Raw genomic sequence first — 72089 nt, 5'->3', positions numbered from 1 at the left:
CTTCGCAAGTCATCGACTATAAAAAGAAGAAGTGACCATCATGCCCTTTCACACAGCAGCAGACGCAGCTACGTCGACCAGTCCTTCTTCCCCTAGTTCTTCTGTGCAAGATTTACAAAAACAACCCTTGTGGGTGTGGTGTGGAGAACGTGTGCCTAAAACGCAAATCGTCTTTTTCTGCCAAATCTTCGTGGTGTATTGTGTCATCGGGGCAGCCATCGCCAATTTGAGTTTGCAACAAGGAGACAAACAATTGTGGACCATTTTATTGAGCAGTTGCATCGGTTACCTGCTTCCCAATCCCTCCCTGAAATTCTCCTCGAACGGGAACGTTGTGTCCAGTGCCAGTGCCAGTCACCACTCCAACAACCACAACCAGAACCCCATTTTGGGCGGAGACACACCTCTGACATCCACTAATATTCCCTCGGACAGCCACAGAACTCTGGAATTATGAGTCACCAAAACCAATTTTACTTAACCTTACCCAGTGACAGTTCCATGGAGGTGTTTCCCCACAACACGTTGTGCTGTTACACGGCCAAATTACCTCAGGCCATCCCCTTAGATCACGAAGCCCATTGGGAAGTGGCTTTAGTGGAAATCATTCACCCGACCCAAGTCCTCAATGTCATTCCCAATCAAAATTTTTTTAATGTGGAAGTTCATGACGAGTCATTGCAACAGGAGTTGAATAAGAAAGTCACGTATGACAATAAAATCTATAATGAGAAAACTCAAAAATGGACCTACCACTTTTTAATTCCCCCAGGTTATTATTTCAGTGGTCAACATTTGGTCAACGTCATAGCTGCCAAGTTTAATGGCGTGTTTGGGAAAGCTTTGGAGCATGCCAAAATAAGTGTCACCATGGAGTACCACAAAGTAGCTCGTCGCTTCTCGATGAGATTTGAGCGGAGTAAAATCATGTCCATTTTATTTTGTCCTGAATTGTTTGACATGTTGGGCGGAGACATGAACCTGAGAATGAGCATACTCAAGAACAACGAATTACCCATCGTTTACGACAACGAGTCTTTTAGCAAGTTATTTCGTACCCCAGTAGAACTGAACCAAGGACTGAATTTGATGTTCGTGTACTCCGATGTGGTGGAATACAACGTGGTGGGACACACCTCCGTGCCGTTACTGCGTGTCATTCCTTTCAAAGTGGATTCTGCCGCAAACGCTGACGAGGAAGGTGGAAACACTTACCACGTTCACCGCGAATTTGTCCATCCTCATTATTTGCCGGTCAGCAAGTCGTATTTGGACACGGTCAACATTACTATAAAAGGAGATTTGGGACAAAATATTCCATTCACCAAAGGAAAAGTCACGGTGAAACTCCATTTTCGAAAACGGTTCTCTCACGATTCGTAAGCAAGTCATGTATCCAGTGTACCAAGGGGTTGCACGACAGCGAGGACACGGTTTAGGAGATATGTTAAAATCGGCCTTTCGTTCGGTGGCCCCGGTGTTGAAACCGATGGTGACACGCGGATTGCACGCCTTGAAAGATGCGGCACTGACGCAAGGCAAAGAATTTCTCCAAAATGTCATCATCGACAAACAAAACCCTAAAGAAGCCTTCATGAGGGCAGGCAAAAATGTCCTGTTGCAAACGGGTAAAGACATTTTAGGCCGACGAGACACACCTATAAATGCCCTGCACGCTACCGAGTCAGGCATTCAGCAAGGACAAGGCAGAAAGAGACGACGAAGAAAACACCCTTTCACCAGACTTCAAGCTAGAAAAGCCAAGAAAAGAAGAACCGTTCGAGACTTAGACGTTTTCGATTATTGAGACACAGAAAAAATGATGCACCGAGAGTCATGTGCTTGTTCCAAGACGGAACTGGATATGTTTGCCATGCCCCCCACCATGATGACGATGCAAGAATCCCAGTGGGTGGAATTTCATCCCGTCTCCTCTTTGACGGATTCCGCTCCCATCGAGTTCGAAATCAAAGGACAACCCGAAGATTACATCGATCTGAATAGCAGTTACCTGTATTTGAAAGTCAAAGTGATCAAAACTGACAACACCAATCCTGGAGCCAATGATAGGGTAGCGCCCGTCAACAATTTCATGCATTCCTTGTTCAGCGAAGTGGACTTGTACTTGAATAACAAACTGGTCAGCAGCAGCATGGATACTTACCCATATCGTGCCTACTTGGAAAATCTCTTGACGTACGGAAAAGAAGCCAAGAATACTCATCTGGATGCTTGCGTGGTATGGAAACCTGACACGGCAGGTGCAGGCACGTTTAGCGACACAGCCCTGACAGAAGATGACAATCCTCACAATGTGGGGTTTAACACACGTAGAACTAAAATTTTGCAAGGACGTAGTTTAGAACTGATGGATCGTTTGCATTTGGACATGTGGTTACAAGAAAAGTATTTACTGAACGGAGTTGATATTCGCCTGAGACTGAATCGTAGCACTGCCGCTTTCCATTTGATGGCCCATGCCAACGAATACAAAACTGTTATCCAAGAAGCCAGACTTTACGTACGCCGTGTGGAAGTGTTACCTAAAGTGGGAAACGACATCAGTCAGACGTTGAGCAGAACGACCGCCAAGTATCCCATACGACGTGTGGAAGTGAAAACGTTCACCATTCCTGTTGGACAGCGATCCATGATCGAAGATCATCTGTTCCAAGGACAGTTACCCAAGCGTTTGATCGTTGGTATCGTCAGGAATTCAGCTTTCAATGGACTTCACAACGAAAATCCTTTTGAGTTTCGACACTCTAGCGTGTCCAAAATCGAAGTCAGTCGTGACGGCAAGACCTTGTGTACACGACCCTTTGAGCCTAACTTTGCCCAGAACAATTACTTGAGATCGTACTTGTCCCTGTACGAAGCCACCGGACAGTTAGGAACCAATACCAGTCACGGTATTACGTACGAAGATTATGCAGGAGGCTACGCTTTGTGGGCTTTCGATTTCACTCCAGACCAAGGCAGCGACGAGGGACATTTCCACCCTATAAAATCTGGCCAGATTCGTGTGGAAATTCAGTTTGCAAATCGAGACCCTGCTGATCCAACGTTGAACGTGATCCTGTATGCAGAATTTGACAATACAATAGAAATCAACAGTTTGAGAGAAGTCATTCTAGATTACTAGAAGCCATGGAAGACTGTTATCCCTCTTTACCTAGTGAAGAAACTTTGGACATGAAATGTGAGGAGACCGTGGAAGGAGAATCCCAAGACAAAGACGAAGAAATTGTCATAATGAAGTCGAGATGGCCAGAACAAGAAGCCCATTTAGTTTCCTGTTTTGCCAAACACTTGGTCGAAAAAATAACGGAATTGATCAAGAAAAATTGTTATGGATGTCAAAACGATCATCCCAGTCAAATTCAACACGATAAATGCCTGATGTTGAGTCAAGAAGAAAAATTGGACGAATATCTGGACGAAGCTTGGAGTCTCATCTCAAACAAAGACGTGTTGCACCAGTGGTATAAAGACTTGCGTGAACATTCTTGTCCACCATTAACCACTCAAGAGATCCATCGTATCGAAGCTCTCCTGAATCAGAGTGAGGAAACAGAACGAATAACCGTTTATTCGTCAGACATTTTCAAGCAAAAAGTCAGGATCGAATTGACGACTTATTATTACCTGTGGTGAAGAAGAAGAAAAAAAACACAAAACAATGGATACCTGGGAACTTTATTACCTTTTGAACCACAGTTCGTATACGGCTTCTTGGAATCCTGTCGTCTGTGCTAAAGATGAACTCCCTCATCGCAAACCTAAAGACCATCAAGCTTACGTGATCAACACGGACGAAAGTCATCTCCCAGGAACCCACTGGGTAGCCGTTTACTTTCCTCAAGAAGGATGTGTGGAATATTTCGATTCGTACGGATTGCCCCCTTTGGAAGACGATATCATCGACTTTATGAGAAGAAATGCTCAAACCACCCGATTCAATAATGTGAAATTACAAGGCACAGATTCCTTGGTGTGCGGACAGTACTGTGTGTATTTTCTGCATCATCGCAGCCTGGGCTATTCCTTAGAACATTTAGTGACTCATTTTGATCCTCGTTCTTCTGCTAGAAACGATGTGAAAGTAGATCGATGGTTTTGTGACCATTATGCTTATCTTTTGTCTCAAGCTAGGAAACGTAGTGTCCATCAATGGCCTAATGATTTCCAACAGTGGAAATCACAGTTTCATTTACAACGTTGTCAGCCTTGTTTAAAGTAGATAGTATTTGAAGAAAAAAATGTTTGTGATTTGAAAAAAATTGTTAGATGTTATAGTGTTGGATTATTGTTAAAAATGTTAGAGTTGTTGTTTAGTGTTAAGTGATTTTTGAATAAAAAAATGTTGTGTTTTGAAAAAAATGCCTTTGTGGTTTTTTTAGCTATAAGAATGTTGGATTGATGATCTTTCATTTCTTACTATCCCTCTCATGAACGTTGCAGCTCGAAAACCGTGTGGGGGATGTTTTCCTTCACGTCCGCGCTTTAACTTTAAGAACCGGGTTGTTCCCAGTCTAGCCATCCATTGTCGACTCATCCTCCTAAGAAGATGTGCTCCAAACTAGCTAAGCTCAACGAAGCCTACGTGAATTTGCATAGGGTCAGACACAGTCTGATACCGAAGCCAGAAGAAATAGAGAATGTGAGAATGTTAAAAATCACTGAAGACCTGATAGAAGAGCTCTTCAGAGAAGAAATGAACAAGGAGAAAGAAGAATGGACAGAGAAGTACAGACTTCAGAGACAGCAGCAACAGCAGCAACAACAGCAACAGCAGCAGCAACAGCAGCAACCTGAAGCTGACAGAGGCTTTGTCGATTGTCGTATCGACACCAAAGAATTCTTCTTCTCTTTCCGAAGAAGCAGACCTATTGCCAGAAAGTCTATCCTCAGAGGACATCGCATTCTTAGAAACTAAAAAAGAATGCCATAGCAAAACAAAAAAAACAGCCCTTTTCAGGGCTAACCAATACTCTAGAAAAGAAGTAACGATCCATTTGCCAATGTGTGAAGGTAGAGTAGTGTGAAAATAAACACTAACTCTTTCTTAAAAATTTTGAGGGTATGTGTTGGTGTGTTTGTGTTAGTAAGTGATAAAGTAGGTTGGTGTGGATAGTAGATTAAAATGATGTTTGTTTTTTGGGCTGTTTGAGGTGTATATTTAGGGTTATATTGGATTGCTTTGCGTATGTGGATAGTCTATTGAAGTGATGGGTAGCATAAAAAAGTGAGCGAGTGTTTCTTTTAGGTCCGCGCGTTGATGTTGTTTTTATGGTCATGATTTAGGTAAGATGAATTTTATGTTTTTAGGGGGATGTTTTCCTTCACGTACGCGCTTTCAGTATAAATTGAAACTCGTTCGGCAGTCCAGCTACCCTTGTTGATTGATCAACACAGCCAGAAGAATGACTAGCAGAACAGTGAAACTGTTAGAACTCCAGATGCACCTGGAATATGCCAGGCGGATAGTAAACGAACTATCAGCGGAGGCTATAGTAGAAGAAGCAAGAATAAAGAAGGAAGAAGAGGAGAGAAGACAGAGGGAAGAGGAGGAAAAGAAAAGAGAAGAGAGGATGTCGTTTAATATTCCTGAAACAGAGGATTGGGGTGCTGAAGCGAATCATCCTCCCTCTGCGCTCCCCAGAAGAAAGGTGAAAGAAGACTGGGGAAGAAGATGCGTGTGCGGCGCCAGGCCAGGAAGGTGCAACCATTAGATAGGTGCATCTGGAGTTTAAAAAAACAGCCCTTTTCAGGGCTACCCAATAGTCTAGAAAAGAAATAACTATTAATTTGCCAATGATGTGAGTAGGTAGAGTAGTGTGAAAATAAACACTAACTCTTTTTTAAGATAGTGTGAGGGTATGAGTTTGTGTGTTTGTGTGTTTGTGTTTGTAAGAGCTCAGGTATGTTTGTGTGAATAGTAGATTATGGGTTTCTTAGCGTATGTGAAGAGTAAAGTTAGGGTTTTATTATATGAAATGAGAAAGTAGGGGGATGTTTTCCTTCACGTACGCGCTTTGTTTGGTCATGATCTAGGTAATATCAATTTTATGTTTTTAGGGGGATGTTTTCCTTCACGTTCGCGCTTTAAGTATAAAACTAACAGTGTTTGCCATTGGAGCCCATTCTACGGAATAAGCAAACAAGAAGATGCCAGCAGCTTCAGCTTTGTACAACAACCTTATGGGAAGTTGGTATTGGATGGTGGATGGATTGAATGTAGCAGAAAGGCTTGAACAGGAATGGAGGCATGCAGTGACAAAAGACTTCGTCTCAAGACAAGTAACCAGCCTCCACTTAGCCATCGATATAGTAAAAGAAATGATAGAGGATGAGGAGAAGAGAATCAGAGGTTTAATTAACCCACCGTATGTGAAAGTGGGTAAGTTGAAAGAAGCGATAGTTTATGTGACAAGTGTAAGGTGTTTTTTAGAAGACATTGTGGAATGGACAGATTGGTCTTTTGTGAAGTGGGGCTTAGACAAGCTTAAGAAAGCGGAAGAAGTAATGAGGAATGTGCTGACCGAAGAGGTCAAGAAGATCAAAGAAAAGTGGTCAAAGGAAAGAAAAGAAGAAGAAAATAGAAAGAAAAAGGAAGAACTAGAGAAACTAAATTTAAACTGGATGAAAATCCAAGAGAAGTTCCGAGCCATGGGTCACCCGGACTGGTTGCCGGAAACAGAAAAGAAAAAGAAGAAAGGAATGATGGACAAAATAAGAGGATGGTGGAAGAAGTTAAGAAGTTAAAAGAAGAAGAAAAAACCCAAAGGCCCTTTTCAGGGCCCCCATATTTCTCGAAAAGAGATAGCCTTTCCATTGCCTACCCCTTTTTTTAAAAAAAATTTTTTTTAAATTTAAAGAAAAAAAATCCCATGTTAAATTCCCCTTGTCCGTAGAGTGACCCACGATTTATTCCCATGTTAAATTCCCCTTGTCCGTAGATTGACCCACGATTTTTCGCCATGTTAAATTTCCATTGTCCGTAGATTGACCCAGAGGTCCCTGTAATGCTAATTCCCATTGTCCGTAGGGTGCCCCACTTCACTACTGTAGATTGTCGGTCTTGTACCTAATACCAAGTCAAACAACCAATACTTGTTGACCATAATGTGTGCGTCCTCGTGATTTCCATAGCCTATTCCTTTGAAGAATATTAAAGCCAAAACTGATCTAAAAGTTCAGGCATTGTTTTTAACACTTGTTTGCCTCCCCCAAATCTGTCCAGCAAATTTTATGTTTGATTATTTCAAGCAACCTATGCATGAATTAGACATCCAACAGTTTACTTTTTCTATCTGTCACCCTGAAAGCAATGGGGCTAGCTCAAGACTGTCCGAAAACACTCTCACTTACCCAGGATACATGCATACCATTATACTGAATCAAACCTTAAAAAGGACAGTAATCAGTCAAATCCTGCATTGTATAATTATCGAGTAAGATCAGGAGAGTTTTTTTCCCATATTGGTATTTATCACCAAATGAAAGACCCCATGACTACCCTAAAACAACAAAAGACTGTCCCAAAACACCCTCAGCTACCCAGGATACATGTAGGCAATTAAATAGAATAAAACCAAATAAAAAGACAGTGATCTGTACAATTCTACCCTGTATAATTATCGAGTAAGATCAGTAGAGTTTATTCTTTTGTCTTTGATTATTTCTACTTTTAGAGACAAAAGTTTTAAAGGATGCAAGCCAGTTTTAAAGCTGGTTTTTTGGTTGTTTTTTTATAAATACATTCAAATGTTGAGGTTCTGTACATTAACAATGCAAATTAAGTATTGGAAAACAACTGTACACTAAATCTAATCTTTCTAATCGCAAGTAAACATTTTTATCATGATACGATCATGATTTTCCAGTTTGATTATTTCGGTTTTTGCGGCAAAATATATTCCAAAATGAAGATCGTGATAAGAATAAGAACACCTTTAAGGAATGCTTGTTTTTTTTAATGTCATTTTACCTATAAACTTTTTTGTATGTGCTATTGATGTTGCTCTGAAATATTTTATTTTCGCGGGAGCTTATGTACAAGAGTATCACAGGAAAAGATAGACGTCTGTGAGGTGCGTCAAAATGGGTGACGTACAATACAATCCTTACAAGCAGGGTTCGTCTGATGAAAGCTCGTTAAGAAGAGTACGAGGGAATATACCAATGTCATTTCTGATGCTTACTAAAATAACTAATGTTTCCAAAGTAATGAGAGATATCACCAAGAAGTAGATTTCTTAAACGGTGAAGGTAAATACTTAAGTGCGTCAAAACTGGTGTTGAAAAAGATGGACCACCCTGCTGTACTGTATGCGTTTTTGTTTTCGTAAGGTGCTATAAATCACCTTAGATCTTCGAGAAAGCATATGGTTTTAGAGACGATTAAAACTTTGTTGCTAACGTACACCTTAAAAAAGGACTGAAAGAGTTATCGACACAAAATGAATGTCGTAAAGCTCCATGGGGAGCATTCATTGTTTCTAGTAAAGGAAAAACTTTAGAAATTTAGAGCGCCGTCTGTTGTCATAATGCCATGCTAATATCTAGTATTCCATTATGACAACAGATGGCGACACGAGTTGGACAACAAAGACAATACTGATAAAACGTAGTATTTACGTTGTTGCAAGGCCAGATTTGTATGAAAACAGTAGTTGGAATGATGTAATTGTGAAGTTTATAAACATAATATACTTGTAATAACTGACATAGCGTTTGTCGTACGACAAACTACAGAATCAGTTCAGTAGTTGGCAAATCGCAAATTACAATGATGCAGAAAGAAAGTAGATCGAAAAACTTGCAAGCGGTCATTTACAGCTTGGATCACTGAAGAATAGAAAATTCATGAATAGAATTATGAACGAAGTACTCGCAAGAGGTCATTTACAATAATGCAGAAGGAAAGTAGCATTTGCAAACTGCCATGTCCAATTTGCATCAATCAAATACAATATACATTGCTAGAATTATGAAAGTAGCACTTGCAAGGAATCATTTACATCAATGCAGAAGGAAAGTAGCACTTGCAAACTGCCACGTCCAATTTGCAACAATCAAATACAATATACATTGCTAGAATTATGAAAGTATCACTTTCAAGCAGCCATTTACAATAATGCATCAAGGAAGATTAGGAAATACACGTATATAATTATGGTGGTAAAAATCATATAATAAGACAGTCTATAGGTACAAACTGGGATCATTATCTAGGGACAACAATGTTTCTGGGCACCAACGTGAATTTGTATTGCAATCCAATAAACCACATATACTATTCAGTGTACAATTTTTTATTTAAATCCAAACACACTGCATATACTATTCCTCGCCAACTGTTTGATTACAATCTAACACACTCCTGTATTTTAAATTAGGATCATGCTGACCCTTAATGAATTGTTTTAATCTGCGTTATTTTAGAATTTAGTGTACACCAGGGGTCTCAAACTCAAACCACCCTGGGGGCCGCATAAGGACATGTTTGATGACCCAAGGGCAGCATCTCCTTTGTTATCTCACATGACACCTTGTGACTCTAATCAGTGTGCGGTCCACATGATACGGCTTGTCGGGCCGCATGCGATGCGCGGGCCGCGTGTTTAAGACCCCTGGTGTACATAATATACATATCAGTGGACAAATTGACCCAATTAGAATATTAATATCGAAAAAATGAAAAACCCCAGGCAATTGAGGCAACCGCTCCGGTGGCCAAATGGTTAGAGCGTCCGCCTCGGATGATGGAGGTCGTGGGTTCCATTCCCGGTCGAGTCATACCAAAGACTTACAAAAATGGTACTAACTGATTCCTCGATTGGCGCTCAGCATTAAGAGGTTAGTGTTAGGACTGGTCGGCCTGGTGTCAGGATAATGTGACTGGGTGGGACATCATGCTACATGTCACACACACACACACATTCACACACACACACACGCACGCACGCAATTGAGGCAACTCTCTTGCATTTAATCAATTGACCATGTGCGACTGGTTAGTGTACGCACCACGTACTTCTTAATTAATCGTCGTACTTGTGCTCCTACACGACACTTTAATGTGGGCATAACACACTTTTCAGTTCTCATGTCCGGAAGAGGGAACGGAAGGGAGGAGCATGGTATTTCGCGCCACGACGTCACTCCAAGATTCCTCATGATCCAAGGTGTTTTGATCTTTTGGCCGAAATTCAATAGTATCGTTTTTGAAGAAAAGATTATCCGTACTTTCTGACTATTTCTTACTGGAGGATAGAGCTTAGAGAATATACCTTTTAAAGGAGAACGTTACGTAGACGTTTTTAGTAATGACTGACAAGGTCTAGTTTCTGCACTGGTATTTGTTAAATGGTTACGGGGGTAATGATGTAGGGTCAATGTTGTTAATTGGTTACGGAGTAATGATGTAGTGTCCATGTTTTTGTTTCTTTTGCAATTCATTGGTGTTCCAACTGTGTTGCTGATCGTGACCTAAATTAACTTTTACATTTCTTGAGCCATCACGCGTTGGCAATGTTAGATGGTGTGTGTGTGTTAACTTTAATTTTGTTCCAACTTGTTCTGGGATAAGTTCATTAATAATTCATCATTTATTTATTTAATTCGTGAAATTTCACTATATGCATTTTACTAGTACTATATCCATTAATATGCGTTAAAAAAGCTATATTCGCAATATTAATTTTAGATTAATGCCCACCCATACACTCTTAATCTTTATCACAGAATAAAGCAAGAAATAACTTGGTTTCACCTTAGAACTATTTGATCATTTTCGTCGTGCATGCGTACAACGTTACTTAGGGTGGATAATTGTTTTTCTAGTTAAGCGACTGTGCTAAAATGCATCTCGTCGTAGATCGCTTGCGGTGAGAGACATAAAAAGCACGGTATGCACGGGTATTTTACCCTTGCTAATATTCATTTTCCTGTAGATTTAAGGCAAGTTTCTGTTCAAATCGACACATTGGTCATTCGGGATCTTGTCAAGGAGTGTATGCTATCCATTTCGTTCTACAGCCATAGGGGTAAGTGTTAGCAAATATGTGAAGCACATTCAGTTTTAATGACGTAGCGTGAAATGTTGCCTTTGTCACCCCGCCAATTTGAAACGTTATGATCTTCTGAACTGTTAAAAGTTGTTATTAAGAGTTTAATTTATTAGCATGTGTTTATACTTTTTAATTCTGTACCTGTAAGTACGACCAGTTTGGTTTTATTTTAGCTGTGTGTGCGAATACATCAGGCTGTCGGTCTGGCTGTTTGTATGTCTGACTGTATGGGGATGGAAGCATATGCGACCATCAAGGCCATACAAGGACGGAAGTGTTGATCTGTGTGGATCCATGAAGTGGGTGAAGTGGCCAATACAAGTGTGGGCTAACCCAAGAATTCAGGAGAAGAGAGACATGTGAACCAGGTCAAAATTTCTCGTTTAACAAGTATTTCAGTGAGTCATACGCTGTTTATGAATCGTACGTACTGTACAAATGAATGTATGAGTCATGAGTAGTATGTTTGATACAATTATGTTTATTACAATTGATCATGTTTGCTTCCAATTGATTATGTTGAGTTTCAATTGAGTGCATAATAATAATAATAATAATAATAATAATAATAATGATAATAATAACAATAATAATAACTTTGTATAGCGCCTAATCTTTAGAAGTTCTAAGCGCTTTACAAAATTAGACAACACTTATAACATAAAAAAATATAATGATACGACTGATTAAAAAAACCACCATGAAATTAGAAAGAAAAAAAAAACATACTGTAAATATTTAAGGTAGGGAATATTATTAGGTCTTTAAGTTTGTTCTTGCAGCCGAAAAAAGTGAGTTAAGAGCACTCTTGAATGGGATCACTGTGTCTTTGTGTCTTAGTTCAGCGGGCAATTCATTCCAATTTGCCGGGCCCTGGCATGCAAGGTAACGTTGTCCATGTGACTTTGTTTTCATAGGGGTAATAATGAGTATACGATTGTCAGAAGAGGAGCGTAAGCATGGAACATGTGTTGTTTCAGTTCAGTATGTTCGAGTACAATTTTGAGTTACACCTGTTGCGTATGAGATTATGTATTTTATCTTTTATTACATGAGATTGTATGAATCATATTTTGATTTTACTACATCATGTTGTCTACAGTCTTTGAATATATGAATCACATTTGTTTCCCCATTCTTGAAGGATTGTATGAATAAGTTTTGTATGTCATAAGGTTTCATAAAGTCACAAATTCATTCACATATAACAAATATTTGTGTGAAGTAAATGAAAGAATCGTATGTTTAGAGCTCGAAAGAATCGCACTGCATATGTTGTAGACAATATAGATATATTCATTAATTTCATAAACTTCCATCTTTCATCATGCTGTGTTGGTGTTATCATTTAATCCAGGCATTCATTCGGGTCAAATCTGTTAGTCTTTCTTCCGGGGAAGGAGACATCTTTGTAGATTTAGTGCATTATGCAGCCGCACGGGAGACAAATATACCAGAGACTAAGAACAATTCAGGACCTAGAAGACCATCCATTGTAGTACATGCCTGAAATGTCACTTTTCCTTACAGTGAATGAAATAAAGGTTGTTTCATAGGTTTTCTGACATCAGTTTTTTACGTCAAATCCACCGATATGTCGCTGACCTAATTTCAATAATTATGTATTATAGGAATGATCATGGTTGGGTATTTATAACAATAAATTGAGTGACTGGGTCAGATGTACACATAGATAAACATGATCATTTAATCCTTTAAATTCTAGTTTACTTTCTTTCTGACATCATATCTGCAGATTTGATCAACAAAACGTTCACTTTGAGATTATTTCCACGTTTTCATGCATTAGCCTCTTCATGCAACTGAATACATAGCTCGATCTTCGCTAGCCAAGATTTGTAGATTCTTCGTAGAGTAATATAGGATAGTGTTAGAGCGGGTTATGCCAGTCATATAAACTTATTATCATTATTTTAATACACACAAAATTGGTTGATGATCTTTAAACCTGATTATTCCTTTGTTTCTAACATTACGCATGGTGTGTGTTTTAGCATTGGTTCTTGCTTTCTATGCAATTCGATCTTTCAAAAGCAAAACCGTATCCATTTTTAGTGAGTTCCCTTGCTCGACATATGACCCAGACTTTGAATCACTGAAATATTGTTGAAGCAAAATAAAATGATTTCTCAAGATTGGTTCGTAAAGCCTGCCATATTCATTCTTTGGCAAAAAGGGGTGAGTGTTGGAATGCAGAAATGACTGTGCAATTACATTGTTCATTGTTTTAACTTCTAATGGGCGACTTTGCTCAGAGGGTTTCACATTTTGGTCGGAAATCAAAGGTGGGATTTCTGGGTCTTATTATTTTGGTGTAAGACTTCGGTATAGATAAGTTTCACATACAATTCCTGGGAACTTAAAGTAGTCCGCAGCATGTATCGCTGTAGAATAAAATGCTTGATTAGTATCACGTGACCGATTATATTCAGACTAAGTCCATTCGTAACAACTGGGAATGTTTAATATATATATATATATATATATATATATATATATATATATATATATATATATATATATATATATATATAGCCATGAGGGCCGATTTAATGTCATACCAAGTTACGATAACAAGCAAAACTCCCTTTACACTGTCGATTTTGGACGAAGGAAAGACTTTTCTTGCACGCAGCTGCCTTTCTCAAAGTCAAATCGGCTATGATGCCGATGAATTACTTGCCGATGAATTACTTTCTAATCAAAAGTAGTGTTTTTATGCCCAAGCTTGAACATTTTAGACAACGATGGTGTTGGTAAATCTTACGTTGAACATGCTAATTTCTTAATATGCCGATATCGTCACCGATAATTTCAAAATGGTTTATGGTTCAGTTAAATACTTATATTTTTGCTTGATATCTTTTTATAGATTGATATCTTTTAAAGCTTTTTCTAAAATTCTTTAAAACAAAGGCTATAAATTATATAAGTAAAATTTTAAGTTTCCAAATTTCTTAATTCTTATTCCAAGTTTATTTCAATTCAGAGAAATAGAATGGGTTCTAAACAATGCCATAACCCATAATACAAACAAGGAATGTAACTCGTGCAATGATAAACAGTACAGTATCATGTATCTCCCTTTACCTTATAGTCGCTGCTGTCTTTTTCATATCACAATGTTAGCTTTTATTTCAGTCGAAATAATTTAATGGCACGGAGTGTTTACACGAGTAGATGGTATTTTTAATTTTAGCTTTAAGGTGGGGGCAGGGGTATAAGAGTGTTTACGGGAGTAGATGGTGTTTTGTGTGGCTGTTGTATTGTATCTGTTTTAAATGTTTTCCGGAGTTGAACTGAACTTTTTCCTTTTTTTTTAATGACGGGTCACTTGATCACTCCTTTAAACCATTTAGATCGTGGAGTATACAACACATTATCTCTGTATTTGATTGGTTTGGTTGATTAACATCGGCACAGCATTTCCGTTGTGATTTTTCTGTTACTTTTATGATCATCTTTCGTATTTCTACCCTTCACGTACATTTAAATTTATATAATCCCCAATCAAGTTGCGTCGAACCAGGCAGTCGAAAATCAGCACTTAACTGAACTAGCTCACTCAGTTTCTATCCAAAAGTGAAAGCAAATTATATTCCAAACAGTAACAATCACGGATAATTTGTCAACGGCGTCCTTTTCCTAACTTCAAGCAAGAGATATCGTCGAGAAGAACTACCATTTGAGACAATTAATAATGATACATATATATATTTTTTAAAATACAATGAGTAATACTGAATTAATGTTTTTCTTTTCTTACTGTTACATTTACAATGTGTATATACTTAGCAATATTACATTTCTCGCATGATGTTACAAGGGAAGAAACTCTTTATTATCACGCTTACGTTTCGTCCCTTTACATTTGACATCCCTAATTCTCTAATGGTTCGAATATAGTGGTAAATAAAGTCTGAAAAAATGAGAAATACCCATGTCCAACAAATTCTTAAGGCTGATGAAAGCAATTCTTGAGAGAAAAGCGATTTTCCTTTCGTGAAGAGTATCATCCCATCAAGACTATCTATTCTCTTTCATGTACCTCAATAACATTCCGATATACTCTTTCATGTACCTCCATAACATTCCGATATACTCTTTCATGTACCTCCATAACATCCCGATATAATCTATACTCTTTCATGTACCTCCATAGCATTCCTATATAATCTATACTCTTTCATGTACCTCAATAACATTCCGACATAGTTTATACTCTTTCATGTACCTCAATAACATTCCGACATAGTTTATACTCTTTCATGTACCTCAATAACATTCCGATATAATTTATGCTCTTTCATGTACCTCAATAACATTCCGATATAATTTATACTCTTTCATGTACCTCCATAACATTCCGATATAACCTATACCCTTTCATGTACCTCAATGACATTCCGATATAATCTATACTCTTTCATGTACCTCAATAACATTCCGATATAATTTATACTCTTTCATGTACCTCAGTAACATTCCGATATAATCTGTCCTCTTTCATGAACCTCAATAACATTCTCACATAATTTATACTCTTTCATAAACCTCAATATCATTCCGACAAAACCTATACTCTTTCACCCACCTCAGTCACATTTTCAAAAATATAATTTTTAGTCCAATGCGTTGTTCTAGTTCTTTTATTCAAGAGAAACACAAACCTATAAGTTGATATATTTAACTATTAATATTACAAAGTTAAAAGTCGAAAGACACTTCTGTATTATGAACTAAATTCCAAATAATCCTAAATGTCCTATCTCCGGTAGAAAAGTATAGAATGTTATGAATGAACTCCATTGTCTTGGATGTCCTCATATATCAATGAAGCAATCCAGAATGCCTTTGAATGAATTCTCCAAAATCCAAAGTAAACGTTATTGAGCACTTTATTATCTAAAATGAATGATTTGAATAAAGGATTCTTCTTGAATAATATTTGAACACCAGAATAAACTCTGATAAAAAATGGATTCGGCAGACTGATCTTAAGATTGGGATGAATTATTTGTTCGCAAAATCTCCTAGATATTCAAATCCCCACTTGACCTACAACGCAAAAGAATGTTCTGGAAAACTGCTTATTCTTATGAAAAATTACACTAACTCGTTAACATCTTGTTTGCTGCTAATTACAATCAATACAAACTTCAGTTGTATATATACATGAGTAGATGAAACAACTTGTTGCTCCTTAATGTATTTTCATTACAAAGCATTAAGACCCCTGTGGACGGGTAACACGTGCACCAGGATATTTTTAATAAACGATGAAGGAATTATCAAGCTTCAAAGATTTACGTGCATGTTCATCACGTGCATCAACTTCAATGTGTGGAACTTAAATTCCGTATATATAAGTATCCTGTTTCCTTTGGGGCGTTGGATGGGGTGAGAGATGGGGCAATTATTATAATGGAACTGGATAATCGTAAGTGCCTATATATACCAAATCCAAACGTAGAAAACATAATTAGATTCAGAACTTACTATTCATCGAAAGCACCGTCACATTAGGAGCTGCTGCACAAAATATTTTAATAATAACTAGTGAACAATTGTATCAAATAGCATTTATTTATATTATATTTCGTTAATTATACCATAAAATTAATTAAGCCGTAAAATAAATAAATAAAAAAATATAGTTTATTTTGAAGTATCAACATATTAATATTGGTCTTACAGAGTGCTATATGTCATTTTATCTTCGCAAACCTGTGATGAGAACGTGTGATTTGTGAAGAGAGAGCATGCACTTGACTTACCTGCAGCAGATAAGTTGTGGTCTTTCATATGGGACCATTACACGCTTTTGCGGCCGTCAGTCTTTGTATGAACTAACTTTTTTGCCTATTGACCTCTCAATGGTCTAATGGGGAAAAGACTCAACAATAGCTCTCACCTTAATTGGATGCGATGAGCAATACTGATTATACTAGTGAAAATTAAACAAAACCCCAGGGACGATGGATGACTTTCGTCTCCTGCGCTCACATTCGTCGCTACAAATCATATTGATTATGCTTGTATTTGACATCCATATGTGATGAAAATGCATTCTTGTTAAATTAATGAAATAAGAAAGTATTGACGTTTAATGTGTAAGATGAACAGCTCATAGCCAACCCAATTTCCCCACCCCAAACATAAAATTCTATGTAACATGAATCGCTCGTAATCAACTCAATTACCCCTCCCCACACAGTCATCTCTTTTCAGTGCTCATTCAATTGAGAGGAAATGATAATCGGTTAGGAGAGGTAGTGTCTTTGGGTGTTGCGGAGAAGCAGTTGCACCCATGGGTGGAAGGAGTACGCATCCCATCTCAACACTCGGCTCTCAGTGCTGGACGGTTTGTCTACACACTGACCTGAGGAACTTCAAAAGCATAAGGTTACAGCGGCAGAATAGGCGGAAGAGGAGGATGCATTTTCATTGTGTACTACACCAGAAGAAGACTTGGATTTGCACATTCAGCTATAGTTCAACAGCCCCACTGTATTATGGGTTACCTTTGGGAAAACGGATGATAGATAAGCGAGTAAGCCATGACAAAATAATCCAGAGAGGAGATCCTAGTTTAGTTTCATGTCAGCTTAGACATCTTTCATCAGGTTCTGCAGCTGAGCTGGTTCTAAACTATATAGGCTCCCATTTGTTCTTAGGACGCCTCCGTTGACGCAGAGATATGCTCTAAGTAGTAACTAGGGGCACTTTAGCGTCAATGGAATTGGCATTACAGAGAGAGAGAGGGCCCCGGCACTTTCGCGTCAAGGGGAATTTAACATGGATGGAAACTCTGGCGAGAAAGGGAATTTAACACAGGCAATTTAACTAAGCATATTGTTCCTGTCGAGCGTCAAGGGGAATGGAACAGGGGTGACATCACGGTACTGGACACTGGGGAAAAATGGCAACAATGTTGCAAATGGCTGACTTCAATCGGGTGGAGCAATTAGTAACATTGTTGCAAGTGGCTGGCCTCAGATTGCACACATGTGTAATAGGTACCTGTTGCATAATCGCTATTCTTGTATCCGGTATATCTATATAAAGCATTACCTAGGTCTGAAATTATACTGGCGTTGTTCATAAATTTGCATAACGATAATAATGCTATAAATAGTTTATAATCAAGGAAAAGACCAACACCAAAATGGATGTGACTAAAGGTAACGCTAAAATTACGAAATTAACCCAGAATTTAACGGAGACTGAACATATCCTGGAACATCAGATTACATTAGTTTAGATTAAAATTGATACACCTAGTAACTGTTTATAACCACAACTTCTATAAAAATCCTACAGAAAAACCAGTTATATATTTATAGTCCAATTTATGACAGTCCTTTCTAAAAACCCTAGTATCTATTTATAGCTACAACATTGAGAACGTCGTATGGACAAACCAAAGTCTATATTTGTAGTCACACAAATCCACATTCACACAAAACAAACACTCATAAGTGTAGGGACAACGGGTTTGTTAAGGGCAAGACACACACATGCTAGAACACTCCAAACGTTAGGTGTTAGATTAGAATGTAAACAAAGAAGATGAAATTTCACAAGAGACTACCCCTTACAACACAAAAATATAACATCACTATGCTATCCAACATATCATACCCACTATCCAAAATGCCTTGAGTTTGCTTAGAATGTAAGATAAGGAGATGAAATCTCACAAACTTTATATCCCTTACCCCACAAAAATACTATTCTTTACACGCACTATACAATCCATTGCATCATACTCACTATCCAAATGCCCTGTGTTAGCTTAAAATGTAAGTGAAAGAGATCAAATCTCACAAAACGGACTATCTCTTTCACTACCAAAAATACTTTGTGGTAAAATGCTAGTATCTATTTATAGTCACCACTGGTAGGACATTCCTTTGGAAGAACCTAGTATTTATTTTTAGCTACAACTTCCTATGAAAAACCCACACCCACTATCTATTTATAATGTAATCTTGTAGGAAGTCCTATGAACTAACCTAGTGTCTATTTATTTTCATGACTTAAGTCTATATTTATAGCCTCAAAATGTCTAGCTTCAATGACGTCACTGTACTGAACACTAGGGGAATAACGGCAACAGTGTTGCAAGTGGCTGACCTGAATACGCGCTACTGTAGGTAGGTAGGTGAAATGAATTTGATAGGGACAAAAGGAGTTTTCATGGGACAAAAAAGACCAATACATGCACACACAAACGTACGCGCGCACACATACACACAAACAAACATACAAACCAAACGAACACGTCCACACAAACACATACACACAGAAACGTACGAGCGCGCGCGCGCGTGCACACTAATGCACACACACACACACACACACAGAGGGAAGAAAAAAACCCCAAATCTACTATCGACAGAGGGAAGAGGAAAAAAAATATACTATCAACACAGAAGGTTGGGAAAATAAACCCCAAATATACTATCTACACAGGGGAAGAGGAAAAACCCATATCTACAATCCACACAGAGTTGACAAGTAAAAAACAAACCCTACATCAACTATCTACACAAAGGGAAGAAGAAAAAATAACCCAATATACACTATTCACACAGAGGGAAGAAGAAAAAAGAAACATTATATATTATCCACACAGTAAAATAACCCATTATATATGCTATCAATAGAGTGCAGAAAAAAAAATAGATACTTTCCACACAGTAAAGAAATAACCCATTATATATATATATACTATCAACACAAAAAATAACCCATTATAGATACTATCAACACAGATTGAAAAGATTTTTTTTGAAAGCACCTAAACTATCAGCTACAATGACTAACTCTACCAAAGACGCACCCACCCACCCACCCACCCACACTCCAAAACCCATTATTATATGGAGTCAGTGTGTGATTTTAGACAAAAAATCAAAACACAAAATGATGGATGAACAGACTGACTCTTTTTTCCACTTGTATGCCTAAAGTGCGTACGTGAAGGAAAACATCTCCTTCATTTCAATTCTAACTAAAAAATGACCCAAAGGGATAGAGAGAGGTACAAGAGCACATACTCATGCAGTGTCAATAGAAACAGAACACACCATCCTTATTACAAAAATTCAAAACCAAGAGAGCCGTTTTCTTACTGGTCTATTCTCTTTTAGAAATTAGTATGAAATTTCACATCATGGCCAACGCATCGGCTAAAACTGTCAATTTTTCCATTTCCTTCTCTTCACTGGCACAAGTTCTTCCTCATCTTCAATTTCTTATTCTTCTGAGTTCCTCTCCTCTTTCTCCTCTTGTTTCTGTTTCTTCTCTTTCCTCTTAGGGTACACTGAAGCCCAGTGTCCTTTTTTCCTGACAAAGGTAACAGGTATTTAGACTTTTGTCTCTCTTTCTTGGACGAAATAGGTATTCTGGAGATAAATGCCCATTTACCTTGCAGATATAACAAACTTCATCAGCACTTGTACACTTTCGTACGACTCTCATCAAATCAACGACCAGAAGGGTAAGTTTTGTTGCCACTTTCGCCTGTGAATTATGCTTTCGTATGACTCTTAGCAAATCTTTGATCAGCAGCTCGATCTGTGCTGACTCTTCCATCTTCTTGATCGTTTTAGAGTTGAATGAATACTCTGACTCTAAGACACTCTCCCTATCTACAGGGACCTGCTGCGTATGAAACCTAGCCAAACGAAATTTTGCAATAAGATGAAACGATTTCATTGGGAAAGTAAGAGGCAGCGGCGTGCCGTGTCGCCTCACACAAGAGCTGAAGTGTTAGCTCAAATCCGTGCCAGCAATCTTGAAGACGACATAAGTGAGCTTGAATCAACGCTCTCCACTTATGCCACAAAACCAAGAGTCGTGATTCACGCCGAAAGAAATTAGTTTGGTCCATAAACAAATATTACCACATTTGAGAAATGCAAAAACGAACTTCCAGAAAATTCAGAACAACGACTTACACCTACAACGTGAAATGTTAAGAGTTCAAGTAGTGTGTAAAACTTAGTCAAATTACAATTTTATAATCAAGACGAAACGATCTATTTTTCAAGGAGAACGGAGACACCAAGCGACAATGGCGATCCTTGTCACACAACACTTTTCAAAATGTGTTGGTAGAGGTTTGTGCTAGTGATCTACACGTTTAAATTAAATGGTTTACGTCAATAATAATAATAATAATAATAATGAGGACTTTGTATAGCGCCTAATCTTTAGAAGCTCTAAGCGCTTTACGACATTAGACAACCTATTACATAAAAACATATATAATGATATGATTACAAAAAACAAACACCATGAAATTAGAAAACATAAAAAACATGCTGAAATATTTAAGGTAGGAAACATTATTAGGTCTTTAAGCTTGTTCTTGCAGTCGAAATAAGTGAGTTTTAAGAGCACTCTTGAATGGGATCACAGTGTCTTTGTGTCTAAGTTCAGTGGGCAATGCGTTCCACGTTGCTGGCCCTGGTATGCAATAGAACGTTGTCCGTATGACTTCGTTTTCATAGTGGGAATAATGAGTATACAATTGTCAGAAGAGAAGCATAATTATCTTGCTAGTGTGCACACATAGGTGAGGTCGGATAGGTATGTTGGACTAGAGTCCGACAGTGAAACGTAGCACAGAGAACTAATTTTGTGTTTGATTCTGGATCGAATGGATAACCAGTGTAGGGTACAGAGCAGCGCGGACGTGTGCTTTGATCGTGGTTCTCAAAGTATGATCCAAGCAGCTATGCTTTGAACTTTTTGAAGTTTCTGGAGGAGATATTGAGATGAACCAGACAGAACTGAGTTACAATAATCCAGTCTTGAAAGTACTAATGAACACACAAGTGTTTTAGTGGCATCAACTGAAAGATATTTGCGAATGGAGGTGATGCGTCTCAGCTCAAGATATGTAGCATTGCATATGTTCATGACATGTTGGTGCAATATGAGAGTACTGTTCAGAGTAACACCTAGATTTTCTACTGACTGTGTGAATTTAATGTTGGTGTTACTGATATTTGTTGTTTGAGGTAAAGGATGTGAATGTGAAAGTCTTTGTGTTGTGATCAGAATGGCCTCAGTTTTATCATCATTCATCTGCAGCTTGTTACATGTCATCCATGATTTCACATCAGAAATGCACCTCTCTACACCTTGGATGGTAGCATCAACTTCTGTTGGGTGGCTAGATTTGTATATTTGGGTGTCATTAGCGTACAAATGGTGAGACACTGGATGATGATCTATGACACTTTAGGGCGGCTGAGTGTACATAATGAATAGAACAGGTCCAAGAACAGACCCCTGTGGAACACCACAACATAGATTAACTGGGCTGGAGTGTATTCCATTTGCAGAGACAATTTGTGTCCTGTTGACCAAGTAGGACTTGAACTACAGTAAGGCTGTATCATGAATGTCAAATACATGCTGGAGACTGTGAAGTAATATATCATGGTCTATTGTGTCAAATGCTGCAGATAAATCAAGGAGGGTGAGGACTGTAATCTTCCCACTTTCCATCCTTCTTTCCACTATCCAACGGAGAGAGAATGTCATTAACTACTTTTAGAAGAGTAGTTTCAGTACTGTGGCAAGGGCGATATGCAGACCGTACATTGCTAAAAAGACTGTTTGAATTCAGATGAGATACAAGCTGGTATAGAAAAACCTTTTCTAAGATTTTTTATATGAATGGGAGATTAGAAACTGGGCGGTAGTTCTTTAAATCGTTATGGTCTAGTGTTGGTTTCTTCAGCAGAGGCTTTACTATGGCAGTTTTGAAAAATGATGGGAATTCACTGGATGAGAGAGATGTATTAATAACATCAGTTAGAGAAGGTAATACTGGATCTAAGCACTCAAGCAGCAGTGATATTGGAATTGGATCAGGTTCACATGACATTGGTGCACTCTTCATCACGATTGTACGTACGAAATCCATAGAGACAGGTTCAAATGCTACTAATGGTTGCAGCTGAAATTCTGTATCCCAATGTATGGTGACTACGAGTCAATTGAAATTGTGGTGTCAAGCTTATCTCTAGTGGTGTACATTTGTTCCTTGACATTAGCTTGTTAGTAAACTAGAAGAGCTCTTTGCAGATGGAACTTTTCATGATCTTAATACTGTAGTGGGCTGATTTCGCTGCATGGACTATGTTTGTGACATTCTTCTCTTCATATCTTTGCGTATGAATAGTGAGTCTGGTGGAAAGCCAAAGCCTCTCAGCTTTACGGCGGTCTCTTTTAGCAATGCGAAGCTCATCCCTAACACTGCTATACCACGGAGAACACTTTTGAATTGATACTCTGCACTTGGTAGCTGGGGCATGTTTGTCGAGCAATGAACGCAGACAGTTATCGAGTTGTTCTGATGTAGGAGGTAAGCAAGTTGTTAGGTTTGCTTGGATGTCATGCATTAGTTTGGTTCTATTTATGATACGGAGGTTTCTCTTAGTAGCAGATAAAGGTGGAGGGTTAGGGACTGATACATCAAGATGGCATATAATGCAGAGGTGATCTGATGCAAGTTCGCAGGATACCAGGAAGACCGTAGAATGTTATCATCAGGTCTATGAAGAATCCAGTCTAAAATGTGACCATGTTTATGGGTGGGTTGGTTAACTGACTGTTTGAGGTTGAAAACATTAATGGAATCTAGGATTTTTTATGTGTTTGGGTTTCCGAGACGGTCAAAGTGACAGTTGAAACCTCCAAGAATAATCAGGTTGCCACCTATCGAATTTCCATACTCCAGGAGATTCGGAAACTGCTCCAATAAGAGAGATTCAGTCAGCTTGTTTTTTCTACTAGGAGATGGGCGGTATAGGCAGAAAAAATAGGCTAACCTTTGCTCCAGTATGAGTGTGGCTGCTATTTCTTTGTAATTACATTTTTGTACAAACGATATGTGTGTAAGCGAAAGCGAACACACACACACACACACACACGCACACAAGTGTTACTGCATTGGGTGACAGTAGAACGGGCAGTACTTTAGTCTGGAGTATTTTGAGAGATGGGCAGACAGACTTAACAGTACATATGAGAGAGAAAGAAAGAATGGTAAAGAAAAAAATAAAAACAAACGTAGGACACCATTTTTGGTTGTTATTTTTTTTTTGCGGTATTATAGGACAAAGATGATAAAGAAAACCATACATTCTATGTGAAATATGTTCATTGTTTTCATTCATTCACCAATTTCATAAAAAGGTAATGTGATATTTATTGTCGACTGACTGCTTAACATCTGCTTAACATATCCCAAATTTAATTTTTTTGGGGCACCAGACAGATACCCACCACCCATTTCCAAAAAATAAAAGTATTTTATGTTTGTGTGTTTCCCCCTCAGATGTGTTGTATGTTTTATTTAAAACAAAAATGTATATCAAAAATGTAGTTTTTAGAATTTTGATGGGGTATTTATGTTTCCTTAGTGTTATCTAAAGGGTTGTTCGTCGGAGCCTGGTTTCCCTTACCTTGCTCGAAGTTCCTTCCCTTGAAATTTTGTGACCTTTGCTATAGGTCGCCTAGGTCTCAGTGTTTGCTATATGTAGTGGTGCTATATTGTGTGCATGCTTTATTTTCTGTATGTTTGAGACAGCAAGTATAAATCAGATATCTTTCCCAGTTGTATTTCTTCCTAATTTGGATTCTAGATCCTTTATGATATATTATATTTTATCTTTTAATTTGTTTTATGGTTTTCGAATTTTAAGGATGGAACGGTGTACTATTTAGATTTGTTATTAAAAAATTCCTATTGTATTATTCGAGTGATAATATGTGTCGTTCCTCGTAATAGTTTTTAAAGATGTTGATAGGTAGGTTACGCTCCATCCAAGATCCACACTTCTTTTATTCTCTATGTGTTTCTCCTGGGTCGAGTTAGGCCTCCTTTATTTAGTTTATCTGATTATTCTTTATTGAAAGATCCAAAATTGTTTAATGAGACCACATTTTTGTATAGTGGTCAACCATACAGTGCTGGAGCTGTATGGCTTTTAAGATATAGAAGAAGTTAGTAGGGTTTTAAACTAAGTGTTATACAGTATGTATTTGTGTCTCTTTTGTCTGTTTATCTTCTACATGGGGTGTTTTCAAAGACTCTTTCATGGGTCTGTCAACTTCGCATAGCACCGTGTTACTTACCCCCATGATGTCATCGCCTTTTACTTCCCCCATATAGTTTCCCTGTATCCATTACTATATGTCTTTAGAATCTTCTTTTAGCAAAAAAATAAAAAAAAATAAAAAAATAAATAACAATATTTGATATATAATTTGACATTTTCTTTGAAATATGGCTGTTGTGGGGTGAGAGGATGGGGTATGGGTATGGCATCGGCTCGCATTTGCGATACTCGACCCTTCGGTCTGTAATACCGATTCCTCCCTCCACCTCTCTCCCCCAGTTCCAACATAAATTGCGTTATATCAGTCTGACGGTAAGTATCTGTTCGTCGTAAGACATATTGAGTTTTTGCTGTGGTTAATATTCTTATTTGTACCACATATCTTATTTAAAAATCTTTATCACCTGTCCACAGGATATCATCGTAGTTACTATATAGTCTATAATTTTTAGAACGATTTTGTTTTCGTAGTCTACATCTATGAATAAAATGTTATTTTTGTTAAGCTTATATTTTTTGCATATTTCCATTATTAACTTTGACCTATTATGTTTAGTTTTATCACATTGGGCAATCGTATGTAGTTTGGTGAAGTTCGCTGTTTTACATAAAGTGCATTTCGGCACTATCCTGATCATACGACGTTTGATTGCTTCTTCGCCTGTTAGCCAGGCGTTGTGCAGGTATTTAAAAATTATACTTTGTGTTTTGACAGATCTTATTTTTGCCCAATTTGTCCAAGTTTTTGTCCAATTTACCCCCCAGTTGTCCTGCTCTACTCTACATTTTATATTTTTGGTTACCTCCTCCCTAATCCAAGCGTGACTTTTACTTATTTCTATTTTCCATAAATCTGTTTTGTCCCTATATTTTAAAATTAGTTCTCTTATTTGTTTAAATTTGCGTGGTACTTCGAATTTTTTTAATTAATTTGTTGTTTTTGTATATCTCTGGTCGGTTTCTCAAGGTGAAACCGAACCAGTAGATGTACAGTGCTTCCCGCGCTGTAGCCGGGTCTGATTGTAATTTTTTTAATCTATTGATTATGTTAGTTAATTTTAGTAGTAGGGGGCTCGGCAACCCCAAGCCCCCTCTACTTTTGGCCCAATATAATGTCTCTTTTTTACATAATGCATTTTATGATTCCATATATAATCTATTATTTCATTGTCTATTTTGTTTAAAAGTTTATTATCCATATCTATGGATTTAAAAATATAGTTAATATTTGAGTATAAATAAGTCTTGGCTACCTGGGCCCGCTCCATGATACATAATGGCGCCATGGCCCAGATTTTCACATTTTCTCTTATTTTGTTGATAATATGTTTATAGTTTTCTACAGCTTCTTTTTTACCAAAGTAAACCCTTACAGCCTTTACCGTGTCTCTCAGTAGGTGGGTAACCCAGGGTGGTTGCCCCTCCAGTTACCTATTTTTAAGATTTCGGTCTTGTCGTGGTTTTTTTGGGAACCCGAGGCTTTACCAAATTTTTCAAATTCTTCTACTAGATGCTTATAGCATTTCCCCTCTCTTATAAAGTTGGTGCAATCATCTGCATGCTGAAGCATTTTTAATTCTTTTTTTAGGTTTGGTATTTGTATGCCTTGTATTTCTGGGTTGTTTCTTATCTTGTGACTTAGAATTTCTATTGCCATTACGTATAATAGCATTGATAGTGGACATCCTTGTCTCACTGATCGTTGTATTTCAAATTCTTTCATGCATTTTCCGTTTACCTGTACACATGAAGTTATCCCAGTGTACAGGATTTCGGTCCATTTTCGGAAGTTGGGTCCAAAACCAAATTTTTTTAAAACATTCTGTATATAGTTTTGTTCTAATCGGTCGAAAGCTTTCTCCTGGTCGAAGAGTACCATAGCACCCTTCGTACCAGTTTCATTTATGTAGTCAATTATAGTTTTAATGTTTAAAATATGGTTTTGTATATCCCTCCCTTTTCCCCCACAAGTTTGATTTACATTAATTATTTCGTTTATCCCACCCTTTACTCTATTTGTTAAAATCCTACTTAAAATCTTATAGTCCGTGTTTAAAAGTGATATGGGCCTCCAGTTTTTAATCTCGTCTCTATCCCCTTTCCCTTTGTATATAATTGTCATAACCCCCTACGTCATAGATTTAGTCATTTTATTTTTACTTAAAAATATATTATTATACAAAGCGTTTAAGATCGGCGTTAGTTCACGGTGGAACTTTTGGTAGAATTCCACAGTAAGTCCATCTTTCCCTGGCGATTTCTTTTTAGTGAGTGTAGCTATACTCTTTGTGATTTCTTCATCTGAGATGACTCCATCACATTGGTCTCTATGTACTGTTGATGTCGTCTCACAGTCGACATTTTTAGGTAGCTGTCGATTGTGCTGAATTCTATGTTCTGTGTGGTGTATAATTATTTATAATATTGGGAAATACTATTTAGGATTTCTTCTTTTACAGTATAGGTTACATTGTTTATTTTGATTTTGTTTAAATTTTTATCACCCTTTTTCTAAATTCTTCTCGTTTCTATAAGTCTTTTGCCTTGTTGTAGATCTCTGTAAATTTTCCCGCCCTTATTATTCTCCCCTAATTTTCGTCTTCTTCAATGATTTTAATTTTATCTGTCAATCGTTTTTTTTCTCCCCATCGTCGTTTGTTGTTTTGCTTAGTTCTAATTTGAGTTCGTGTTTGTCTTTCTTCTGTTTTTCCGCCCTTCTATTTAAGTACTGAATAGATATTCTTTTTATTATGTTTTTTTAAAACATCCCAATCATTTATTATATTAATATTTTCTTCATTTTTGAAGGTTTCGATTTCTTTTGTTATTATTTCTATACATTCTTTGTCATTTAAAATCTTATTATTTAGATTCCATAGTCCTGGCCCCCATTTTTCTTTTTTTTTATTTTTAGGTCCATAGTGACCATGAAATTGTCTGATAGTATTTGGTTGGTTATTGCAGTATTAATATATATTAATGGAAGTAGTGAAGTGGGATACCCTAGCGACAATGGAAATTATCATTACAGACCCCCTTGGGACAATCTGGCGACAATGGAAAATTAACATGGAGAAAAATCGTGGGACAATCTGGCGACAAGGGAAATTAACATGGAGAAAAATCGTGGGACAATCTGGCGACAAGGGAAATTAACATGGAGAAAAAATCGTGGGACTGTTGAGCGACAAGGGAAATTAACATGGAGAAAAAATCGTGGGACTGTTGAGCGACAAGGGAAATTAACATGGAGAAAAATCGTGGGACTGTTGAGCGACAAGGGAAATTGAACATAGGATTTTTGTTTTAAAAAAAAAAAAATTTTTAAAAAAAGGGGTAGGCAATTCAAAGACTATCTCTTTTCGAGAAATATGGCTGGCCCTGAAAAGGGCCTTTGGTTTATGTTAATATGCCCTTAACATAGAGGGCATTTGCGACATCTTCTTTTCCTCAAACTTCGTCTTACAGCAGGGCCATACATCAGAGTCCTCTTGAGGCAACCTTGTCTCTCTATATAGACTCTTCTTATCCACAGACTGCTGTTGGTCCTGTAGACAACGGTCCACTTGGATCGGACATACATGAGCATGTCCGTCCTGAACATCATTGTTGACACAAGGGTTGAAGATTCAACGTCGGTCCACATGTTGAGGCTCCGAGAATAGGTGAATCAATGCAGTGAACGGCGCTTATTTATAGGGACAGAAAGGATTGAAACGGATTGAGTTCATTCACCAATCCGAACACGCGTTACAGAATTCAGTCAGCCCGCATCCAATCCGAAGAGAGCAGTCTGTGACGTCACGTAGTCAATATAGATTCGCTAGCGCTTGTGTACAGTCAATCTATGCGATAGTGATTCAACATGACGGAAACTCAGAAAACGATCCAGTGGGGTGCACCAGCAGGGGAGACCGCCCAAGGGAACCCGGACTTACTTTCAGAAGAGGTGAATTGGGATTTTGTGGATTTTCTCTCCTCGCAAGAATTTGTTCCGGAACCTTCGTTACCTTCTTCATTACCGCAAGTGGAGAATTTTAGACAGAGACAGAAAGAAGAATTGGAGAAATTTATACAACGACAAAAGGAAGCGGAACAAGCTTTTCTCCTACAGCAACAGCAGCAAGAAGAAGAGGTAAGAAAAAAACAACAGCAAGAAGAAGTAGCAGCAAAGAAACAAGAGGGTGAAAATCAAACGGTCACGGTACTGTGGACATTTTAGCGGAGTTAAGAAGTCTGAAACAAATGTATCAGACTTCTTTATCACGACCGAAGAGAATACGACCTTCCCGAGCCAAACATGTCAACCCTGTGACTAAGCCTACCGTACCACCCTTAGTGATTTCAACCCAATCATTATCATCATTACGCAGTCCAGAAGTAGGCCTTGGCCGTGGCAAAGGCTTAAGGCAGTTAAAATTGATTGCTTAAACTCACCCCTGCACCATAAAGAAAAAAAGGCCCTTTTCAGGGCCACCCGCATTTCTCGAAAAGAAATACAATTTCAATTTGCCAATAACTCAAAAAAACTCACCCATTTTACCCTTATAGTACGTGTCTGTGTATGAGTGCGTGAGTGTAGCTTCTTATTTTAAAATCAAAACTGAAAGACTCTTACCTTATATCATTCATTTATTCTTTTCTCCATTTTTTACAATCCAATTCACAATTCACAACACAACACTTTAATAAAAAGTTCATTGATTTCTTCTTTTCTCCTTGTTTAGTCTCTCTGTTTTTTGAATTTCTTCACTGTCACACTCTTTTCCTCTTCTTCCTCCTCACTTTCTTCCCTTCTTCTTTTCTTCTCCTGTTTCTTTTTCTTCACCTGTCTTCTTTCTTCCTCAGAAGAATCCCTCTCTTCCTCTGAAGTACCCCTCTCTTCTTCTGAAGAATTCCTCTTTTCTTCTGACTCCTCTTGTTTCTTTTTTGGGCAATCTGGAGACCAATGTCCTTTTTCTTTACAATAATAACAGGTATCTTGACTTTTGTCTTTTTTATCCCCTGTTTTTTTTTCTTTTTTGACGGTCTGGACACTCTGAAGACCAATGCCCTTTCTTCTGACAGATATAGCAAGTATCTTGACTTTTATCTCTAAAGGAAGGAGAGTAGTCCGTAGGCTGGTCTGAAGAGAATTTTCTAATGACCCCTCGCAAAGCTCTGACGAAACGTTCCATCTGGTTAGTCTCTTCCATCGTTGTGCTCGGCTTGAGAGTGAAATGAATAGTGAAAGGACAAGACACACACCCTTTTATATACGCTGGTCTGCTATGACTATAAAGTAGTTTATGGTGTTTGAACTTAAGTCATTTGACTTTTTGCTTTCAAGATGAAACGATCTAATTCATTCGAGAAGAAAGAAGAAGAAAGTAAGAGGCAGAAACGTGATCTATCGCCTCTTACCAGGGCTGAAATCTTGGCACAAATTCATGCCAGTGATTTTGAAGAGGACATGAGTGAACCAGAATCCGAACCCTCTAAACCAAGTTCACCACCCTTAGTCAACCCTGAAAGGTACTATTCCATTCGAGAGACGGAAAAGCGCTCCTCTAGAAAATTTAGAACCACGGCTTACAAATACACAGTGAAGTTTAAAGATTTCAAGGCTGAAGTGCCGTTAGAGAAAGCAGAAGTGTTCATCACCGAGGTGTGGGATTCTTTGCTCACTGCACTCAAGCAACAATGTCAACCCAAAGAAGACGATCGCTTGAGACTTTCCATACAACACGACGGTTTGAAATCCCCTGTTTGGATCGAGTTTAGCACCCCGGCAGAATTGACCGCTTCCAAAGTCATGGACAAGATTCAACACGTACAACAATCTAATGACCAGTTTGACATCACCGATGGAAAAGCCACACTGGACATGACCCACGTCTCTCCTCCTCAAGGGACAGGACGCCAAAAGATGTTATTGGTGGACGACCTTCGCAACACCAAAACAAGTCTCGTCCGAATTAACAACTCTCATGACCAGATGTGTTTAGCCCGTGCCATCGTGGTGGGACGAACCTATGCCAACAAGAACGACACGGTAGAATGGAAAAGAACCTGGAAAACTATTCAACGATCCGAACGAGCCAAACAACGAAACGAAGCAGAACTCCTGTTACAACAAGCCGGACTGTCCAAAGACACACCCTGTGGCATTCCTGAAATGCAAAAATTGCAAGATGTCCTAGCTCCACGCTACACTTTGAAAGTGCACCCTCAAGAAATGCGCGGGTCTCTGTTGTTTCGAGGCCAAGAATTTAAGGACGGAAAATACATTCATGTCTATTATAACGATGGCCATTTCGATACCATTACCAGTATCACTGGATTCCTAGGATACGGTTATTATTGTGAGAAATGTGATTATGGTTATAACAATCGAGAGCAACACAAGCATTGTGGATCGAAATGCCCAGGATGTTTGGCCTCTCCACCCTGTCTGAGCGAAGAACCAGTGCCTTGTTCAACTTGTCTGCGCACGTTTGTCAGCCCTACCTGTTACCAACAACATTTGAAAACACAAGGTTCACAGAAGAAATGTGCTTGTCAACTCCTGAGATTGTGCTCTACGTGTGGACAAGGCATACTTACCAACAATGCCAAGGCACATGTATGTCGAGGAAAGAAAAAATGTCACATTTGTCACCACATCGTGGACTTGGAACACCAATGTTACGTGCAAAAATACCAACCCCCACCAGAGAAAGAGGACGGTCACAAGAAGAAAGGCAATTTCATCTTTTTCGATTTCGAATGCATGCAAGAGACCGGCATTCACATTCCTAATTTCTGCGTGGCTCATCGAGCGTGCGAGAAGTGCATTCAAGAACCTATCTTCAGTCATTGCCCTCACTGCAGCAAGATTCCCGGAGGGCGTGAAAAAATCTTTCGGGGACCGAACACGTTAGCCGATTTTGCCCAATGGGTCTTAGACCCCGTCGACAAGACGTGGAGCCAAGAGGACATCGAACGTTACGGAGATTGTCATCGTCATGCCACGGTGATGGCTCACAATTTTTCCGGATACGATGGACAGTTTCTTCTCAGATACTATACGGAACAAGGCACCGAGCGTCCTAAAGTGACTTTGAACGGAGCCAAAATCATTTTCATGCAAGTGGGACAAGTACAGTTTAAAGATTCGATGAGTTACTTGGCCATGCCTTTGAGTCGAATGCCTAAAACGTTTGGAATGACAGAAATGGCTAAAGGGTACTTTCCACACTTTTTCAATACGGAAGCCAATCAACACGCCGTTCTACCCCATTTGCCTGAGGCTCACTATTACGACCCCGACAACATGCGTACCGAACAACGAGAAGCTTTCTACGCTTGGTACCAGGCTCACGCCTCGGACCCTTTCGACTTTCAGGAAGAAATGCTAAAGTATTGTCGTTCCGACGTGGACATTTTACGGCGTTGCTGTGGAAAATTTCGAGAACTGTTTATGGAACACGGAGGGGTCGATCCTTTGAAAGAAGCTTGCACCATTGCCAAAGCGTGTTCCTTAGTGTATCGACAACGATTCATGCCTGAAAAGACCGTGGCTGTCATCAGCCCTCAAACGACCCACTTTGTCAAACGTCAATACTCGGTCAAAGCCCTACGTTGGTTACATTACTTGTGCGACAAGGAAGACAAGTGGATTCAGCATGCTCGCAACGGAGGGGGCGAAAAGACCATCGGAACGTATTCGGTCGATGGCTGGGACTTAGAAAACCCCAAGATCGTGTACGAGTTTAAAGGTTGCTTATTTCACGGATGTCCCGTCTGTTACCCTGACCGTGGCACTAAAAATCAGTTTTTGCAACGAACCATGGAAGACTTGTACCAGGACACTTGTCAGCGACGCCTAAAGTTAGAACAGCAAGGATACCAAGTGGTGGAAATGTGGGAACACGAGTACGATCACCGTTTGAAAACCGATCCCGAGTTTAAACGCCTCGTGGAAAGTTACCAGTTCATGGACCCGCTGAACCCGAGGGATAGTTTGTACGGAGGAAGGACCAATGCCACCTGTTTGCTGTACCAAGCCGACGAAGAGAAAGGAGAAGAAATCAAATACTTGGACGTGTGTTCGCTGTATCCCTACGTGTGCAAATATTGTCGCTTTCCTGTAGGGCACCCGCAATTGTTCACGGAACACATCGACCTGAAAAACATTCGACAATACGAAGGCTTGATCAAGTGTAAAGTTTTACCTCCCACGAACCTATACCATCCCGTCTTACCTCACCATTGTCAAGGCAAACTGATGTTTCCCTTGTGCCGTACTTGTGCCGAAACGTGCAACCAAGATCAACCTTGCCATCACAGCCAGGAAGAACGGGCCTTGACGGGAACCTGGGTCAGCGTAGAATTGTTCAAAGCTTTGGACATGGGATACCAACTGTTAGAAGTGTACGAAATTTGCCACTTTCCCAAGACACAACAGTATTGCAAGGGTGATCCCAGTCAGAAAGGCATTTTCGCAGACTACGTGGATGCCTTTTTGAAACTGAAGCAAGAAGCCAGCGGCTATCCTTCCTGGTGTCACACTCCCGAAGACCAAATACAATTCAAAGAGAAATACTACGAACAAGAAGGCATCACTTTAGACCACATCGAGAAAAACGAAGGCAGGCGATCGTTTGCCAAAGTGATGTTAAATTGCTTGTGGGGTAAAATGGCACAACGACCGTGTTTACCCAAGACGGAATATTTGACAGAACCTTCCCGCTACTTCCAGATGATTCACGACAAAACCAAATACATGAAACACGTGGACGTCGTTCGAGAGAATTTGATCTTGGTCAATTACGAAGAAGATCTGGACTTTGGACAAGACGACCCTTTTGGAAATGTCATCATTGCGGCTTACGTGACAGCCCATGCTCGCTTAAAATTGTACGAAGCTTTAGAACTGTTAGGGGAACGCGTCCTGTACTTTGACACGGACAGTTGCATTTACATCCATCACCCGATTCAACATCACCCTAACATCGAAGGAGACCGTTTAGGAGCCTGGACAGACGAGCATCCCGACGACAAGATTCTAAGTTTCGTCAGTGGCGGTCCCAAAAATTACGGCTACGAATACCGGGACAAACAAGGAGAAGTGCACACGACGTGCAAAGTGAAAGGACTGACTCTGAATTATCGTACCAGTCGAGTGGTCAACTTTGGGGTATTGAAAGAAGCCTTGCAATCGGGAGAGGATGGAAACTTTAAAGTGACCACTCACCAACCGAACAAGATTGTACGTTTACCCACTCACCACATCGTCAGTCGACCCCTGGAAAAAGTCTATCAAATCGTGTACCAGAAGCGAGTTCGACTTCCCAATCATTTCACCTTACCGTACGGTCACGTCGGTATTGGTCTGTATATAAAAAAGGAACCCTAGGCAAGATCGATAGTTCATTGTGACTACCAAGACCGAGCGAACAAGATGAATACTTTGAAAGAGACATCGTTCCAGTTTGGGGATTGTAAAAAAGCTGTATCTTTCTCTAGTGTGACTAATACTGGATGGATAAGACCCAGACATTGCGACGGAAAATGTCCGGAAGGAAACTGCGATTGTCCATGTGGTTACCATTGTAATTGCGTAACGGAGTTTGCAGACGAGTGCGATTGTGAGCCTTGCGATGGGACCGATGCTGTACCTTGTGACCTGAGCGATGCCGTAAAGCATCATGGGAACTTTAGTGCCCCTACCCCTGTCATGGAAAGTGATGCTGTGCGTGTCAAACCTGTGGGATGCGAAAGCGATGCTGCTCGTCCTCTTGGACATTTTACTGGGTTTCGTTTTAAAGGGGAATGTCGACCTTCACGTTTACCTCCCTACGGATGTCATCCAGCCCTGAGCAAACTCCTGCCCATTTCACTCAACCCTCATCGAAACGAACCTGTGAAAAACGAATATTCGTTTCCTGTGCGTTTGTCGGAATACTGCGACTTTGAAAATCGTCTTCAATCGTTCAAAGGAAAATGGCCAAAGTATCTGGGAGGACCGACCCCCGAAGAATTAGCCAGAGCCGGATTTTTCTACTTGGGCGAAGGAGATAAAGTCAAGTGCTTCAGTTGCGGTGTGTCACTTCACCACTGGGAACCGCAAGATTCGGCCTTCGTTGAACATGCTCGATGGTCACCGAATTGTCATTACTTACCCTTAGTGGGTCCGAGACATTGAAGTAACTTCTTACCATAATCATCTGTTCATGGATACTTTACAAGAGAACATTCGTGCTTTGCCTGTGGAGTTGAGAGAACGCATTTACCGAGAGCTGGTCAAAATACAAGTGAAACGTAAAGAACAATTGCATCCGTTACGTCACCGGTGTTTGAACCACTGGTACCTGAAGGCTATACAAGGACTGATTCAATTGAAAGTGTTCCATTGGACAGACATTGATCAACGATCCTCTAGTTTTAAAAAGGATTGGTTTGGTATGGACGATTGTAGTTACATCATTGTAAACGTACTGCATCGAATTTCAGAGGAAGAGTTAACGAATTACCAACATCTTAAACACAATGTCAACTTGGTGAAAGAGGAAACTTCTGAACGAATTGTAATGTGTAGATTAGTGACTCAACGATTTAAATTCGACACTGAAGTGAAACCATGTTTGTGCAAAGAGTACATTTCTTGTGTCAGACCAAAGAGGATTTAGTATGACCTATTCATGGATACTTTACAAGAGAACATTCGTGCTTTGCCTGTGGAGTTGAGAGAACGCATTTACCGAGAGCTGGTCAAAATACAAGTGAAACGTAAAGAACAATTGCATCCGATACGTCACCAGATCTTTAACCACTGGTACCTGAAGGGTATAAGAGAACTGATTCGTCAGAAATTCTTTCAATGGTCAGACATTGTTCAAAACTTTGAGGTCGCTAATGATCGACATGTTCATGATTATGGTTACTTCGAGATTCACCTAGTGCAATGCATTGAGGAAGACGAGTTAAAGGATTACCAACATATTTTACGTGGAATCTACTTAGAGGAAGAGGAAACACCTAAACGAACTCTGACGTTTCGGTTACAGTATGCAAGATTTAGATTCCCTACTGGAGAACGAAGATCTCTGGCTAGAAAGTACGTCTATTGCATCCGAAAAAAATAGAATATAAAAACAGGCTGCCATGCCACGGTTTATGTCACATGTCATCCAACAGATTCCGTGGAAGGAACTCAATGACCATATTCAAACCGTGGATCATTACCATCAATTATTACAAGAACTGTATCCATTCAATTTTGGACGACAAGTGGTGTGTGTCTTAGTGACTTGTTTTCTGGGATTTCGTTTACCAGCCGATTCTTTGTGGACTCTTTACGATCAGTACTTACCACCTCCATGGCCTTAAATGGTCACGAAAAACTCCTTTTGCTCAAAGCCTTGCGTTTTCATCTGGATACTTCTCGACCTCAACAGGAAAAAAAGATTCGTCAACTTTTAGCGACCCAAGACGTGTATGACGATGTGTGTGTAGCTTGTGACTTACACCCTCATTGGACAGATGTTCGTGATTGGAAAAAGGGGGGTTTTGAGGCTTGGACCCAAGAAGTGGCCCAGTATGCACAAGAGTTGTTCAAGGAAAAAAGTTACTTTTCAACCTGTGTTAGTGACGGTGCCAGAAGAACCCGTCACCGAGAACAACCACTCGCTTCAGGACAGGACTGTCATGGACATTCCTGAAAGGTCATTCCGGGAGGACACTTGTGTGACAATACCTCATGTAGAGACTGTAAGAACATTACACACTGTCCCTAGGACATCTTGGTTACCCAAAACATGTTGTACAGACACTTGTTTATATTCCACTTTGATCGCTTTGCTGTGTTTTATATTCCTGTACATCACTATTTGGGTTGTATGTATTTTTGTCTTTCGTGTTCATATTTGAAACATTCAATAAACGTGTTCTGAAAAAGTATATAAACTCTTGTCTTGTTTGTTTTTTCGTGTCACAAGTGACATTTCTCATACCATGGCTACCTCTGCTGTCTCTGCTCCCTCTTCCTCTACTGTCAAAGTCATCGACGAACACTTAGATCGTGCCAGTTGGGAGGCTTTGTATCTTCGCCATCCCTTTAACATGCTCATTGCTGGACCTAGCGGTTCAGGCAAAACCGAATTCGTCAAACGTTTGATCGAACATAAACATCATTTGATCGATCGGCCCCCTCAACGGATCGTGTGGTGTTACAAAGAGTGGCAATCGGCGTACAGCCTCTTGCGAGAAAGTCAAGGCGATTCCATCGTGTTTGTGGAAGGCATTCCTAAAGAAGACGATGGCATCGTCTCTGACTCCCGTCTAACCCATTTGGTCATTTTCGACGACATGTTAGGAGAAGACGAAGAAGAAATTAAATTGTGGTTCACGCGCAAAGGGCATCACCGTAATGCCAGTGTCGTTTACATCACCCAAAATTTGTTTCAACAAAGTAAAGCCCATCGCACCATCAGTCTCAATGCGCATTACGTGGTCTTGTTTAAAAGCCCTCGAGATAAATCGCAAGTGCAAGTCTTAGCCAAACAGTTAGGAACGCCTTGGCTGACTCAGGCGTACGACGATGCCACTCAAACTCTACACGCCTATTTACTCGTCGATTTGAAACCTATGACCCCCGAGGATTTGCGATTTCGTACCCACTTGTTTCACCACTGGTGCCAAGACGGAGGGCCTGTCCTGTACACGTCTCCGTCCTCGACTTCATTTCACTCCCCATGAAAAAAATCTATAAAAACCTCAGACCCTTTTTCGTCTGTCTCACACAGTGTGAACATGACGTCCCTTCAGTCGCATCTTCCCGTCAAATTGATTCGTGCCTTGTATGGCATCAGTCGAGAAAAAGATCCACAAACACGAGCTCGTGTCTTAGAAGCTAGTCTCAAAGAAGTCTTACGATGGTTCACGGTGACGGCACGTCAATTACTCCAAGGAATCATTCAGATTCCTCATCAAACCCAACGCTTTTTCGATCGAAACAAAGTCGCTTTGGTCCAACTGGCCGATCCCCGCATCGACACTCAAACCAAAAAACAAATCATTTTGAAACCTGGAGGGAGCGGTACTTTAGGAGGGGTCATCATTCGCTCACTCTTAAGATGGGATCCTAATGCCCCCAAAGTTATCCCTAAGACAAAAGTCCAACGAAGCCCCAAGAAGAAAAAGAAAAAGACCAAGTCCCCAAGAAGAACTTCTCCAGTGGCGGGACCCTCCTCTTACCAGACACCACCACCATCACCCCGGAAAAAGAAAAGAAGCCCCAAGAAAAAGAAACAGAGAAAAAGTCCTCAGAAAAAGAAAAGTCCACAGAATAAAACTAGTCGCAAGAGAGGCACTTCGGCCAGGACGCAACCTTACACTCGCAAGCCACGACCTGCCACAACGTCTCCGGCAGCCTCACGTTTGTCCACTTCTCCGTTGATGTCACCAGGAACTGAAGAGTACTTGGAGACGTTGATTACACCAAGAACTTCTCCGTTGATGACCCCCAAAAGAACTTCCCCAGTGGCAGGACCTTCCAATTTAGCGGCAGTGGCTGCTGCTCACAAAGTACCTTCTCCCAAAATCAAAGTTCAAGAAAGATCGGGCATGTTACAAAGTTTACTGGATTTGTCCAAGCAAGAACTGGCTCGATTTAGTCCGTTACGTACCCCTGCACGACGTGTCATGCCTGTCCTCAAACTGATAAAACGTAAAGACAATCAGTGGCGACGCGTTCCAGTATAAAAAAGGCCTGTGACCGAGTAGGGTATCAGTGTTTTTAGGTGCTCCTAAAGACTCAAAGATGTCACCCTCCAGAAAACCCCAAGGAAAGAAAAGGAAAGGACTACCACCACGTTTAGCCAAACATGGGGACATGTTATCTGTCCTGTCCAAAGCTTCTCCACCCCTACGAAAAAAACTCATTCAAATAGCCTCCAAAGAGGTCATCGATACCGTGTGCGAATGTTGTTTGAACGTTTTGAAAGGCACGATCCCTTTGTCCAAACACCAGAAACAATGCTTAGGCAAACATCGTCACGTTCTTCGGAAAATGGTTCAAAAAAAAATTCCCATTCGTCAAAAAAAGAAGATGTTGGTCCAACGTGGAGGCATTTTACCTCTCTTGTTAGGCCCCATACTGAAAGGAGTCTTGGGAACCATGTTGGGAGGACTGGTGGGAGCAAGATAAAAAGGCCTTCGGAAGTCCCAAGATCTCAGAATTCACCCCTGACAACCCCATGGAAGGACGAAAACTAGCTTTAGTGCCTTACAAACGATGGATGGAATACCATCGTTGGCAAGAACAACGCACCCCGCATTTACCTCCCAATCCCAATTTGAGCGAGATGTCCCAGTTACAACACGAATTGCAATCCTTGCTGGATCGCCAAGATTTGTCCGAAACAGAAAAATCGCAAAAGTACGGTCAACTCTTGCAACGACTGCAACTCTTTCACCAGAAAGCTTTAGACGAAACAGCTCTACCCACTCTGAAAGATTTTAAGACCTTGATGAAAAGTCCAGCACCATCACCAGTACCAGTACCAGTACCACCAGTACCCGTGACCAAGACAGAAAAAGGGAAAGAAGAAGAAGAAGAAGGGTTTCAAACTCCACCAGAAAAAGTACGCAAGTTAACAACACCACCTACCTCCAGAATTGGATGGATTAAAAAGATGATGGCCACCCCTTCTTCCTCACAAGAGAAAAAGAAGGTGAAGACAGAAGTGAAGACAGAAGTGAAACAAGAACCGATATCCCCCGCTCAGACATCCTCCTCCTCTTCGACACCTATTGCCGGTCGCACACGCAAAGCATTGCAATCCAAGAAAATACCCCAAGAGAAAAAGAGTAGCCTCTTCCAAGAGTGGGTGCCTTATTAACACACCAATCAACACAAAAAAATGGAAAAAGTCTTAGCTAGCATTTACTACGATCCCTCGCATCCTGCAGGTTACGCAGGAGTTCAAAAATTGTATCGTGCTGCCAAAACGCAACTGAAAAGTCTCCGTTTACCTCAAGTGCAAAGATGGTTACAAGAACAAGCTACCTACACTTTGCACAAACCCATTCGACGCAAGTTTGCCAGAAGTCGCACCCGAGTGGAAGGCATCGATCATCAATGGCAAGCCGATTTAGCCGATGTCTCTCATTTGGCCAGCTACAATCGTGGTTACAAATATTTGTTTTGTGTCATCGACGTCTTTTCCAAATTTGCCTGGGTCGTACCCTTGACTTCCAAATCCAGCAGCGAGTTAGTGCGAGCCCTGCAACGGGTGTTGAAACAAAGTGGTCGTCGCCCTCTTCGATGGCAAACGGACAAAGGCACCGAATTTCTGAACCAAGCTTTCCAAAAAGAATTAAAGAAACGTGACATTCATTTTTTTACCACCGAGAATCCCGAAGCCAAAGCCAGCATCGTGGAACGTTTTCAACGCACTTTGAAAGAACGCATGTGGAAATATTTTACGCATCACCACACTCTGAAGTACATCGACATCTTACCGCACCTGGTGCAAGCGTACAACCAATCTTACCATCGAAGCATCGGACGTGCCCCGCAAGACGTGACTCCCGACAACGAAGTGCTGGTGTTCGAGCGCCTGTTCGGTACGTCCCCGACGAGGGCTGTCCCCAAGAAAAGTGGAGAGTTGACCGTAGGAGATTGGGTGCGCATTGGCAAAACCAAACGCACTTTCGACAAAGGTTACTTACCTAACTGGACGACCGAACTGTTTCGCGTCACTGGACGAGTACATGGCCGTCATCCTGCCGTCTATAAATTGGAAGACATGAACGGAGAAGTACTCAAAGGAACGTTTTATTTGCCCGAGTTACAACGTGTCACCAAAAAAGAAGACGACGTGTACGACATCGAAAGCATTCTCGAACGCAGAACCCGTAAAGTGGGCAAACGACGTGTGAAAGAAGTCAAAGTACGTTGGAAAGGATATCCACCCAGTTTCGATTCTTGGATCGACGCTTCGCAAGTCATCGACTATAAAAAGAAGAAGTGACCATCATGCCCTTTCACACATCAGACGCAGCTACGTCGACCAGTCCTTCTTCCCCTAGTTCTTCTGTGCAAGATTTACAAAAACAACCCTTGTGGGTGTGGTGTGGAGAACGTGTGCCTAAAACGCAAATCGTCTTTTTCTGCCAAATCTTCGTGGTGTATTGTGTCATCGGGGCAGCCATCGCCAATTTGAGTTTGCAACAAGGAGACAAACAATTGTGGACCATTTTATTGAGCAGTTGCATCGGTTACCTGCTTCCCAATCCCTCCCTGAAATTCTCCTCGAACGGGAACGTTGTGTCCAGTGCCAGTGCCAGTCACCACTCCAACAACAACCACAACCAGAACCCCATTTTGGGCGGAGACACGCCTCTGACATCCACTAACCCCTCGGACAGCCACAGAACTCTGGAATTATGAGTCACCAAAACCAATTTTACTTAACTTTACCCAGTGACAGTTCCATGGAGGTGTTTCCCAACAACACGTTGTGCTGTTACACGGCCAAATTACCTCAAGCCATCGCGTTAGATCACGAAGCCCATTGGGAAGTGGCTTTAGTGGAAATGATTCACCCGACCCAAGTCCACAATGTCCTTCCCAATCAAAATTATTTTAAGGTGGAAGTTCATGACCAACAATTGCAAGTGGAGTTGGATAAAATTGGCACATCTACCAATAGAACCTATGATGAGAAAACTAAAACGTGGACCTACAATTTGTCCATTCTGCCAGGCTATTATTTCAGTGGTCATCATTTGGTCAGCGCCATAGCCTCCAAGTTTAATGGCGTGTTTGGGGAAGCTTTTAAGAAGGACAATATCAAGAACAAAAGTGTCACCATGGAGTACCACAAAGTAGCTCGTCGCTTCTTGATGAAATTTGAGCGAAGTAAAATCGTGTCCATTGAATTTTGTCCTGAATTGTTTGACATGTTGGGCGGTGACATGGAGATGAGGAAGAAATTAGAACAAAAAACACCACCCGAATTACCCATCATTTACGACAACGTGACTTTTGGCCAGTATTTTCGTACCCCGGTAGAACTGAACCAAGGACTGAATTTGATCTTTGTGTATTCCGATGTAGTGGAATACAACGTGGTGGGACACACCTCCGTACCGTTACTGCGTGTCATTCCTTTCAAAGTGGATTCTGCCACGAACGCTGACGAGGAAGGTGGAAACACTTACCACGTTCACCGCGAATTTGTCCATCCTCACTATTTGCCTGTCAGCAAGTCGTATTTGGACACGGTCAACATTACTATAAAAGGAGATTTGGGACAAAATATTCCATTCACCAAAGGAAAAGTCACGGTGAAACTCCATTTTCGAAAACGGTTCTCTCACGATTCGTAAGTAAGTCATGTATCCAGTGTACCAAGGGGTGGCTCGACAGCGAGGACACGGTTTAGGAGACATGTTAAAATCGGCCTTTCGTTCGGTGGCCCCGGTGTTGAAACCGATGGTGACACGCGGATTGCACGCCTTGAAAGATGCGGCACTGACACAAGGCAAAGAATTTCTCCAAAATGTCATCATCGACAAACAAAACCCTAAAGAAGCCTTCATGAGGGCAGGTAAAAATGTCTTGCTGCAAACGGGCAAAGACATTTTGGGCCGACGAGACACACCTATAAATGCCCTGCACGCTACCGAGTCAAGCATTCAGCAAGGACAAGGCAGAAAGAGACGACGAAGAAGAAAACACCCTTTCACCAGACTTCAAGCGAGAAAGGCCAAGAAAAGAAGAACCGTTCGAGACTTAGACGTTTTCGATTATTGAAACACAGCAACAACAAAAAATGATGCACCGAGAGTCTTGCGCTTGTTCCAAGACGGAACTGGATCTGTTTGCCATGCCCCCCACCATGATGACGATGCAAGAATCCCAATGGGTGGAATTTAATCCCATCTCCTCATTGACCGATTCCGCTCTCATCGAGTTTGAAATCAAGGGGCAGCCCGAAGATTACATCGATCTGAATAGCAGTTACTTGTACTTGAAAGTCCAAGTTCTAAAAAAAGATGATAAAGGAGTATAAGACGATGATAATATAGCTCCCGTCAACAATTTCATGCATTCCTTGTTCAGCTCAGTGGATTTGTACTTGAATAACAAACTGGTCAGCAGCAGCATGGATACATACCCTTACCGTGCCTACCTGGAAAATCTCTTGACGTACGGAACAGATGCCAAGACAAGTCATCTCAATGCCTGTGTGCTGTGGGTAGATGACGAAGCGGAGAAGTTCGACACAACAGATGGAAGCAATTCCGGCTTTGAGCAAAGAGAAATCAAAATCTTAAACAAGAACAGTTTAGAACTGATGGATCGTTTGCATTTGGACATGTGGTTGCAAGAGAAATATTTGCTGAACGGGGTGAATGTTCGCTTGAGACTGAATCGCAGCAGTACCACTTTCCATTTGCAGGCTACTAATCTTGATAAGGCTCCTAAAAGCACAATTTTAGAGGCCAAACTCTACGTACGACGCGTAGAAGTGTTACCTAAAGTGGCAAACGACATCAGTCAGACATTGAGCAGAACGACTGCCAAGTATCCCATCCGACGCGTGGAAGTGAAAACGTTCACCATTCCCGCTAACCTTCAATCCATAACCCAAGATCATCTGTTTCAAGGACAGCTACCCAAGCGTTTAATCCTTGGTATGGTCGAGAATGAAGCCTTCAACGGAGCCATCGCTAAAAATCCTTTCAACTTTCGACACTTTGGCGTGTCCAAGATCGAAGTCAGTCGCGATGGCAAGACCTTGTGTACCCGACCTTTCGAACCTAAATTTGATGACAAAAATTACTTGAGAGCGTACTTGTCCCTGTACGAAGCCACCGGTCAGTTAGGAACCAACACCACTCACGGCATTGAGTATGACGAATATGCAGGAGGCTATGCTTTGTGGGCTTTCGATTTCACTCCAGACCAAGGCAGCGACGAGGGACATTTCCACCCTATAAAATCCGGCCAGATTCGTGTGGAACTTCAGTTTGCAGCACCACTGAAACAGACAGTGAACGTCATCCTGTATGCAGAATTCGATAATACCATAGAAATCAAAAGTTTGAGAGAAGTCATTCTAGATTATTAGAAGCTATGGAAGACTGTTATCCCTCTTTACCTAGTGGAGAAACTTTAAAGATGGAATGTGAGGAGACCGTGGAAGGAGAAGAATCTCAAGACAAAGAAGATATCATGATGAAGTCGAGATGGCCAGAACAAGAAGCCCATTTAGTCTCCTGTTTTGCCAAACACCTGGTCGACAAAATGACGGAATTGATCAAGAAAAATTGCTATGGATGTCAAAACGATCATCCCAGTCAAATTCAACACGATAAATGCCTGATGCTGAGTCAAGAAGAAAAATTGGACGAGTATCTGGACGAAGCTTGGAGTCTCATCTCGAACAAAGACGTGTTGCACCAGTGGTATAAAGACTTGCGTGAACATTCTTGTCCACCATTAACCACTCAAGAGATCCATCGTATCGAAGCTCTCCTGAATCAGAGTGAGGAAACAGAACGAATAACCGTTTATTCGTCAGACATTTTCAAGCAAAAAGTCAGGATCGAATTGACGACGTATTATTACCTGTGAAGAAGAAAACAAACACAAAACAATGGATACCTGGGAACTTTATTACCTTTTGAACCACAGTTCGTATACGTCTTCTTGGAATCCCGTCGTCTGTGCTAAAGATGAACTCCCTCATCGCAAACCTAAAGACCATCAAGCTTACGTGATCAACACGGACGATAGTCATCTCCCAGGAACCCACTGGGTAGCCGTCTACTTTCCTCAAGAAGGATGTGTGGAATATTTCGATTCGTACGGATTGCCTCCTCTGGAAGACGATATCATCGACTTTATGAGAAGAAATGCTCAGACTACCCGATTCAATAATGTGAAATTACAAGGCACAGATTCCTTAGCGTGTGGACAATATTGTGTGTATTTTCTGCATCATCGCAGCCTGGGCTATTCCTTAGAACATTTAGTGACTCATTTCGATCCTCGTTCTTCTGCTAGAAACGATGTGAAAGTAGATCGATGGTTTTGTGACCATTATGCTTATCTTTTGTCTCAAGCTAGGAAACGTAGTGTCCATCAATGGCCTAATGATTTCCAACAGTGGAAATCACAATTTCATTCACAACGTTGTCAGCCTTGTTTAAAGTAGATTGTATTTGAAGAAAAAAAATGTTTGTGATTTGAAAAAAATTGTTTGATGTTATAGTGTTGGATTATTATTAAAAATGTTGTTGTTTAGTGTTAAGTGATTTTTGAATAAAAAATGTTGCGTTTAGAAAAAAATGCCTTTGTCTTTTGTTTAGCTATAAGAATGTTGGATTGATGCTCTTTCATTTCTTACTATCCCTCTCATGAACGTTGCGGCTCGAAAACCGTGTGGGGGATGTTTTCCTTCACGTCCGCGCTTTAACTTTAAGAACCGGGTTGTTCCCAGTCTAACCATCCATTGTCGACTCATCCTCCTAAGAAGATGTGCTCCAAACTAGCTAAGCTCAACGAAGCCTACGTGAATTTGCATAGGGTCAGACACAGTCTGATACCGAAGCCAGAAGAAATAGAGAATGTGAGAATGTTAAAAATCACTGAAGACCTGATAGAAGAGCTCTTCAGAGAAGAAATGAACAAGGAGAAAGAAGAATGGACAGAGAAGTACAGACTTCAGAGACAGCAGCAACAGCAACAACAACAGCAGCAGCAACAACCTGAAGCTGACAGAGGCTTTGTGGATTGTCGTATCGACACCAAAGAATTCTTCTTCTCTTTCCGAAGAAGCAGACCTATCGCCAGAAAGTCTATCCTCAGAGGACATCGCATTCTTAGAAACTAAAAAAGAATGCCATAGCAAAACAAAAAACAGCCCTTTTCAGGGCTACCCAATACTCTAGAAAAGAAATAACTATTAATTTGCCAATGTGTGTAGGTAGAGTAGTGTAAAAATAAACACTAAGTCTTTCTTAAAAAATGTGAGGGTATGTGTTTGTGTGATTGTGTTTGTAAGTGCTAAAGTAGGTTGGTGTGGATAGTAGATTAAAATGATGTTTGTTTTTTTGGGGCTGCTTGAGGTGTATATTTGGGGTTAGATTGGATTGCTTTGCGTATGTGGATAGTCTATTGAAGTGATGGGTAGCATAAAAAAGTGAGCGAGTGTTTCTTTTAGGTCCGCGTTGTTCTGGTTAATGATCTAGGTAAGATGAATTTTATGTTTTTAGGGGGATGTTTTCCTTCACGTCCGCGCTTTCAGTATAAATTGAAACTCGTTGGGCAGTCCAGCTACCCTTGTTGATTGATCAACACCAAAAATGAACACGAGACTGGAGAAACTGTTGGAACTTCATGTGCATCTGGAATATGCCAGGCGCATATTAAATGAACTGGCCGCTGAAGCCATTGTCGAGGAGGGAAGGATAAGAGAGGAGGAAAGAAGAAAAAAGAAGAGGAGGAGAGAAGATATAAAGAAGAGGAGGAGGAAAAGGAGAGAAGAAAAAATTTCAGAATCCCAGAGAGTGAAAATTGGGATTCTGAAGCGACATATCCTGCCTCTGCTCTCTCCCCCCAAAAGGTAAAAAGTAACTGGGGGATAAGATGTGTATGTGGTGCCAGGCCTGGAAGGTGCCACCATTAACCAGGTGTCCATGAAGTTCCAAACAAAGCAGCCCTTTTCAGGGCTACCCAATACTCTAGAAAAGAAGTAACTATTAATTTGCCAATGTGAGTAGGTAGAGTAGTGTGAATATAAACACTAACTCTTTATGAATAGTGGAAGTGTTTGTAAATGGTGAAGTAAGTTTGTGTGAATAGTAGATTATGGGTTTCTTAGCGTATGTGAAGAGTATAGTTAGGGTTATATTATATGAAATGAGAAAGTAGGGGATGTTTTCCTTCACGTCCGCGCGATGTTGGGTCATCATCTAGGTAAGATCCATTTTATGTTTTGGGGGATGTTTTCCTTCACGTTCGCGCTTTTCGTATAAGAACCCACAGTGTTCGTTGTTCAAACCATTCTGCAAAGAATACAAAGAAGATGGCGTCAAACCAAATGGACAAATTACAAACCTTGCAAGACGTTTTAGACAACTTAGGAATAATGGAACAGATGCTATTAAGACTGGTTGAAAACCATTATTCCTATAGTCCCCATCGTGTGAAGATGGAAATTAATAACTTAAGGAAAGCAAAGGACAAGATTAGTGGTGTCATGAAAGAGATCAAGGAGGAGAAGGAGGATGAAGAGGAAAGAATAAGAATACGCAATTGGAACGAAAAAATTGAAAAAGAAGAAGAAAATGAAAAGAAGAAGAAAGAAGAGGAGGAAGAGAAGAAAGAAGAGGAGAAGAAAAAAAGAAGAGAAAGAGTGTAGGAGATAAAATAAGAACTTGGTGGAGGAAAAGAAGAAATTAGAAGAAAACCCAAAGGCCCTTTTCAGGGCCAGCCATATTTCTCGAAAAGAGATAGTCTTTGAATTGCCTACCCCTTTTTTTAAAAAAATTTTTTTTTTTAAAACAAAAATCCTATGTTCAATTTCCCTTGTCGCTCAACAGTCCCACGATTTTTCTCCATGTTAATTTCCCTTGTCGCTCAACAGTCCCACGATTTTTTCTCCATGTTAATTTCCCTTGTCGCTCAACAGTCCCACGATTTTTTCTCCATGTTAATTTCCCTTGTCGCCAGATTGTCCCACGATTTTTCTCCATGTTAATTTCCCTTGTCGCTCAACAGTCCCACGATTTTTTCTCCATGTTAATTTCCCTTGTCGCCAGATTGTCCCACGATTTTTCTCCATGTTAATTTCCCTTGTCGCCAGATTGTCCCACGATTTTTCTCCATGTTAATTTTCCATTGTCGCCAGATTGTCCCAAGGGGGTCTGTAATGATAATTTCCATTGTCGCTAGGGTATCCCACTTCACTACTAATGGATCATAAAAATTCCCGTAAAATTTATCAATCCTGCTAGACTGGGTTTGTTTATAGTTAAAGGTAAATTCTCTTCTTAATATGTTCAATTTTCTATAAATGTCATGTAAATTGTGTTTATTTAATAAATTTATCATTTCAGTTCGGTATATTTTGTCACTTGTTGTTAGGTCAGTCGTTCTGTCAATTTCGTCCCCTACCCAATTGAAATCTTCCCCATGATTAGATTTTCAATCGAATAGTGTTGTAGGTAGTTAGATAAGTTTTCTATAAAATTTAGTTTCTTATTTCTATTAGCTGGCATGTACACATTTATTATATGCCAATTTAACATTTTAACATGTAGCAACCGTCTCTTAAAAAATTCCCCCCTCCTCAAACCTTTTCCAGCTTACTCCCTGTTTATTTTTTATTATTGTTGCTACCCCTCCTCTAATATCATTATTTGTAAAATTGTTGCATATAACTATTGCGTTAAGTTTGTCTTCTAATAAAAATTTGAATTCTCGCGTAATTCCATTGTGTGTTTCTTGTATCATTATTACATCAAAGTTTGTTTCTTTGGCTATTTTGTCTGATTTCGCTTTGTCTATCCCATTGCTGTTGATAGTAGCGATCCGGAAGTTTGTTTCTTCCATTTTTGCTTCACTCCCAGGTGCCGCATCACATTTATATAGAATTTAATTGTATGTATTTCAGTTAAAGTTGTTATATTCAAAAAAAATTATATTTTATTTATATTATGTATACATTCTTGTGGGACTCTGGATTGGTCCCAGAGCCTCGTTTGATTGGTTGCTGTTTTCTGTAAGCTGTGAGTCGTTTATGGTTTCCATGTCTAATTCGCATTCGCTTTCGTTTTCCGTGTCAGTTCGATTTTCGTTTTTTGTTTGTTCTGTCGTGGTTTCAAGGTCCCTGTCTTTGTCTTTGGCTTTCCTTTTTTTCGTGATTTTAGGCCTTACGGGCGGGATTACTGTTCCTTGGGTTTTGTTTAGTATTTGGTACACATGGCTCAACTCCCCTTCAGGGGAGGAGTTATGCGACGACGTGGCGTGTTTGCGCTTCTGCGCCGGTGTTGATGTTGATGTCATGGGTTTGATTCCTGGTGACTCTTCTGGTTTCTCCTCACTCTCTTGGATAATTTCATCCTCAAGTTGCATTAGAAAATACGGGTTTTTCCCCAATATTTCATCCTCGTATTTGGGGGTTCCTGAACGGCAGGTCTTTTTTGGGGTAACAAAGTCTTCCCATTCTAGATCTTTGCCGGTGGTATTTATTGTGGGTGTCTGAATGTTTTCATAAGGTGTGGTTGTTGTATCATTTAGTTGTGAGGTTGTCTGGTCAATTGTGTCCGTATTTACGAAATCAATCAAATTTTCGCCATTTATTTCCTCATCAACAGTTTTTGTTGTATTTGTAGCCGCCGCACTTGCATATGTGCTTGGGGCTAACGGATTTGTACAGTCTCTGGGCGCATGCCCAGTTTTCCTACATCGTGTACAGGGACGCTCGTACTCACATCCCTTGTACCACGTTGTTAGCAGGAAACCCAAAACATAGAAAAATGCTGGGAGCTTGGCTGCGTCCTCTTTGGTAACTGTAATGATTCTTACCCCGGTTGTTATTTTCTGGTACCCCCACACAGTTGACATTTTTGGGGTTTTAATGTTGATCTGTAATTTCTGTTTTATTTTGTCTATCAGAGCTTCTTTATCAACTTCCAAGGGAAGCCCCGAGACCATTACGTCTCTTGTTCTGGGCTTTAACCCTCTGGTGATCTGGGGGGCTTCAGACACCTTTGCTGTCATTCCCTTAATGTCTGTTTGCCCCATGTCTAATAGAGGGTGTCATAGTCTTTGGGGTAGATAATAAATCTATTTCTCCCTCCATTTTGTATTCCCTCAATCTCATCTATGGGTAATCCTTTAGCTTTGAAAGCGGTGATTATGTCTGATTGTCGGGGGCAATCTGCAACGTACCCGAAATCTAGCAGTTGGCATTTCTTTGGGGTGAGAGGCTATTAAAATATCTCTCCCATCCCCTTTCTCTATTTTAACTGCAAAGTACTGATCAAGTCTTGCCCCTTTATACATAGTTTTATGTCCCTGGGCCATAATACTATTTGGAGAAAAAATTCCCAAAATGTTTCCAACTCTAACACACTGCAGTAGAAAAGGCACAATTCTCTACACTACACAATTAAAAAAATTGCAAAATTAAGTAATACAAAAAGGATTAATTGGTATAATGGATCACGGCTGTGGTCCAAATTATTTATCAGCTAATCCTAAGAGCGACGTGAATTTCGCTCATATGGTCTCACGCTGTTGCGTAAAACTATGTCATGTATTTAAAAAAAGCACTCTATGTCAAAATTACAGATTGTTACAAAAGAAAATTTAAATTGTTAAGCAACAAACATATGAAATCAATGTAATTATTGAATTAATAAAAGCTTACGAACAAGTAGTTTCAAGTTGATATAGAGCGCACCCAAAGTACGTCTATTCTCCTTGATGTACAGCAAAAGTTGTTTGATTAGAATACAAAGTCCTAATTTAAGAGATGTCCTGTGTTTCGCAGCACAGGCTACAAACAATGTTGCAAAAGTTTCCATAAATCTAACGACAAGAAAAAATAATAAAAAGCAGCACCAAAACGCGCCTTTTTCTATCGACAGTCTAAACTGAGAGAAAATAGGTCGAAAATTATTACATTTTTTTTCGAACGTGTGGTTTGGTTTTATAATTCAGAGTTAACCATGGGCAGGGTTATATAGTGCAATGTCACCCGCGTCATTCTTGAAATAGCCTTGTGTTTGTTTCCTGTCTGAAAAACGATAGATCTAATGTTAGAATTTTTTTTTCGTGACACATTGCAGTGCCAAAATAAGGATAAAGCTAAGATACTGGAATCGTAAAAGCTCAAGTCAACTCAAGATTTTATTTCACCAAACGATTAATTGATAGAAGAAAAACATCCTTCTTCAATTGTTAGGGTGTCGGTGTTTGAAGAAAAAAAAAATACATGACAAACGGAACAGTTCACATAATTATGGTAACTACTGATCACAGTTTTGGAGAGGTATCTTCAAACGGAACAAATACAATTAGGATTTCAATCAAACTTATTAAAAGAGAGAGAGAGAGAGAGAGGCAATGGATAACGTTAAGAAAGCAGGCCACTTTATTAACGCAGTTAAATACCTAGCCTGGCGAAACCTAGAGACCCACAAGCCTTGATCAGCACAGTGACATTACGGGATCAGAATTCTCTCTACATCTTACCAGCACACCTACAGTCAATATCCGATCTGAGAACTTGTCCAAGCTTCTGACGAGACCAATGCAGCGCATTGAAGTGCAGGACTGCAGAAGACCGCAGGGACACCTTCCAGCCATAAACAAAAACAACCCTTCTAAGGGCTCCATATTGCCTTTTTAATTTTAAGGGATTGCATTTTGGCTAGTAATCCCGATTCGATAAAACCATTACACTAATTCGATTTTCATCCACCGCTTTAAAATAAAAAATACCAAATACCTAATAGAGACCAAAAATTATATTTTGTCGCTTAGACATTTTCAAACACAGAAATTCATAGGACATTGTACAAGTACACTATGTGCTAGAATTATTAGATCAGCTATGAAATTGGAAAATTCTACAACTCGTTGGATTTGAACAATTGCACAGGTGGCTTACACAAAATTGGATTTATTTACTGTCCATATAATACAACTGGACTTGATTTGACTTCAGAGTACGGGCTGGCGATTCGGGGCTGTTACTTGCAGTGAGTCCAGTTATACAAGGTAAATTCTGATTGGTAGTTGAATACTTTGGTCGATTTCTTATGTTAAAACTTGTTCGTGTCAGTGTTGTAAAGTCAAATCTGATTGGAAATTGAAAGCTTTGGTTTGTCTCAAACTTGTTAGTATCGGTTATCTAAAACCAAATCTGATTGGGAGTTGAAAACTTTGGTTCATTTCTAGATTGTTGGTGTCGGTTATGTAAAATCCAACCTGATTGGGAGTCAGATCCTTTGGCTGACTTCAAATTTATTAGTAACAATTATATAAAGTCAAATCTGATCGGGAGTTGAAAACTTAGGTTCGTTTTTAGTTTGTTGGTATCTGATATGTAAACTCAAATCTGATTGGGAGTTGGATTATCTGGTGGGTTTTCTAACTTGTTCGTGTTTATTAGGCCAAATTTTATTGCGGTTTAAATTCTCTGGAATGTTTCGTAGAAACTTGGATTGAAAGGTCTGATTGAATTTAACAAAATGCTCTTAAAAGTTGTCGGATTGGAATTGTTTGTTTGGGTTTACGCGCCGTTCCTGGATACCTTTCCACCTTTGCCACGTCCAGAGAGACTAATTAAGAAGCGTGACACTCACACATAAACACGGAACTGTAGTGGCTCCATTCATACAGTACCGACCAATTAAAAATCTCGACAGTCGAGACTTAACCAGTCGCAAAGGCACTCGATGCATAGGCGACTTAAATTCTTTATCATCATCACAAACTTGGCTAAAGCAATAAGGTAAGACTGCTAGCTGAAGCGCAAGCTCATGGTTGTTGTGTGTGTGTGATTTTTTTTTTTTTTAAATTATATTTTTTTTTATTCGCATGTAGGCATGCAGCTAGCACAATACTAACCATCATGGTCTGAGAAAAACACAACATATATTCCTATAACTGTGTATACATATTATAAAGGTGGCAAACCCCTGCAATCAGGCCCAGAAACACACGACAACAAGAGTGGTAAGATATAAAAAAACACAACAAATTCGTAGGCCCCAACCATCTTAAGACTATAAGGTGTCCTAAGCCCAGTCATCAGACCCCACACACAAGGCGGAACTAAATAAGCGACAAAAACACAATTCCCAATTATCTCCACGACATGTAAATACAACACTGATACTCAGACCAAACATACTAATTTATACAACAAAAAGAGGGGCACTATACCTTCTAAATTCAATATAGCTATTAAACAAAGAATCATGGCGATAAAGGACCAGTCGCAAACATCAAGACCTAAGGCAATGGAAGTCGAGTCGAAGCAAAACAGCAAACTCTAGCAAAACAGCCAAACACTACAACAGCACGAAGAAGAAAGAAAGAGAGTAACACAGAATGAAGAAGGAGTAAAGAAGAAAACGCACATCGACTTTAAAATTGCCAATTTATATAAGGTTCTTCCTTTGGCTATTGAAGACCTCTTTCGATAAAAGCTCTATCCCCACAACCCTAACTCGATCCTTTGTATACCACCATCAAAAGTGAAAACCGAAAGTAAACACAGCGTGACCCAAACATGTATAAGGTACCTGACACCCAGCTGATTGACAATATTTCGGAAAATCAAAGGTACACCATGTACACCAAATTCCAGTAGTAATGAAATTACACAACTCATGGACTGGGAAAATTACACGAGTGGCTTAGACACCATTGGAATAGATTTCTGTCCACTAGTACAACTGGACTTGATTTGATCTTACGCGCTTTGCCGTTTCTGGGCGTATAGCTCTCCTGTGGCGTTTCTCGCCCCGCGGGTCCCTTGCCTCCTTTCCTCGGCCGGACATGTTCATGAATTAAAAAGTGCGACATTCGCACATGAAAGCGGGACTGTAGTGGCTCCATTCCTACAGTCCCGATCAATTGAAACTCTCGACCTTCGAGACTTAACCAGTCGCGAAAGCACTAGTTGCGTAGGCGACTTAAATCCTTTAATTGATTGACAAACTTGGTATCCTTTGGTATGGCTTGAAATATGAAAACTGAAACAACTTAAGCACTTTGCTACAGATAATTTCAGCAACAGAGTAAACAACATAAATACCGTTACAACAATAGAAAGCTTTAAATCTTCTATAAAAAAAGAAATGCATCATAAAATAAAATTAAAGATTAACGATGACTAACCAACAAAACCGAATTTAAGAAAGGCAATGACAGTAGTAAATGGGGTCACATTAGGGACAATGGGACTTAGCATTAAAAATACCCCTGGGTCACTTTAGGGACAATGAAAATTTAACATGGAGAGAAATCGTGGGTCACTTTAGGGACAATGGGAATTTAACATAGAGTTTTGGTCTGTCTAGGGACAAGGGAAATTAACATGGGAATAGAGTTTGTGTTTGTTTAGGGACAAGGGGAATTGAATATGGGATTTTTAAATTTTTTTTAAAGTTTTTTTTAAATTTAAATTTAAATTTAAAAAAGGGTAGGCAATTGAAAGGCTATCTCTTTTCGAGAAATATGGCTGGCCCTGAAAAGGGCCTTTGGGTTTCTTCTTCTAACTCCTTAACTTCTTCCACCAAGTCCTCACTTTTTCCATTATTCCTTTCTTCTTCTTTTTCTCCTCTGGCATCCAGTCTGGATGGCCCAAGGCTCTAAACTTTTCCTGGACTTTCATCCAATTCTTATTTAGCCTCTCGAACTCTTCCTTTTTCTTTTGGTTTTCTTTTTCTTTCCTTTCTACAGTCCAAATGTCTTTTATTATCTTGACTTGTTCTCTCATCACTTTCCTCATCATCTCCTCTGCTTTCATCATTTGGTTTAAACCCCATTTCACATAGGACCACTCAGTCCACTCCAAAATATCTGTTAAAAAACACCTTACTTCAATAGCATAATCAAGGGCCTCTTTCAGTTTACCTACTTTCACATAGTCAAGTTGTATGAAGCCTCTTAACTTTTTAACCTCCTCTTCAATCATGTCCCCAATCAGATCCCTGGCAAGTTTTAGACTCGTCACTTGACGTTTGACAAAGTCCTTAGTAACTTCATGCATCCACTCCTTCTCTAGCCTTTCCACCACATAGGCTGCATCTGTCATCCAGTACCAACTATCCTTTAGCTCATTAAATAGTTCAATACTCATTTTTCTTGGGTTATTCCGTAGAATGGTTCCAAAGACGAACGTGATGGGTTCTTATAGTGAAAGTGCGGACGTGAAGGAAAACATCCCCCTAAAACATAAAATTGATCTTACCTAGATCATGGCCTAACAACGCGCGGACGTGAAGGAAAACATCCCCCTACTTTCTCATTTCATATAATAAAACCAGAACTATACTCTCCACATACGCTAAGAAACCCATAATCTACTATTCACACAAACATACCTGAGCTCTTACAAACACAAACACACAAACACATACCCTCACATTTTTTAAAAAAGAGTTAGTGTTTATATTCACACTGCTCTACCTACACACATTGGCAAATAGATCGTTATTTCTTTTCTAGAGTATTGGGTAGCCCTGAAAAGGGCTGTTTGTTTTTGGAACTTCATGGACACCTGGTTAATGGTGGCACCTTCCAGGCCTGGCGCCGCATACACATCTTATCCCCCAGTTACTTTTTACCTTTTGGGGGGAGAGAGCAGAGGCAGGATATGTGGCTTCAGAATCCCAATTTTCGGTTTCTGGGATTCTGAAATTTCTTCTTCTTCTCTCCTTTTCCTCCTCCTCCTCTTCTTTGTATCTTCTCTCCTCCTCTTTGTATCTTCTTTCCTCTTCTTCTTTATATCTTCTCTCCTCCTCTTCTTTGTTTCTTCTTTCCTCCTCCTCTCTTATCCTTCCCTCCTCCACAATGGCTTCCGCGGCCAGTTCATTTAATATGCGCCTGGGATATTCCAGATGCACATGAAGTTCCAACAGTTTCTCCAGTCTCGTGTTCATTTTTGGTGTTGATCAATCAACAAGGGTAGCTGGACTGCCGAACGAGTTTCAATTTATAGTGAAAGCGCGGACGTGAAGGAAAACATCCCCTAAAAACATAAAATTGATCTTACCTAGATCATGACCATAAAACAACGCTTGGACCTAAAAGAAACACTCACTCACTTTTTATGCTACCCATTCCTATTCTAAAAATTTTTTATTAATCACTTCAAGGGACTATCCACATACGCAAAGCAATCCAATCTAACCCCAAATATACACCTCAAACACCAAAAAAGACATCATTTTAATCTACTATCCATACCAACGTACTTAACCACTTACAAACACAAACACACAAACACATACCCTCACATTTTTTAAAAAATAGTTAGTGTTTATATTCACACTACTCTACCTACACACATTGGCAAATCGATCGTTATTTCTTTTCTAGAGTATTGGGTAGCCCTGAAAAGGGCTGTTTTTTTTTTTTTTTTTTTTTTTTTGCTATGGCATTCTTTTTTAGTTTCTAAGAATGCGATGTCCTCTGAGGATAGACTTTCTGGCGATAGGTCTGCTTCTTCGGAAAGAGAAGAAGAATTCTTTGGTGTCGATACGACAATCGACAAAGCCTCTGTCAGCTTCAGGTTGCTGCTGTTGTTGTTGTTGTTCCTGTTATTGCTGCTGTTGCTGCTGTCTCTGAAGTCTGTACTTCTCTGTCCATTCTTCTTTTTCCCTGTTCATTTCTTCTCTGAAGAGCTCTTCTATCAGGTCTTCAGTGACTTTTAACATTCTCACATTCTCTATTTCTTCTGGCTTCGGTATCAGACTGTGTCTGACCCTATGCCAATTCACGTAGGCTTCGTTGAGCTTAGCTAGTTTGGAACACATCTTCTTAGGAGGATGAGTCGACAATGGATGGTTAGACTTGAAACAACCCCGGTTCTTAAAGTCAAAGCGCGGACGTGAAGGAAAACATCCCCACACGGTTTTCGAGCCGCAACGTTCAGTGAGTGTCATGAGAGGGATAGTAAGAAATGAAAGAGCATCAATCCAACATTCTTATAGCTAAACAAAAGACAAATGCATTTTTTCAAAACAACATTTTTTATTCAAAAATCACTTAACACTAAACAAGAACTCTAACATTTTTAACAATAATCCAACAATATAACATCAAACAATTTTTTCAAATCACAAACATTTTTTTCTCAATTGACAGTCTACTTTAAACAGGGCTGACAACGTTGTGAATGAAATTGTGATTTCCACTGTTGGAAATCATTAGGCCATTGATGGACACTACGTTTCCTAGCTTGAGACAAAAGATAAGCATAATGGTCACAGAACCATCGATCTACTTTCACATCGTTTCTAGTAGAAGAACGAGGATCAAAATGAGTCACTAAATGTTCTAAGGAATAGCCCAGGCTGCGATGATGCAGAAAATACACACAGTACTGTCCACACACCAAGGAATCTGTGCCTTGCAATTTCACATTATTGAATCGGGTGGTTTGAGCATTTCTTCTCATAAAGTCGATGATATCGTCTTCCAAAGGGGGCAATCCGTACGAATCGAAATATTCCACACATCCTTCTTGAGGAAAGTAGACGGCTACCCAGTGGGTTCCTGGGAGATGACTGTCGTCCGTGTTGATCACGTAAGCTTGATGGTCTTTAGGTTTGCGATGAGGGAGTTCATCTTTAGCACAGACGACAGGATTCCAAGAAGCCGTATACGAACTGTGGTTCAAAAGGTAATAAAGTTCCCAGGTATCCATTTGTGTGGTTTTTTTTCTTCACAGGTAATAATAAGTCGTCAATTCGATTCTGACTTTTTGCTTGAAAATGTCTGACAAATAACCGTTTCTTCGTTTCGTCTCCTCACTCTGATTCAGGAGAGCTTCGATATGATGGATCTCTTGAGTGGTTAATGGTGGACAAGAATGTTCACGCAAGTCTTTATACCACTGATGCAACACGTCTTCGTCCGAAATGAGACTCCAAGCTTCGTCCAGATACTCGTCCAATTTTTCTTCTTGACTTAACATCAGGCATTTATCGTGTTGAATTTGACTGGGATGATCGTTTTGACATCCATAGCAATTTTTCTTGATCAATTCCGTCATTTTTTCGACCAAGTGTTTGGCAAAACAGGAGACTAAATGGGCTTCTTGATCTGGCCATCTCGACTTCATCATGATCACTTCTTCTTCCACGGTCTCCTCACATTTCATCTCCAAAGTTTCTCCACTAGGTAAAGAGGGATAACAGTCTTCCATGGCTTCTAGTAATCTAGAATGACTTCTCTCAAACTGTTGATTTCTATGGTATTATCGAATTCTGCGTACAGGATGACGTTCACCGTTACATCAGGGTCTCGGTTTGCAAACTGAATTTCCACACGAATCTGCCTTGGTTTGGAGTGAAATCGAAAGCCCACAAAGCATAGCCTCCTGCATAATCCTCGAACGTAATACCGTGACTGGTGTTGGTTCCTAACTGACCGGTGGCTTCGTACAGGGACAAGTACGATCTCAAGTAATTCTTCGCGACACCAAAGTTAGGTTCGAAAGGTCGGGTACACAAGGTCTTGCCATCGCGACTGACTTCGATCTTGGACACGCCAAAGTGTCGAAAGTTGAAAGGATTTTTATCGAGAGCTCCGTTGAAGGCTGTATTCTCGACGATACCAAGGATCAAACGTTTGGGTAGCTGTCCTTGGAACAGATGATCTTCGATCATGGATCGCTGTCCAGCGGGAATGGTGAAGGTTTTCACTTCCACTCGTCGGATCGGATACTTGGCGGTCGTTCTGCTCAACATCTGACTGATGTCGTTACCTACTTTAGGTAACACTTCCACACGTCGTACGTAGAGTCTGGCTTCTTGGATGACAGTTTTGTAATCGTTAGCATTAGACAACAGATGGAAAGCGGCACTGCTGCGATTCAGTCTCAGGCGGACATCCACTCCGTTCAGCAAATACTTTTCTTGCAACCACATGTCCAAATGTAAACGATCCATCAGTTCTAAACTACGACTTAGTGCAATTTTCTTTCTTCGTTCTATAAATCCCGATAAATTTTGTTCATCCCCAGCAATTGTAGTGCTGTCGAACTTTGCACCTAATGCGTCAGGCTTCCATACCACGCAAGCATCCAGATGAGTATTCTTGGCTTCTTTTCCGTACGTCAAGAGATTTTCCAGGTACGCTCGGTAAGGGTAAGTATCCATGCTGCTGCTGACCAGTTTGTTATTCAAATACAAGTCCACTCCACTGAACAAGGAATGCATGAAATTGTTGACGGGAGCTACTCTGGACGTATCAATGAGAGGGTCATTGTCCACTTCGGTTACTTTGACTTTCAAGTACAAGTAACTGCTATTCAGATCGATGTAATCTTCGGGCTGTCCCTTGATTTCAAACTCGATGGGAGCTGAATCTGTCAATGAGGAAACGGGATGAAATTCCACCCACTGGGATTCTTGCATGGTCATCATGGTGGGGGGCATGGCAAACAGATCCAGTTCCGACTTGGAACAAGCACATGACTCTCGGTGCATCATTTTTTCTCTTTCTCAATAATCGAAAACGTCTAAGTCTCGAACGGTTCTTCTTTTCTTGGCCTTTCTCGCTTGAAGTCTGGTGAAAGTGTGTTTTCTTCGTCGTCTCTTTCTGCCTTGTCCTTGCTGAATGCCTGACTCGGTAGCATGCAGGGCATTTATAGGTGTGTCTCGGCGACCCAAAATGTCTTTGCCCGTTTGCAGCAAGACATTTTTGCCTGCCCTCATGAAGGCTTCTTTAGGGTTTTGTTTGTCGATGATGACATTTTGGAGAAATTCTTTGCCTTGCGTCACTGCCGCATCTTTCAAGGCGTGCAATCCGCGTGTCACCATCGGTTTCAACACAGGGGCCACCGAACGAAAGGCCGATTTTAACATATCTCCTAAACCGTGTCCTCGCTGTCGTGCAACCCCTCGGTACACTGGATACATGACTTACGAATCGTGAGAGAACCGTTTTCGAAAATGGAGTTTCACCGTGACTTTTCCTTTGGTGAATAGAATATTTTGTCCCAAATCTCCTTTTATAGCAATGTTGACCGTGTCCAAATACGACTTGCTGACAGGCAAATAGTGAGGATGGACAAATTCGCGGTGAACGTGGTAAGTGTTTCCACCTTCCTGGTCACTGGTCGTTGTACTATCCACTTTGAAAGGAATGACACGCAGTAACGGGACGGAGGTGTGTCCCACCACGTTATACTCCACCACATCGGAGTACACGAACATCAAATTCAGTCCTTGGTTCAGTTCTACAGGGAATCGAAAAAACTTGTAAAATTCCATATTGCTGTTGATCTTCGGATTAAAATTTGGAGCCATTTTTGTGTCTCCACCTAAAATATCAAACAAGTCACGGTTGAAACTGATGGACATCGTTTGGGTATCCGGAAATTTCATCAGTAAGCGACGAGCCACTTTATGGTACTCCAGGGTGACACGTTTATTTACTTTGTTCAGGGCTTTGCCAAAGGCTAACTCGAACCTGTCCGCAATAGTGTCCACCAAATGTTGGCCACTAAAATAAAACCCTGCCGGAATTTTCAAGGTGTAGATTTTGAAGGCTGGATTGTTGGCTGGTCTTGTGATCCCTGAAAACCCACCGATGTCATTCAAGTAGTTTTGTAATTGTTCGTTCAGGATTTCGACCTCAAAAGTGTTTTGCGTTTCAGTGATGTTTTGGATTTGTGTAGGGTGAATCATTTCTACTAAAGCCACTTCCCAATGGGCTTCGTGATCTAACGGGATGGCTTGAGGTAATTTGGCCGTGTAACAGCACAACTTGTTGTAGGGAAACACCTCCATGGAACTGTCACTGGGTAAGGTTAAATAAAATTGGTTTTCGTGACTCATAATTCCAGAGTTCTGTGGCTCTCCGAGGGGTTACTGGACGTCAGAGGCGTGTCTCCGTCTAAAATGGGGTTCTGATTGTGGTTGGAGTGGTGACTGACACTGGCACTGGACACAAGGTTCATGTTCGAGGAGAATTTCAGGGAGGGATTGGGAAGCAGATAACCGATGCAACTGCTCAATAAAATGGTCCACAATTGTTTGTCTCCTTGTTGCAAACTCAAATTGGCAATGGCTGCCCCGATGACACAATACACCACGAAGATTTGGCAGAAAAAGACGATTTGCGTTTTAGGCACACGTTCTCCACACCACACCCACAAGGGTTGTTTTTGTAAATCTTGCACAGAAGAACTAGGTGAAGAAGGAGTGGTCGACGTAGCTGCGTCTGCTGTGTGAAAGGGCATGATGGTCACTTCTTTTTATAGTCGATGACTTGCGAAGCGTCGATCCAAGAATCGAAACTGGGCGGATATCCTTTCCAACGTACTTTGACTTCTTTGACACGTCGTTTGCCCACTTTACGGGTTCTGCGTTCGAGAATGCTTTCGATGTCGTACACGTCGTCTTCTTTTTTGGTGACACGTTGTAACTCGGGCAAATAAAACGTTCCTTTGAGCACTTCTCCGTTCATGTCTTCCAATTTATAGACGGCAGGATGACGGCCATGCACTCGTCCAGTGACGCGAAACAATTCGGTCGTCCAGTTAGGTAAGTAACCTTTGTCGAAAGTGCGTTTGGTTTTGCCAATGCGCACCCAATCTCCTACGGCCAACTCTCCACTTTTCTTGGGGACAGCCCTCGTCGGGGACGTACCAAACAGACGCTCAAACACCAGCACTTCGTTGTCGGGAGTCACGTCTTGCGGGGCACGTCCGATGCTTCGATGGTAAGATTGGTTGTACGCTTGCACCAGGTGCGGTAAGATGTCGATGTACTTCAGAGTGTGGTGATGCGTAAAATATTTCCACATGCGTTCTTTCAAAGTGCGTTGAAAACGTTCCACGATGCTGGCTTTGGTTTCGGGATTCTCGGTGGTAAAAAAATGAATGTCACGTTTCTTCAATTCTTTTTGGAAAGCTTGGTTCAGAAATTCGGTGCCTTTGTCCGTTTGCCACTAACTCGCTGCTCGATTTGGAAGTCAAGGGCACGACCCAGGCAAATTTGGAAAAGACGTCGATGACACAAAACAAATATTTGTAGCCACGATTGTAGCTGGCCAAATGAGAGACATCGGCTAAATCGGCTTGCCATTGATGATCGATGCCTTCCACTCGGGTGCGACTTCTGGCAAACTTGCGTCGAATGGGTTTGTGTAAAGTGTAGGTAGCTTGTTCTTGTAACCATCGTTGCACTTGAGGTAAACGGAGACTTTTCAGTCGCGTTTTGGAAGCACGATACAATTTTTGAACTCCTGCGTAACCTGCAGGATGCGAAGGATCGTAGTAAATGCTGGCTAAGACTTTTTCCATTTTTGTGTTTGTGTGTTAATAAGGCACCCACTCTTGGAAGAGGCTACTCTTTTTCTCTTGGGCTATTTTCTTGGATTGCAATGCTTTGCGTGTGCGACCGGCAATAGGTGTTGAAGAGGAGGATGTTTGAGCGGGGGAAATCGGTTCTTGTTTCACTTCTGTCTTCACTTCTGTCTTCACTTTCTTTTTCTCTTGTGATGAAGAAGGGGTGGCCATCATCTTTTTAATCCATCCAATTCTGGAGGTAGGTGGTGTTGTTAACTTGCGTACTTTTTCTGGTGGAGTTTGAAACCCTTCTTCTTCTTCTTCTTTTCCTTTTTCTGTCTTGGTCACGGGTACTGGTGGTACTGGTACTGGTACTGGTACTGGTGATGGTGCTGGACTTTTCATCAAGGTCTTAAAATCTTTCAGAGTGGGTAGAGCTGTTTCGTCTAAAGCTTTCTGGTGAAAGAGTTGCAGTCGTTGCAAGAGTTGACCGTACTTTTGCGATTTTTCTGTTTCGGACAAATCTTGGCGATCCATCAAGGACTGCAATTCGTGTTGTAACTGGGACATCTCGCTCAAATTGGGATTGGGAGGTAAATGCGGGGTGCGTTGTTCTTGCCACCGATGGTATTCCATCCATCGTTTGTAAGGCACTAAAGCTAGTTTTCGTCCTTCCATGGGGTTGTCAGGGGTCGATTCTGAGATCTTGGGACTTACGAGGGCCTTTTTATCTTGCTCCCACCAGTCCTCCCAACATGGTTCCCAAGACTCCTTTCAGTATGGGACCTAACAAGAGAGGCAAAATGCCTCCACGTTGGACCAACATCTTCTTTTTTTGACGAATGGGAATTTTCCTTCGAACCATTTGGCGAAGAACGTGACGATGCTTGCTTAAGCATTGTTTCTGGTGTTTGGACAAAGGGATCGTGCCTTTCAAAACGTTCAAACAACATTCGCACACGGTATCGATGACCTCTTTGGAGGCTGTTTGAATGAGTTTTTTTCGTAGGGGTGGAGAAGCTTTGGACAGGACAGATAACATGTCCCCATGTTTGGCTAAACGTGGTGGCAGTCCTTTGCTTTTCTTTCCTTGGGGTTTCTGGAGGGTGACATCTTTGAGTCTTCAGGAGCACCAAAAAAACACTGATATCCTACTTGGTCACAGGCCTTTTTTATACTGGAACGCGTCGCCACTGATTGTCTTTACGTCGTATTAGTTTGAGGACAGGCATGACACGTCGTGCAGGGGTACGCAACGGACTAAATCGAGCCAGTTCTTGCTTGGACAAATCCAGTAAACTTTGTAACATGCCCGATCTTTCTTGAACTTTGATTTTGGGAGAAGGTACTTTGTGAGCAGCAGCCACTGCCACTAAATTAGAGGGTCCTGCCACTGGGGAAGTTCTTTTGGGGGTCATCAACGGAGAAGTTCTTGGTGTGATCAAAGTCTCCAAGTACTCTTCAGTTCCTGGTGTCATCAACGGAGAAGTGGACAAACGTGAGGATGCCGGAGACGCAGTCACTGCCGTGGCAGCTCGTGGTTTGCGAGTGTAAGGTTGCGTCCTGGCCGAAGTGCCTCTCTTGCGACTAGATTTCTTCTGTGGGCTTTTCTTTTTCTGGGAACTTTTTCTCTGTTTCTTTTTCTGAGGGCTTCTTTTCTTTTTCCGGGGTGGTGGTGTCTGATCAGAGGAGGGTCCCGCCACTGGAGAAGTTCTTCTTCTTGGGGACCTGGTCTTTTTCTTCTTGGGGCTTCGTTGGACTTTTGTCTTGGGGATAACTTTGGGGGCATTAGGATCCCATCTTAAGAGAGAGCAAATGATGACCCCTCCTAGAGTACCACTCCCTCCAGGTTTCAAAATGATTTGTTTTTTGGTTTGAGTGTCGATGCGGGGCTCGGCCAGTTGGACCAAAGCGACTTTGTTTCGATCAAAAAAGCGTTTGGTTTGATGAGGAATCTGAATGATTCCTTGGAGTAATTGACGTGCCGTCACCGTGAACCATCGTAAGACTTCTTTGAGACTAGCTTCTAAGACACGAGCTCGTGTTTGTGGATTTTTTTCTCGACTGATGCCATACAAGGCACGAATCAATTTGACGGGAAGATGCGACTGAAGGGACGTCATGTTCGCACTGTGTGAGACAGACGAAAAAGGGTCTGAGGTTTTTATAGATTTTTTTATGGGGAGTGAAATGAAGTCGAGGAAGGAGACGTGTACAGGACAGGTCCTCCGTCTTGGCACCAGTGGTGAAACAAGTGGGTACGAAATCGCAAATCCTCGGGGGTCGTAGGTTTCAAATCGACGAGTAAATAGGCGTGTGGCGTTTGAGTGGCATCGTCGTACGCCTGAGTCAGCCAAGGCGTTCCTAACTGTTTGGCTAAGACTTGCACTTGCGATTTATCTCGAGGGCTTTTAAACAAGACCACGTAATGTGCGTTGAGACTGATGGTGCGATGGGCTTTACTTTGTTGAAACAAATTTTGGGTGATGTAAACGACACTAGCATTACGGTGATGCCCTTTGCGCGTGAACCACAATTTAATTTCTTCTTCGTCTTCTCCTAACATGTCGTCGAAAATGTCCAAATGGGTTTGACGGGAGTCAGAGACGATGCTGTCGTCTTCTTTAGGAATGCCTTCCACAAACACGATGGAATCGCCTTGACTTTCTCGCAAGAGGCTGTACGCCGATTGCCACTCTTTGTAACACCACACGATCCGTTGAGGTGGCCGATCGATCAAATGATGTTTATGTTCGATCAAACGTTTGACGAATTCGGTTTTGCCTGAACCGCTAGGTCCAGCAATGAGCATGTTAAAGGGATGGCGAAGATACAAAGCCTCCCAACTGGCACGATCTAAGTGTTCGTCGATGACTTTGACAGTAGAGGAAGAGGGAGCAGAGACTGTAGAGGTAGCCATTGTGTGAGAAATGTCACTTGTGACACGAAAACAAACAAGACAAGAGTTTATATACTTTTTCAGAACACGTTTATTGAATGTTTTTTTTCCAAACATGAATACGAAAGACAAAAATACATAAAAGCCAAAGGCTTAAGTACAAGGATAAAAGGCACATGATAACCATGAACGTGGAATAAACACAAGTGTCTGTACAACCACATGTTTTGGGTAATGTTCTAACCAGTTCAACAGGGGGTAAGGTCACACAAGTGTCCTCCCGAAAGGGTCTTTCAGGTCTGTCCACGACAGTCCTGTCCTGGGTGACGGGTTCTTCTGGCACCGTCACTAACACGGGTTGAAAAGTAACTTTTTTTCCTTGAACAACTCTCGTGCATACTGGGCCACTTCTTGGGTCCAAGCCTCAAAACCCCATTCTTTCCAGGCACGGACATCTGTCCAATGGGGATGTAAGTCACAAGCTACACACACATCGTCATACACGTCTTGGGTAGCTAAAAGTTGACGAATCTTTTTTTCCTGTTGAGGTCGAGAAGTATCCAGATGAAAACGCAAGGCTTTGAGCAAAAGGAGTTTTTCGTGACCATTTAAGGCCATTGAGGTGGTAAGTACTGATCGTAAAGAGTCCACAAAGAATCGGCTGGTAAACGAAATCCCAGAAAACAAGTCACTAAGACACACACTGCTTGTCGTCCCAAATTGAATGGATACAGTTCTTGTAATAATTGATGGTAATGATCCACGGTTTGAATATGGTCATTGAGTACCTTCCACGGAATCTGTTGGATTACATACGACATAAGTCGTGTCATGGCAGCCTGTTTTTATAGTCTCTTTGTTTCGAAAAGAATACACGTACTTTCTAGCCAGACATGTTCGTTCTCCATTGGGGAATGTAAATGTTGCATACTGTAACCGAAACGTCAGACTTTGTTTAGGAGTTTCCTCTTCCACTAAGTAGATTCCACGTAAAATATGTCTGTAATCCTTTACCTTGTCTTCCTCAATGTGTTGTACTAGGTGAATCTCGAAGTAACCAAAATGATCAACACGTGGATCATCGGGAGCCTGGAAGTATTGAACAAGGTCTGACCACTGAAACAATTTCTGACGAATCAGTTCTCTTATACCATTCAGGTACCAGTGCTTAAAGATCTGGTGACGTAACGGATGCAATTGTTCTTTACGTTTCACTTGTATTTTGACCAGCTCTCGGTAAATGCGTTCTCTCAACTCCACAGGCAAAGCACGAATGTTCTCTTGTAAAGTATCCATGAATAGGTCAGTCCGTACATTTCACAATCTTCTCATAGAGAGCAAAAGTAATCCACATAGTGAGTAATTTCTGACCACTGCCATACAGGGTAACGTCCAAGAATGTCACTGAACTCTTTTGATGTAAACGGTCTAGAGTAATATAATAGGAGGAATGCACCCTTGACCCAAAGAAATCTAACACACTGGTTGACTTTTTTCACTTTCCTCTTATGAATTTCTCGACACAAAAGTTCTACAGTGACCCATTGAGATTTCACTCTGGCAAACCCCTGCCAAACTTCCTTGTAAATCTTCTCTTGTAGTTCTTTAGGTAATGATTCAATATCGTTTTTGAAATGAAGTTTAAATACTGGTCTCGGTGATGTCCAACATTTGACTCCTAACCAATCTGGTTTCTTCTTCGTCAACGACATGGTAAGTTACTTCAATGTCTTGGTCCCACTAAGGGTAAGTAATGACAATTCGGTGACCATCGAGCATGTTCTACGTAGGCCGAATCTTGCGGTTCCCAGTGGTGAAGTGACACACCGCAACTGAAGCACTTCACTTTATCTCCTTTGCCCAAGTAGAAAAATCCGGCTCTGGATAATTCTTCGGGGGTCGGTCCTCCCAGATACTTAGGCCATTTTCCTTTGAACGATTGAAGACGATTTTCAAAGTCGCAGTATTCCGACAAACGCACAGGAAACGAATATTCGTCTTTCACAGGTTCGTTTCGATGAGGGTTGAGTGACATGGGCAGGAGTTTGCTCAAGGCTGGATGACATCCATAAGGGGGTAGACGTGAAGGTGAACATTCCCCTTTAAAACGAAACTCAGTAAAATGTCCAAGAGGACGAGCAGCATCACTATCGCATCCCACAGGTTTGACACGCACAGCATCCCTTTCCATGATAGGGGTAGGGACACTAAAGTTCCCATGATGCTTTACGGCATCGCTCAGGTCACAACGTACAGCATCGTACCCATCGCAAGGCTCACAATCGCATTTCACTTCCGAAGCCTCACACTTGAATTATGCCTTTCTAAACAACTTGTTCTGTGTTTCTCTGAAAGTATTCATCTTGTTCGCTCGGTCTTGGTAGTCACAATGAACTATCGATCTTGCCTAGGGTTCCTTTTTATATACAGACCAATACCAACGTGACCGTACGGTAACGTAAAGTGATTGGGAAGTCGCACTCGCTTCTGGTACACGATTTGATAGACTTTTTCCAAGGGCCGACTGACAATGTGGTGAGTGGGTAAACGTACAATCCTGTTCGGTTGATAGGTGGTCACTTTAAAGTTTCCATCCTCTCCCGATTGCAAGGCTTCTTTCAATACCCCAAAGTTGACCACTCGACTGGTACGATGATTCAGAGTCAGTACTTTCACTTTGCACGTCGTGTGCACTTCTCCTTGTTTGTCCCGGTATTCGTAGCCGTAATTTTTTGGACCGCCACTGACGAAACTTAGAATCTTGTCGTCGGGATGCTCGTCTGTCCAGGCTCCTAAACGGTCTCCTTCGATCTCAGGGTGATGTTGAATCGGGTGATGAATGTAAATGCAACTGTCCGTGTCAAAGTACAGGACGCGTTCCCCTAACAGTTCTAAAGCTTCGTACAATTTTAAGCGAGCATGAGCTGTCACGTAAGCCGCAATGATGACATTTCCAAAAGGGTCGTCTTGTACAAAGTTCAGATCTTCTTCGTAATTGACCAAGATCAAATCCTCTCGAACGACGTCCACGTGTTTCATGTATTTGGTTTTGTCGTGAATCATCTGGAAGTAGCGGAAAGGTTCTGTCAAATATTCCGTCTTGGGTAAACACGGTCGTTGTGTCATTTTACCCCACAAGCAATTTAACATCACTTCGGCAAACGATCGCCTGCCTTCGTTTTTCTCGATGTGGTCTAAAGTGATGCCTTCTTGTTCGTAGTATTTCTCTTTGAATTGTATTTGGTCTTCGGGAGTGTGACACCAGGAAGGATAGCCGCTGAATTCTTGTTTCAGTTTCAAAAAGGCATCCACGTAGTCGGCGAAAATGCCTTTCTGAGTAGGGTCACCCTTGTGGTATTGTTGTGTCTTGGGAAAGTGGCAAATTTCGTACACTTCTAACAGTTGGTATCCCATGTCCAGAGCTTTGAACAATTCTACGCTGACCCAAGTTCCCGTCAAGGCACGTTCTTCCTGGCTGTGATGGCAAGGTTGGTCTTGGTTGCACGTTTCGGCACAAGTACGGCACAATGGAAACATCAGTTTGCCTTGACAATGGTGAGGTAAGACGGGATGGTATAGGTTCGTGGGAGGTAAAACTTTACACTTGATCAAGCCTTCGTGTTGTCGAATGTTTTTCAGGTCGATGTGTTCCGTCAACAATTGCGGGTGCCCTACAGGAAAGCGACAATATTTGCACACGTAGGGATACAACGAACACACGTCTAAGTATTTGATTTCTTCTCCTTTCTCTTCGTCGGCTTGGTACAGCAAACAGGTGGCATTGGTCCTTCCTCCGTACAAACTATCCCTCGGGTTCAGCGGGTCCATGAACTGGTAACTTTCCACGAGGCGTTTAAACTCGGGATCGATTTTCAAACGGTGATCGTATTCGTGTTCCCACATTTCCACCACTTGGTATCCTTGCTGTTCTAACTTCAAGCGTCGCTGACAAGTATCCTGGTACAGGTCTTCCATGGTCCGTTGTAGAAACTGATTTTTAGTGTCACGGTCAGGGTAGCAGACGGGACATCCGTGAAATAAGCAACCGTGAAACTCGTAAACGATCTTGGGGTTTTCTAAGTCCCAGCCATCTACCGAATACGTTCCGATGGTCTTTTCACCCCCTCCGTTGCGGGCATGCTGAATCCACTTGTCTTCCTTGCCGCACAAGTAATGTAACCAACGTAGGGCTTTGACCGAGTATTGACGTTTGACATAGTGGGTCGTTTGAGGGCTGAGGACAGCCACGGTGCTTTCAGGCATGAATCGTTATCGATACACTAAGGAACACGCTTTGGCAATGGTGCAAGCTTCTTTCAAAGGATCGACCCCTCCGTGTTCCATGAACAGTTCTCGAAATTTTCTACAGCAACGTTGTAAAATGTCAACGTCGGAACGACAATACTTTAGCATTTCTTCCTGAAAGTCGAAAGGGTCCGAGGCGTGAGCCTGGTACCAAGCGTAGAAAGCTTCTCGTTGTTCGGTACGCATGTTGTCGGGGTCGTAATAGTGAGCCTCAGGTAAATGGGGTAGAACGGCGTGTTGATTGGCTTCCGTATTGAAAAAGTGTGGAAAGTACCCTTTAGCCATTTCTGTCATTCCAAACGTTTTAGGCATTCGACTCAAAGGCATGGCCAAGTAACTCATCGAATCTTTAAACTGCACTTGTCCCACTCGCATGAAAATGATTTTGGCTCCGTTCAAAGTCACTTTAGGACGCTCGGTGCCTTGTTCCGTATAGTATCTGAGAAGAAACTGTCCATCGTATCCGGAGAAATTGTGAGCCATCACTGTGGCATGACGATGACAATCTCCGTAACGTTCGATGACCTCTTTGCTCCATGTCTTGTCGATGGGGTCTAAGACCCATTGGGCAAAATCGGCTAACGTGTTCGGTCCTCGAAAGATTTTTTCACGCCCTCCAGGAATCTTGATGCAGTGAGGGCAATGACTGAAGATAGGTTCTTGAATGCACTTCTCGCACGCTCGATGAGCCACGCAGAAATTAGGAATGTGAATGCCGGTCTCTTGCATGCATTCGAAATCGAAAAAGATGAAATTGCCTTTCTTCTTGTGACCGTCCTCTTTCTCTGGTGGGGATTGGTATTTTTGCACGTAACATTCGTGTTCCAAGTCCACGATGTGGTGACAAATGTGACATTTTTTCTTTCCTCGACATACGTGTGCCTTGGTACTATTGGTACGTATGCCCTGTCCACAGGTAGGGCACAATCTCAGGAGTTGACAAGCACATTTCTTCTGTGAACCTTGTGTTTTCAAATGTTGTTGGTAACAGGTAGGGCTGACAAACGTGCGCAGACAAGTCGAACAAGGCACTGGTTCTTCGCTCAGACAGGGTGGAGAGGCCAAACATCCTGGGCATTTCCATCCACAATGCTTGTGTTGCTCTCGATTGTTATAACCATAGTCACATTTCTCACAATAATAAACATATCCCAGGAATCCAGTGATACTGGTAATGGTATCGAAATGGTCATCGTGATGATAAACATGAATGTATTTTCCGTCCTTAAAATGTTGGCCTCGAAACAACAGAGGCCCGCGCATTTCTTGAGGGTGCACTTTCAAGGTGTAGCGTGGAGCTAGGGCATCTTGCAATTTTTGCATCTCAGGAATGCCACAGGGTGTGTCTTTGGACAGGCCAGCTTGTTGCAACAGGAATTCTGCTTCGTTTCGTTGTTTGGTTCGGTTCGATTTTCGAATGTTCTCCCAGGTTCTTTTCCATTCTACCGTGTCGTTCTTGTTGGCATAGGTTCGTCCCACCACGATGGCACGGGCTAAGCACATCTGGTCTTGAGGGTTGTTAATTCGGACGAGACTCTTTTTGGTGTTGCGTAGGTCGTTCACCAGTAGGACCTTTTTGCGTCCTGTCCCTTGAGGAAGAGAGACGTGAGCCATTTTCAGTGTGGCTTTACCATCGGTGATGTCAAACTGATCATTAGATTGTTGTACGTGTTGAATCTTGTCCATGACTTTGGAAGGGGTTAGTTCTGCGGGTCTGCTAAACTCGATCCAAACAGGGGATTTCAAACCGTCGTGATCTATGGATAGTGTCAAGCGATCGTCTTCTTTGGGTTGACATTGTCGCTTGAGTGAGGTGAGCAAAGAATCCCACATCTCGGTGATAAACCCTTCTGCTTTCTCCAAGGGTACGTCGGCCTTGAAATGTTTAAACTTCACCGTGTAGGTGTAAGCCGTGGTTCTAAATTTTCTAGAGGAGCGCTTTTCCGTCTCTCGAATGGAATAGTACTTTTCAGGGTTGACTAAGGGTGGTGAACTTGGTTTAGAGGGTTCGGATTCTGGTTCACTCATGTCCTCTTCAAAATCACTGTCATGAATTTGTGCCAAGATTTCAGCCCTGGTACGAGGCGACAGATCACGTTTCTGCCTCTTACTTTCTTCTTCTTCTTTCTTCTCGAATGAATAGGATCGTTTCATCTTGAGTGCAAAACGTCAAATGACTAAAGTTTAAACACCATAGACTAATTTATAGTCATGACAAACCAGCGTATATAAAAGGGTGTGTGTCTTGTCCTTTCACTATTCATTTCACTCTCAAACCGAGCACAACGATGGAAGAGACTACCCAGATGGAACGTTTCGTCAGAGCTTTGCGAGGGGTCATTAGAAAATTCTCTTCAGACCAGCCTATGGACTACTCTCCTTCCTTTCGAGATAAAAGTCAGGATACTTGCTATATCTGTCAGAAGAAAGGGCATTGGTCTTCAGAGTGTCCAGACCGACAAAAAAGAAAAAAAAACAGGGGCTAAAAAAGACAAAAGTCAAGATACCTGTTATTATTGTAAAGAAAAAGGACATTGGTCTCCAGATTGCCCAAAAAAAAAAACAAGAGGAGTCAGAAGAAAAGAAGGATTCTTCAGAAGAAGAG

The sequence above is a fragment of the Sinohyriopsis cumingii genome, chromosome 6, assembly GCF_028554795.1.
Source record: "Sinohyriopsis cumingii isolate HCF-2022 chromosome 6, ASM2855479v2, whole genome shotgun sequence".
Classification (NCBI taxonomy): Eukaryota; Metazoa; Mollusca; class Bivalvia; order Unionida; family Unionidae; genus Sinohyriopsis; species Sinohyriopsis cumingii.
The sequence above is the reverse complement of the archived record's forward strand: the minus strand, read 5'-3'. Positions refer to the sequence as shown.